At 35.3% G+C, this 72,089-nt stretch overlaps 1 pseudogene; it reads left to right on the plus strand.

Moving 5' to 3' along the window:
• The first annotated feature begins 785 nt into the window (after positions 1-785).
• Positions 786-27,294, plus strand: LOC112919208 (10 kDa heat shock protein, mitochondrial pseudogene; annotated as a pseudogene).
• Positions 27,295-72,089: the final 44,795 nt, after the last annotated feature.

Raw genomic sequence — 72,089 nt, forward strand, 5'->3', positions numbered from 1 at the left:
CTGAAATTTCAGATTTTATTAAATGCTTCTTAGATGACAAGGGGTCAATAAACAGAGTAAACAGTTAATTCCTTTTTTCTATTATTACCTTTTTTTCCTGAGAAGTACAAAATGCCTAAAGGATGGCATTTCTTTCCTTCAACTATACCTTGATAAAAGATAACAAAATCGTCTGCTGTAGGAACACTACTTGGAAACAGAAATTTCCCTGTTATACAAAAAAAACAGCTGTTTGAAAATTTTTAGAATATCAAGTTCATTACAAATAGAAAATGAATAGCATGGAACCCTGTGAACCTGTAGAAAATCAGTTAACAAAAATGAGATTTAAATGCTCAGACATGTAAATCCCATACTAGCTGATCGACTTTATCACCACTTTGTACTCTTATCAACTCTTATCAATATCTGACTATATTCACTTTGATTTACTCTGTGGAGACTTTTCCAGATTTAAACCATTTTACCAAGACAAATGGAGTGACAAATGCAATAAATTACATATGCATTATATGAGCAAAAAGAATTTTAGCACTCTAGTTATTGAAAAATAAAAGGCAAAAGAAAATGAAACCCCAGACCCATTCCTCATCTTTACTAAAAAGGAGATGCCAAAAACCTAGTTGAGTGAAAGTACTTTTGAAGAAGTAGCAGTCTTTACACAGAGGATGTCTCTATGGATGTGGAGGATGCAGGTTCTTTTCTTCCCTCCTTACTCTTTTTTTCTGCCTCTCCTTTACCTACCCCCCCAACCCCCGCCAAAAAAAGAAGGATGGCTGAGAACTATGGCAGATGTTGTGCCTTCCAGGGTTGTGCCAAGCAGCCATGGCTCTTCTGCTGTGGCAGCTTCCATGGGAGGGAGGCTGCTTGTCCCACTCTGTTCAGTATGTTTGTGAATATTTGATTTTCACAGAAGACAAAAAAGGGCAAGAGCTCTGGAATTCAATAGAAGGTCAGAACGGCAATCTTTTTGCCTGGTCCAGCTTCCTTTTATACTCTGACATCTGGTGCCCATTACCAGAACAAATTAGAGCAATTCCAAGCAGCAGAGGAGGACTTCCTGTTCCCAGACAGCACAGTTATCAATGTGAACACAGGAAACTCAGGCTCTAAACAATGCAGCCATAGAAATAGATCTGTGACACTTGCTTTGCAGACTTAAAGTATAGCCTGTGGTAAGTGTAATTAAGGGGAGACATATTCTATCAGAGACTTGTGGTTAGTTATATTGATGACTTTCCACTAAATTTTCACCTTATATGAAACCCAACACACTGAGTGGAACTCCTCTATCAAAATCTAAACATAAATATATAATCAATTTTTGTCTGTTTTGTTTTATCAAGAGAGAAGACAATCAATCTTCAGAAATGTTATAAAACCAACAATTTAACTCATGCTCTTAGAATGCCACAGAGTATTTCTGCAGACCACTCAAAAATCATCATTTCACATGTCTATCTCCTATTTAATTATTCCCATTTTCTTTATATCACATACATATCAGCTGTCTTCTCAAAATCCCTCTTGGCTTTTTCATGCTTAAAAATCTTCCTGGGAGTAGCTATACTCCTTCAATATTTGTTTTGTTTTGTTTTGTTTTGTTTCTCTTCAAAACTAATATTCACCATCATTTAAAATATTCTTATTTATTAAGGGAAAACAAGCAAACAACCAAACTCTCCCAGAGAGTAGCACACAGAAAAGGAGCAAGCAATATTTCTCACATAAAACATAGAAGTTAATTTTTTTAGTAACTCACTCACTGGCCATGCTAGGTTTTCATCTGGTATTTTGTAATATGAGTATTTAAAACACAGGTCTGAGTCACTAAATGGTAGATTTGAATGGGATACTGCTGCATGAAAGGATTTTGTGATTTATTTTAAAAATGTTTGACAAAATATATTTATAGTCATTGGGAGAGTATTTTAATATTTCAAACGAGTAGTTTTTCTCTGATCAGTGGGGGGAAGGAACATATTCTGAGAACTTTAACTTTTCAATATTGATTTTATGCATATAAGTTACATTGATATATGTTAATATACATTTATATACATACATAACCAATATATGTATATTCATCATTTATGACCACAATTTCTCTTCCTTTCCTATATGTTCTACATGCAAGGATGTGAATTAATTTAATATTAGATAACAAATTAGCTGTTTCCTCTACTCAAACCCTATGATCATATATGCTCAATTAGTGCAAATTTCCTGGTCCATCCAGGGCTATTTTTTTTTTAAAGATTTTATTTTTATTTATTCATGAGAGATACACACACACACACACAGAAAGAGAGAGGGAGAGAGAGAGGCAGAGACACAGGCAGAGGGAGAAGCAGGCTCCATTCAGGGAGCCTGACAGGGGACTCGATAAGGGGTCTCCAGGATCACACCCTGGGCTGAAGGCGATGCTAAACTGGTGGGCCACCCGGGCTGCCCCATCCAGGGGCTATTAAGTGCTGTTTTTAGATTTACATGCTGGAATCAAAATATTGATACTATACTTTAAGCAGAAGCCCTCATGATACAAGAGGCAAGCAAAAAAAAAAAATGAGGGTTGAATGCCCTATCAATTATTTTGGTCTTTAATTTTTTATTTATTTACTGATTCATTCATTCATTCATCCATTCATTTAAATGTAGCATGGCCAGTTTGTTGACTTAATGGACAGTGATTTCTGTACTGTAGAAGAATGATAAATAGTCTGGCTAAGACATTTGTTGTAGATCTCATGACTATTGGAGAGCACTGAAATGTGTTCACAGTGATTGAATAGCTGAGGCTCTGACTGTTCTGCATTGTCTTTCCAGAGTCTGTTTGTAGTTTTAAAGGATAATTTTGCCTCCTTCCATTGTTTGTATCTGTTAAATGCTTGGTGAGTTAGGTCTAGGACAGCGAGATGAAAATTTCCTCTTGTAACCTTTTATATGTCCTTTACCTAATCCACAAATAAAATGAAAAAAAAAAATTCTCCCAGAATAAAAATAAACTCGCTCAGAATAATGTCCAGTTATGTAGAAAAAAAATCACATTTTAAGGTAGAAAAAAAATCATTAGGTATTTCCATTAACTTTTTACATATTCCATATAATGTTTTCTTATTTCATGAAGTTTATTTTGTCTAGTTAAAACAATTTAGATTTTCTCTAAATCAATTGCAGAATTTATTGATTTGTAATAAATGTTAAAATGTATATATTAAAATCAATGTCTGACAATGAAATGTAATGTGACTAATTTTTATTTTATTACATAACTATATGTATAACATTAATTGGACATATATCACTGATTCAGACATGCGACAAATGTGTCTATAGATAATAAATTAAATTTCAAAGGCTTTTAAGGAAAGCATGATATAATTTTAATTCTTAACTTGTCAAGAAATTTAAACTTATAACTACTAGGAAGATCTGACTGGTATTTAATTTTATAGGAACAATTTAATAAAAAAAGACATTATTAAATCATGTTATTGAAGTAAGCAATAAGCAATTATTTCACTTTGAGTATATGGGAAATACAATTGAAATACTCATGAGTCAACAGCTAATTTGTGAGAACTCCCCTACGACACTTCTAAGGTTTCACATTGTTCCATGTTAGCAGTGTAATGGTAAAAAGTACAAGCTCGGAGAAGGTGACATTTTTCGCAAGTTAGTAGGTAATTAAATATTTCTTCCTATTTAGCTCAATTTTCCAGATATGGAAAAATACACACGCTTTTAGAACACTGATTCTGAATATATTTATATAAAATTCTATTGAATGCCAAATAATTGTGTTACAGCCATAGTCTTGCTATGCTTTTTGAGGAGTTTAAGGTGAGCACATGTAAGGTGAGCACCGCAGGATCCCTGCTACATATGCAAAGACTTCCCAAGACCCTGATGCCTCCCTATGGATTACCATCAAGCAAAAGAGGAAGAAAGGCTGAGTCTCTGATAGCCATGTTCCACTTCATAAAATCAGTCAAAGTTTTTCATCAAATGCTTGTCCTTCAGGGGGCAGTGATTTTTTTTCAAGTAACATCTAGGGCTATACCACAGTCTAAAGATTTCTACTTGGCAGGGCCATCTATAACTTCTAAAGTCTGATGGATCAGGTCAAGGTCCAGAAAATTAAAGAGAATTTTCAGAAGATTTCAGAATGTGGGATGGTTCAACTTGATCATCTGTCCTTCAGGGGTCTTGGTCAGACCCATCAAAGGAACATTCATTTATCCTCTGGACACAGTATTGATAACTCCAACCTTCCCTTCATTTATTCTTCACCACTTTTTCTCAGGTCACTTTTTGACTTCAAATCCTTTCTATTTCCCAATGTAGCTTAACACCATCAATTCCTTTTCATTGATGGAAACAGAACACAGCTCTTGTTTATAGAAGGGCATGGTGGCTGGCAGTTGACATTGTCAATGATACCACAAAATGAATGGTAGTCATTCTCTCGGTACAGTCACCGGTGTGGACAGGGTCCTGTGTCCCAGGACAGGAAGTGTGCTCTACTAACAAGTCTTTCTAAATACTTCCGTGATACTGATTAAAATAATGAGCTTGTTCAAGTTAGAGCTTCCTCATATACAGGAATAGGGCTGGAAGATTAGCCAAAGGCTCAGTGCCACCTTTTTTATTTCTCAGTTTGCAGGGGTGAGACCTTCCCACATGTTCCTATTATTCCCTAACCTTCATCTGTGTCATCCAGCCTATGCCAAATTAAGAGAACACTAGAGGCCCGCGCTCCTCAGAACATAGCTAACTCTGTTTTGCCCAAGATTGCAAATCCAAGAAACCACCAAGGAGCTGACACCGATGCAAACATACCAGGGTTTATTTACAAGCTCGAGCTTGGGTCCAAGTATACCGGACACAGTGGAGCAGGGACTTGGACCCCGAGGTGGGTTCCAGGTGAGTGTTATGGGCTGGTCTAGGGGACCTGCAGAAGGGGGGTTGGAATTTCTCAAGTTCTGTTTACATTCTGATATGGGGCTTTCAAGGGCATTGAGCTCTGTTCTCATATCTAATATGGGGCTTTCTAGGGCGTTAAGCTGTAAGCTGTTTTTTCCTGTAAATTTCAGCTCTAATTCACAGGGGCCTGGGATGGCTGTACTTGTGCCACAAGTACAGCTGAACTTAAAGTGGAATGGCCTTAATTTTCTAGGCCTCCACAACTTACTTCAAGATCATGAACTACAGTGGAATGAAGATAGTTCCACTTCTGTTTGGGGAGCCAAATAGAGAGGCATTTGTTTAATTCCACAGCCTCAATTTAGGCAAAGAAGAACCTCAGAATCTAAAAGAACATTAATGAAATGTCCATGTCCCTCTGCTTTTTTTGTTGTTGTTCTATTTTCAATCAAAGTAAAACTGACATGCAATAACCTGCATTATTTAAGGCATATATTAAGTCATGTATATGGATATATGCATATTGACACACATACATACAATGAAACCAGTCTATAATCAAGATATTGAGCATATCATCATGCCCAAGCTTCATCATGCCCAAAATGTAATCATTCTCAGACCTCCTCAGCTCCTAGGCTCAGACAATCACTAATATGCTTCCTTTCACTGCAGGTTATTCTAAATTTTTAGAATTTCATATAAATGAAATCATGTTGGATTTATTTTAGGGAGACAAATGGGGGACAATTGGCTTCTTTCTCACTCAGAATACTAATTTGAGATACATACATGTGGTTGCATATGTCAGCAGTTCCTATTGCCCTGTAGTAATCCATTTTATGGATTTTTCTAGCCATTCACCTATGGACAGATATTTGCATTGTTTCTAGTTTTGGTTACTATAAATAAAGTTGCTATGAGTATTTGCCTGTAATTCTTTATACAGACATAGCCTTTTAAAAACATTTTTAGAGCAGTTTGTGGTTCACAGCAAAACTGAAAGGTACATAGATTTCCTATATTATATCCCTTGCTTCTCTACAGGCACAGCCTCACCCAGTGTCAACATCCCCACCAGAAAGGGGCATTTGTTACAAGTGATGAACCAACACTGATGCATTATCACCATAGTTTACATTAGGGTTCACTCCAGTGTTGTACAATCTATGGGTTTGGACACATGTATAACAACTTGTATCCATCATTATTATATCTTAAGAGTAGTTTCACTGAACTAAAAATTCTCTGTGATTTGCCTATACACCTTCTTCTATCCTACCCCCTGGGGACAGCTGACTTTTTACTGTCTCCAAAGTTTTGCCTCTTTTAAAATCTCTTAGAGAGTGCTACTCTCTCTGTGGCTTCTGTGTGGAAATCATCCCAACTGAAATGTGGGTGCGAAATAAGCCCTGACAGTTTTGTCAGTGTATCAGTTTATCTAAATAAACTCCCCTGGAGAAGAGTAGGGGAAACAGTGGTACTCTTGAAATGATGGAGTAAGAAGCCCAGTAGATATTCTCCTTAGGCTAACTTAAAAATCAATCATTTAAAGTCTCTGAAAATTGTCCTAATAGCATACAATAAATAGGGAAATATTCATTGATGAAAATCTCCTGAATCATGAGAACAGTGAGAACTTCTGGCATGTGACTCACAGCATGCTGCTTCACCACCCTCCACGCCAAAATGCTGCTACTAAAGCTATCCAGAGAATACTCCTCTGTGGGCACAAGCGGGCTAGTTGATGGGGCTAAGGGTTGTGTGCTCTTTCTCATACACAGTGTCTTCTTAGGGGCTAAAGTTTTGCTCAAAGAAAAGCAGGCTGCTGGTATTTTTAATTGTCTTCCATCTCCACATCTCATTTTATCCACCCAGCCCTTCACTCATAGGGTGGAATAGGCAGGTCAATCCAAGGTTAGCACAAGATTGGCCTCATCCCACCCCCTGCAGCTGGGGCAAAGGCTGGAAGAGAGAACAAGAGTTTTGCAGCTCTGCCTGAGGGGATTATTTGCAACAGAGAATTAAAAACTCCTAGCCTGACTATTGCTGGCAACAATGGAGATCACTATAGAGCAATTAAGACAAACTGGTAGCCCTGTGATAATGCTAAAGATAGCACCTAGGAGTTTAATACAGAAAATCAGAAAAAGAGCCAGCAGAGACTTGCCTGTCTTTGAACACAGACAACTCTGGAGGTCTGGAGCACTGTATGTAATAGGCTCCAACCACTCGAAAGCAATCAGAGATGAATATGGGGCAGTTGTGAAAGCATTCCTCAACCCTCCCATAGTTCATTGCCATGTATTAACAATAAATATTCTAAAAATGGAATTTTAAAATCCTCATGTAAAATGACATATAAAGGAATACTTAGGGATACATTCAACAAAATAACTGCCTATTGAAAACTATGTCATTGTTGAAAGATATTACAGAACACTTAAATATATGGAAAGCCAACCCAATCAAGATGGAAAGATTTAATATTAAGATGGCAATATTCCCCCACATTGTTCTACAAATTCAATAAAATTCCTATCAAAATTTCAGCTGTTTGTTTGCAGAAATATAAGCTCACCCCAAAATTCATAGGGAAATGCAAAGATCCAGAGGAGCTAAAACATTCCTGAAAAGGACAGAGTTGGAGGACTCAAACCTTTCTATTTCTAAATTTACTACAAAGCTATAGTAATCAAGACTATGTGATACTGATTCAAAGTTAGACATATAAATCAATGAAATAAAATTCTGAGTCCAGAAATAAAAATGCTTACATTTATGGTCAGCCAACTAATTTTTGGTCGGCATGCTGAACGGTTCATTGTACCGTAAAGTAGTCTTGAGAAATGGTTCTGAGACCATTGGATATCCACGTGCAAAAGAAAAAAAGAGAGAATCCTATTTAAAAGAATAAAAATTCATTCAAAATGGATAAAAGAACTAAATGTAAGAGCTAAAAAATGAAACTAATAGAAGGAAATACAGGAATAAATCCTTGTGATTTGAAGTGAAACAATTGTTTCTTAGAACAAAAGAATAAGAATCAAGAGAAGCAGATTCATTGGACTACATCAAATCTCAAAACTTTGTGTTTCAAAAGATACCATCAAGAAAATGAAATGACAAATAACAGAATGATGAAAATATTAGCAAATCATAAGTTTGTGGGGACACCTGGGTGGGTCAGTGGTTGAGCATCTGCCTTCAGCTCAGATGGTGATTCCTGGGTCCTCGGATGAGTCCTGCATCAGGCTTCCTACAGGGAGCCTGCTTCTCCCTCTTCCTATGTCTCTGCCTCTCTATGTCTCTCCTGAATAAATAAAACCTTAAAAAAAATCATACGTTTGAAAAGCAACATGTTTCTGGAAGACAAAAATAAATAACACCTCAATAACAAAGACTACTACCCAATTTAAACAAAGAATGTTTATAGAATTTTAAAAAGAATTTGAATAGACATTTCTCCAAATAGGATATGCAAATGCTATATACTCACCTTAAAGAATACTCAACATTACTAGCTATTAGGACCTGCAAGTAAAAACCATAACCACACACAATGGTGGTAATAGAAAAGACAGGAAATGGCAAGTGTTAGGAAGGACATGGAGAAACAGAACACTTCTACACTGCTGGGGGAATGTAAAATGGTGCAGCTACTTTGGAAAATAGTCTCTCAAAAATGAATACAGTTAAACACAGCGTTACAATATAAGGTACACATCCAAGACAAAGAAGAGGTATGTCCACACACACACACACACACACACACACACACACAAACCTTTAGAGGCATGATGATCATAGTATATTTCATAACTGTCAACTGAAGAATGGATAAATAAAATGTCATATGCCCATACAATGACATATTAATCAGCAATGTAAGTGAAATGCAACACGGAAGAATGTTAAAACATTCATTATGCTTAGTGAGAGAAGAAAGTCACAAAGGCCACTTACTGTGTGGTTCCATTTATAGAGAATGTTCTGAGTAGGCAGATGTACAAAGATTACTAATTGCCTAGGACTGGATCTGGGAATCTAGAGGTTTTGGGGAATTACTGTAATGGGTACAGAGTTTCTTCTCAGGCAGACAAATATTTTGAACTTTGATTTGGGTGATGGTTGCACAACCCTATGAATTACCAGCAAAAGAAAACAAAACAAAACTTTAAATTCCACATTTCAAATGGAATTATGCATCGTTCAGAGTGTGACTCAGTAAAGCTATTATTAAAAGAACATTATTTGCTGCTTTTGATCTTTAACCCCACATCTTTATTTTTTTTTTAATTTTTATTTATTTATGATAGTCACAGAGAGAGGGAGAGAGAGAGAGAGCAGAGACACAGGCAGAGGGAAAAGCAGGCTCCATGCACTGGGAGCCCGACGTGGGACTCGATCCCGGGTCTCCAGGATCGCGCCCTGGGCCAAAGGCAGGCGCTAAACTGCTGCGCCACCCAGGGATCCCAACCCCACACCTTCTTTAAAAAATTAAGAGTAAATAGAAAAAGATATCCCAGAAATATATATATATATATATATATATATATATATATATATATAATTTTATAAATCAACATTTCCAGAGTTTAGATTTCCAATTATTTTTTGAGCAAGAAATCCAGAAAGTAAACTTTAGTTTGAGTCACAAGATACTATAATCCATTTTAATGGGGTTTTATTGCCTTACCACGTATAAGAAAATAAGAGTATAGTTTCACAGATGTCACTAAATTGTTTATGCACTAACTACCAGTTTTACTTGTCTTCTAGAGACTCTGTGCAAACTAAATACAATATTTTGGACGATTCATTAAAATGCTCTTTGCCATTTTACTAATTAAACTTCCCTAAAATGTATTGTACCTATTGCAATAAAAGACCAGTGGACTAATGGACAAATTGGTGCTGCTTTAAAGATGCATAATTGATGCAAAATTTTTTGATCTCATACAAACAGAACCAGACATATAGATCAGCTCCCTGGGTGTGGTGAACAGCATTCACATGAGTGAATCACAAAGAGGATAGCTAATGCTCTGGGATCTAGGTCTTAGAAAAAGATGAATTCCAAATTACGCTACATTTGGAGATTTGTATCATGACAAAAAAACACGTATTTCTTTAAATTGGAAAATAGATATTTTGATTTGTCCTATAACATTTTTTTGAGTTTGCTCTTTGCCCAACTAAAACAGTTTGGCTAATACTTGGAGAATCTCTTTCTCTCCCAAATATATATCTCTTTTCCATGTAATAGTATATGTTGGCCAGCATATAAAACTTTTTAACATTCTTATAATTCTGGTAGGGTCACTCTTGCTTTGCCCAAGAATATCAAAGCAGTTAGAGTTGTAATTACATTGATTATAAGAAACGTTCTATTGGCTTTGTCTTATCCCTTCAAAGTAAAAAAAAAAAAATTAACTTCTTGGTCAAGCTCTATTATTTCCTTCGGCATTTTTTGTGCAAAGAAACTTGAAAAAATAAAAGAATAATGGCAAATGTTCTTTGTCAGTATGCACGTGGCAGCCTGAGAAAAATAAATGGCTCATTTATTAGCATTTGCATGTCACAGAATGCTAGATTAGTCTAGCAGATGAAACTAATCATAATGTCCAAAATTCATAGTATGTTGATAGCAGTTAGGTTGCTAATATTTTTGGTCAACATGTGCTTTCTTTCTTTACCTCTCAGTATTTCCAACATCTGAAAGGAAATGTCTAATGAATAATTAAATTAATAGCTAGTTTTGTCTCTTATTTATCTTCAATCCTTAAATTTCATATTGAACAATTTCTAGATGGGGTCCTTTGGAGGGTGGAGACTAGTAACTGGTGGAACAGGATATGAATACAATGAGTGCATGAGTGAACTAGAGATGGAACACAGTACTTTTTAAGTAGTATTATAAGCTCCATTGGGATATATTAAACTTCTTTTTCCCCCCGGTATCTTATTATTGTTAATAAGCTAAAAAGAAATGTAATAGTAAGGCATAGTAAAGTACCAAGTTGAGGGTTAACATGCAAATGATAAAAGATGATAAGGAGAAGACGTCTTTAGAAAAAGGATATTCCCAAAGTTCAATAAAGAGCAATATATTATCGAGTCTCTGGGGTTTAAATATATATTTATATTATATGTATTATACATATTTATATTATACATATTTAAATACATATTTATGTTATATGTATTTTCTTTAATTCTACCTTAAAAACGCTTTCATTTCTGTTAAATAAATTCCTGAAAAAATCTCTCAGACTGAACAACTGAAAGCTAAAATCCACTGTGGCAATAGGATCAAACAGCTCCTCTGGTGGTTCCATAGTCAATAGCTTGCTCATATATATAATGAGCACCTCACTGCCTTCGTCCTGGAGCACATTCCTATATAAAGCAATTCCGTTTCATTATGGAGCTCTTTGGGGCCACCACTTTTTTTTATTAGAGTGTTTCTCTAGCATCACTCAAGACTATGCATTCTTCAGGTTTCAAGATTATATTATACCTTTCAGTCATGAGAAGTTTCAATTAATAATCAATAGAAATAACTGTCTCTCAAATGGCTTGGGCCACACCACTGTACCTGGACATATTCTGTTAAAAAATTAAAATAAAATAACAAAACAAATTAGATGCTAAATACCTTGCCGAATGGTGACACTCATAGACTTTTGTTGTAAGTTCCAATCTACATGAGTACAAGTTGCGGATACTTCTAAATCATATTTGAGTGTGGATCAAAAGGGCCCAAAGGCATTGATTGAGTTACTGCTGTTTGCAATTCAGATACAACCTATCTGCAACCTATTCAAGCTGCAAAGCTTATGGGCAAAATGGAATGGAGTGGAAAATCTGAAATTCTCAAACGTATGAAAAATTCCAACCAAAACACTACCAACACCAACAACTGGCATATGGAGAAGTCACTTGAACTTCTTCAAGACATTGGAGAATGCTAATGCAGATATTCAAACTAAGCTAAGCAAAAAGGTGGAAATCTTGGCAATGTGTTTCTTAGAGCCCTGAAACAAGGCAAATGAAACAAAGCTCCAAGTTGGGGTCTGAAATTAAAGGAAGTATATACCAGACCAACAAAGTTCAGGTGCCAGATTTGGGGGAGAGATTCCATTTGCAGGTACTTAGCATTTCTTATCGTAAAACAGTGCTGAGTGTTTTAGCTGTCTGTGTGATTTCTGTCCTAATGAAAATCATAATTCGGCACAATGCTGGCGAACCCTGCCTGGTGAAAATCAACATGTTTCATTACTCTTCTGATATATTTCCCATATTTAATGATCACATATAAACTAACAGATTTCACACCAATCTGACACAGTAAGCTAATAAATGCAAATGAGTGCATTGAAGAAATTATTTTTTATTCATTCTAATTGGCTCCACATTTTAGGTATAATTCTTCTTAATGTTTAGTGCCCTCTGACTGCTTATAAATACCACTACAAAAGTCCATTCCCCTCCTCAATCCACCTATTCAACTCCTGCTTTTCTAATTTAAACATATTACCTCAGTTTCTCCTTCTCAGACACATGAATGTTCCCTAATTTTAACTGAATAAATACACAAATGATCAGATGCAAGTAGCTCAGTATTTTGGATTCTGTGAATAGAGCATAAGGCCATAAAACTGATGGACACAAATCATGAAGTTTCAAATTCATGCTAAATTTAGCAAGTTAACACAAAGGGACTAACATTCAGTAAGCATCTATCCCAAGTCAGACAAGCTAGGTAGTTTGCATAAATTTTCAACCAGGGAAACATAGCATCATTTCTAAGCTATTTGAGGAGTATTATTTATCTTCCACATACCACATTCAATTTCAGATATTAATTGGAAACAATGCTGTTGTATATCCAACAATCTTAAATAATTTCTGTGAAATATTCAGTATATATATAACAATGATTGTGATTTAGGATTACTTGTTGACACTGGATTTTTTCCTGAAGTGGAGAGATCTTTGACACAGAGATCACCCTAGATAAATGCTTTAATTTCTTTCTAAACTGAGGAAGTATAACCTTCCATCAATATACTGGTTTCACTACTATGATTTATTTTTCTCTTTATTGGAGATCTGTCTTCTGTTTCATGTTCACAAACAGTACTATTATGCAAAGAATTAAATAGATCTGTGGACCGGTAACATATATTAAGGTCTACTGATGCCTCTCGCAGTTCTTCTCTAGAACCATTTACATGTTCATACAGTTCCATCACAGAAGTGTTCATATGTATGACATACCTCAAAAACTATAAATGATGCCTTAGCCACTTATTCATATGAAAACAATGATTAAGCCACATTTGTAACTTATCCTTCCCTTTACATAAAATATTGCCTTTGGATCTAGTGGCAATTCATGAACTTCCTAAAGGAATGCTAGATTTCTGTCAGTCACATGAAAAATAAATGGTTTTTGTTTTCATTATTTTGCTTGCTTTTTGTTTCATTGGGATTTTCATTTCAGAGGCAAAAATCTGTAACGGGATTAGAAATGAAGATGGTCAGCCGGTATGTTCAGCTGTCTCAAGTCTTTTATCTTCCTATTTGCAGTCCTTTATTTTTCCTTCTCTTCCATTCTTAAACTCAATTTTAAATTGCTACAGGATCACTCTGTTCTATCATTGCTCCACTTATGGGATGAAGTTGAAGTTTTTGAGCAAAATGTCAAATCAATGTTATTGTCCTAGTCCTCAAAATAAAAGCAACACTGAAATATAAATTTAAATCTAGTAAAAGCAAGGTTGATTTCTGAAAACAAAAAGCACAGATGCTTATCTCTTTCCATGATTTCCTAAAATACTGATATCTATTTAATGGTACACTTTTTCTTTCTTTTTTAAGCCAGATACGCTTTATAAGTAACTTATTTTTTTAAAAAAATATTTAACATATAGATTTTCAACTAACATTTCTGTTTATATTTACTGTTCTCAAATACATAAAAAATAAAAATGCAGCAAAATAAATAGTACTGCTAACATACTGCACATTAACAATCTGTGCAGATCTTTATTTCTGCCAACTCCGGTTTATCCTGCATCTCTCCTTTTGATGGATGTTATTCATGCCTGTTGATTTCTGGTAACAAATGGCTTTTTAACTTTTGTACACTCCGCCTCTCCACTGCCAGGATAGATGATATGGGTGAATGTTATTCTAAAGAATTGTGCACCCTCTTTTGAATCCTGAATAGTAAACACAGTAAGAACATAGATTCCATTTTCATCTTCAATGATATTATGGTTACTAATATTTTTTGGTTTTTCATATGGTTGACTTCTCTGATTTACACAATAGTGTCAGCACATCTTAAAGATTAAGACTCCAATGCTCTACAGACTGAGCTATCCAGGCTTTATGTCCCAAGTTAATCACAAGCAATTAAAGGACAAACTTCTCCACTTATTTTTTTAAACATTTATTTATTCATTTGAGAGACAGGGGGTTGGGGAGGAGTAGAGGGAGAAGGAGATAATCTCAAGCAGACTCCACATGGACTATGAAGTTGGACACAGGGCTCAGTGTTACAAAGCTGAGGTCATTACCTAAGCTGAAATCAAGAGTCGGATACCTAACGGACTAAGCCATCCAGATGCCCCTCTGTACTTACTTTATAGGATGGCAATGGTGTTGCTTAAATGTCACCATGTTTTCAGAAATAAATTTGGGGACCAATCTGAAGTAATGGCTGCTTAAAATTAATTCTAAATTTACAATTTCCTTAATACTTAAAGTAATATTTTATATAACCAATAAAAATGAGTTTTATGTGTATTTTCCAAGCTTACTGTAATTGTTTTCCATAATATTTCAAGTAATAATAAGGTTTGTAGATTTAATTAAAATCATTTTGACTAAATTCATTAGATATTCGTTGAATATAAAACATGTTCAGTACTAAACAAGTATGATATAGGATTTAAAACAGATGAGATGTAAAGGTCAAAAAAGCTCCTATGGCTTGGAAGCAGGCAGAGCAGTAGGACATAAATATAATGTATAATAAAGACTAAATAAGTGAAAGGCAAAAGTCGACACAACTACTTAAAAGAGCAGGGTTATACCATCTTTGCACAATTTGAAAAAAATGACAAATGTGTATATGAATTATTCACTTATTCTTTGACCTTTTGTAATATTTTTAGAAATTCTCTTTAGTAATTCACCTTGGCAACACATAACTTCATAATAAAGAAAAAATTCTGTGAAAAGGAAAATTATTAAACATAATAGAACTAACTTCCATGTTTCTGTGGTCTTTCAGACTGACAATCACCATTACTAAAATCGTATTTCTATTTTACATCCACCTCTATGTGTTTTCATATTTCCATGTCGATCTTCAAACGTATTTTCATAAATGATACTCTTTATTTATATCTATGTCTATGTCTCTGAAGATTTACCTATTGTTTGTTTTTCTTAATTAAGATGTAATTTACTGTGGTTGAATTTTTATACTTAGTGCCCAAAAAACTGTCCGTAGTGTCTGGTAAATATATAATAAAGGAATGAAATAGTAACTGTAAAGTGATTTTTAATCTTTCTTCACTCATATCATTAATGCACCTTCTTCAGCCAAAAGTAGTATGACCCACTCGGGACTGAAACTAGAATATCTAAGTGTATTCATCTCAGAAAGAGATACTTGTGGATCCCGGGGGGGCTCAATGGTTTAGCGCCTGCCTTCAGCCCAGGACATGATCCTGGGGTCCTGGGATCAAGTCCCTCATTGGGCTCCCTGCAGGAAGCCTGCTTCTCCCTCTGCCTGTGTCTCTGCCTCTCTCTCTCTCTCTCTCTCTCTCTCAAATAAATAAATAAATAAATAAATAAATAAATAAATAAATAAAACAGATACTTAGTAAAGATTTATTTGGATGCTTTACACTTATGCTTTATGTAGTCCCAAAATAAAAACTGTTATCACAAGACAACCACAATGTCAAATAGCAAAGAGACGTCTATCCTTTTACAAATGCCAATCATTTTGCATACTTTCACAAATCCTCTCACAATTGATATCCCACATAACACGAAAATGAAGGGTTGATAAAACTTTAATAAATTTAAATAATTTTAAGAGCAAAAATAGGTACCTGCCATTTATATTTCTAAGGAAAGTTTTTGTCTGTGTTTTTGCTTTTAAAGATTTCCAACTGCAGCTCAGTTCAAAAGTGTGTTTGGAAAGATACCACCAGGTATTAAAACACATGTCAGGATTTCTGGGATGAAAAAGCATTGGTCATATATGAAAAGAAAAAAGATATGATGTATTTATCTAGTATCTGACTCACATGAAATACAAGCCACATATAACTATGTATGATCCACTTCTGTTCTCATTGTGCCTTGTTTAGTATGATTACTTAAAGAAAATTTCGTTGAAGGAAGCTAATTTTAAGGTTGAGAACACATTATTAGAATTTTATCTGAAGAAAACAGCATCTCACTGGGGGATTCAGGACTGTGAAAAATGATCTCTTAAAGCATAATATTTTTCTACACAGGCTTGAAAGAACTTCTGATTTTTCTAGGAATTTCAAAGATTCCTGGCATTTAGCAGATATAATGCAGTTTTATTTAAAGTTAAAGCTAAGAAATACTTTGTTACTTCCACCAATTTTGAAACTTAAAGGTCTGTGTCTATTTGTATGCTATTGAGTTTGATAGATTCTGAATCTATGCCTCAGCTGCAAGCAGAGGATATGATGGAGTGCTATTTCAGCATTTTAAATGCATGAGTGTACATAAATTTCTCTAGCTTCGTACAAGATTAATACAATTCTTTATTTTCAACATGGAGCATAGACTTGCTCCAATCATTTACCCCTGGTTGAAAAGAGGGAGGTTAAGTTAGTTCAGTGCCTACTGAAGAAGGTACTCAAAAGTATTAATAGTTATCATCAGAAAGTCCACCTAAATAAGCATTTCCATCATCTTGGCTAACCCATGATTACACAGTTAGGTTGCCTTGAAACTCATTGCTGGTAAGTGCTTTTGGAACGGTCATTGTTATTTTTGTAGAATCCGTATACTTTTGATAGCAATGACTTTCACACCCCAAAATATGCCCTGTTTTGAGTGACACATCAAATATTTATCTTATTAGCCTACTTTAAGTTCATCTAGCAATAACTAGATGTGAATTTGGCAATAGTGAGTCTACAGAGGGAACAGAGTGGCAGTACAAGTCATAGTAGGCAGTTAGAGGTAGAGCTTATCAAGGACTAAATATTACATTTGTATCTAAGTAGTTATTAGAGTTAACCCACAGAGAACAGAACCTGCATGCCCAACTCAAATGTTCAAGCACTTGTTCCTGTTTTATGCATTTTCTGTTCTAGTTTGGTTTTGCTTTCCTTTACTGGCAAGAAGTTGTTCATATCCTTTTGTATTTTTGTAAGTTCCATAGTGATGTCACCTCTCTTATTCCTGATTTTAGCAATTTGAGTCTCTTCTGTGTTCTTGCACAATCTACCTCAGGACTGTCAATTTTGTTGATTTTTATAGATTCAGCTTTTGATTTATTTCAATCACTTTTCTTGTTTTATTTCATTCATTTCTCCTCTATTTACTTTCTTCCTTATGTTTCCTTTGAGTTTAGTTTGCTCTTCTTTTTCGATTTTCTTAATTTAGAAGGTTAGTTACTGATTTGAGACCTTTAACCTTTTTAATATAATGTTTAGAGCTATAAATTCCTTGCAAGGCAAATTCTCCTTATATCATGTTTTAGTATGTTGTGTTTTCCTCTTGGTTTCCTTCAAAATATTTTCTTATTTTCCTTATGATTTCTTCTATGGTCCATTAGTTACTTAGATGTGTATTTATTTTCCACATATATGTGCATTTCCCAAATATCTCTCTGTTACTAGTTTCTAATTTATTTGCATTTTGGTCAGAGGATATATTTTGCAAAATATAATTCGTTTAGGTTTATTTATACTTCTTTTAAGTTCTAGTATATGGTCTATATTGGAGAATGTTCAATTGGCACTTGTGAGGAATGGGGGTTTTGCTGCTTTGAGTGGTGAATTCTACAAATGTCTTTTATGTCTTAATGGTTTATAGGGTTAAGGCAATTTCTTCTTTGTTAATCTTCAGCCACATTGTCCTTTCCATTATTGGAAGTGGTGTATTGATGTCTCCAATGATAATTATTGATTTCTGTGTTTCTTTTTTTCAGTTCTGTCAGTTTTTGCTTTCTGCATTTGAGACTCTGTTTTTAGATGCATATTTGTTTATAATTGTAACTTCTTGATGATTGGCATACATATAATTATGAAATACACTTTTTATCTCTAGCAAAACTTTTTTTTTTTAAATCTATCTTGTGGGGTTGATAGAGAGATAGAAACACAATCTTTTCAATCATGATCGACTGACATAAAGTCTGCTTCATGGGGCTGAGTGGATGAGGAAAGCAGACAGCCTGTCCTGACAGACTAAAATGTAGTCTCATACTGAAAGCTGAAAAGGGAATATGAGTCCCATCTTCCGGGCCATTTCTGCCCCAAATAAAGCCCTGAGGTACAGCTGGAGAAGGCCAATTAAACTCCTTACTCTCCCATTCTGGAAATTCCTCCCCCACCCCTTTTAGATAAGTTTTATGTTTATAGCAAAATTGAATGGAAAGTATAGAGCTTCCATCTACTGCTAGACCCATACACTCACAGTATTTTCAACATCAACATCCCCCACAAGAGTGGTACACATATTTATTATAAATGATGAACCTACATTGACACGATTATCACATGAAGTCCACAGCTTACATTAGGGTTCATTCGGTGTTGTATAGTCTCTCGTTTGGACAAAGGTATAATGATATGTAACCACTATTATAATACCATACAGAGTAGTCTTATTGCCCTAACTATCCTCTACAGTCCATTTTTTCATCGTCTCTATCCTTAACACTTGGCAACAACTGATCTTTTTACTATCTCCATCATTTTGACTTTCCAGAATGTAAATGTAGTTGGAATCACACAATACATTGCCTTTCAGACTGGCTTCTTTCACTACTACTTTGCATTTAAGGTCCCTCCATGTCTTCTCATGGCTTGATAGCTTAATTCTTATTTTCTGCCATTTATTATTTATTTATTTTTTGTTTAATAAGAAAGTGAAAAATTTTTTAAATGTACATTTAAATATTATCAGCAAAAATATATTTTTGTAGGGCATGGTTTTGCTGTTTTGAAAAAATATTCTATGTTGCACTAATTTAGCAAGATTTTCTAACAGCTATGCTTATACTTCCAACTATAAGAAAAGCCTTAGACTTTTAATGCATCATCTATGGATCCACTGGCTTCATGTCATTCAGTCAGGTTCTTGCAGAAAATTTCAGTAAATTGCTCTCTTATCAATGCTAAAGTTGTTTCCTGGTTAAGTACTTAGAGAATCAATAACATTTTTTAAACATTGAAGTACTATAACAAATACAAGTAAAGTAAATAACATTTTTTAAACATCCAGTACTATAGAGAGACTATAAATTGTAACTTGTAAATTTTTAAAGTAATAATTATACATATGTACACATATACAAATATATAAAATCTGACATATATATATTCTGACAAATATATAGAATAGTGACATATTATATACTAATTCAGTTCACTACATACTATTATTGTGATTTTAATAATGACCTTATTGCTAAAACTATGAATTTTATTATCGGGTAGAAGAAATAGCATTACATCAACTGCTTAAAACAAAGCAAATATATACTAGTTACTTTTTATCTGCATATCTTTCATGATGCTAAATACTATTGCCTCTGTATTAAAAATAAGTTTTCTTCTTTTGCATCTACTATTTTTCTGATAATGCACTTTTTAGTGGTAAGTAGTAAATGTGCATAACTATCTTGATAGACCATTAATAACCCTCAAACATGGTAAAATCATAATTTAAAATTATCACTTCTCTACATTCCTCTTTTTTACCCAGAACACTTAGAAAATACCTGATTGCTATAAAAAGTTTTCAGGGAATTAAATATATTTTCTATGATAAAGTTTAAAAGCACTACAAATTAAATATGACCCATAAAATTAATATATACTAAATTAATAGTAATTGGCACATTTTAATCTATTTTTTATTCCTTAAACTTGAATTTGGAGTAATTAACTTTAAGTTCCCTCTGAGCAAATAAAAACAATCTTGGGAATCAAATAATAAATGATCTTAAGTAGGGGATCCCTGGGTGGCTCCGCAGTTTCGTGCCTGCCTTTGGCCCGGGGTGTAGTCCTGGAGTCCCGGAATCGGGTACTGAGTTGGTCTCCTGGCATGTAGCCTGCTTCTCACTCTGCCTGTGTCTCTGTCTCTCTCTCTCTCTCTATGTCTATCATAAATAAATAAAAATAAATCTTAAAAGAATTAAAAAAAATAAATGATCTTAACATGTCATAAGATTATTTTTCACAGCCTTATTTTTTTTTGTTATTATAATAAAGTCTAGCCTGTTATGTGCTAGTAAAACTACACTGACAACCAGAAGAGCAATTATTCTACATTTTTGTGTTTCTTTACTAAGTGTTTTGTCTAATTTTAGCAATGTTGTATAGCTTTTCCAATGTTGTAAAACTTACTCTGAACACTCAAGATATCTTTGTAAATTTTCATACCAACGAAAAAAAGAGATAGTCATGAAATTCCAGTAATATACATTGGGATGATGTGGTATTTGAGTTTCCATTTATTGCTAAGAACATCTCCATGAATATAAAATAACACTCTTCCCACCCCCCACACCCAGAATGCACTTTCAAGTGAGTCTTATGAAGAGGAATAATAGCCTTGATTTTCCAACTTCATACAGTAGTAAGGATATGCAAGGATAAATAGGCAATATAATCTTCCATCTAGGGTAGCACAGAAGAGTGGAAGAGATAGACATGAACAATTATGACAATGAAATAACTGAAGTAGGACATTATTAGCTACAGAGCACCACGCAAACACAAAGTAAGAATCACCTCAATATCACTAAGTGACAGTATTAGATGGAAGGTTATATTTGAGTAGTTTTCATAAATGAGTAGAACTTTTCCAGGAAGGTAGTTACTTCAAAAGGAGACTGCAAAATACATGTTCTCAATCAAAGCCCAAATCATCAGTTTTATAAGAAGACAAACACTAAAGAATGTCAGAAAGTGTTTGTAAATACTTCATTTAACTGCAGAAAGTAGTTGGTTGTGTGACTCATGTAAGAATGGGAAAATATTCAGGTCCTACAAAGAACTCCCAAAATAAAAGGCAAACTTACGACTGAATCCAATACAAAAAAAAAAAGCAATAAAAAAAAAAAAAACAACCTCACTATGAACTCTGCATTTTCATAGATTTGTACTTCAGGATATAAAATAAGACAAGAGATTCTAATCACAAATTGAGCTGCAGCATAAAGACAGATAGAGCAAAGACAGCATAAAGACAGCTCAAATGCTTGAGCTGCAGCATAAAGACAGAAATGGTAACATAATATATGAAAAAAGAACTGGAGCAGATGAACAAGGTGGTAGTGTCTAGAATCAGAGAGCAAGTACAACCCACATGATATCCTATAAGAAGATCCAGTTTGGGACTTGCAGTCAAGGTGAACAGTTAAGAGCAATTAAACAAATGTCAGAAATCACGATTATGTGCCAATATAAAGTCTCAGAACTGAAGAAAGATAATTTGGTGATGTCTCAGGTGATAGTCTTGGTAATCTCAGCAATTAATGACAAGGTACTGTCTTTAAATAAATTTTGGTAAGAACTGAGTATAACATCCTTATTTATTTATTTATTTATGATAGTCACACACACACACACAGAGAGAGAGAGAGAGAGAGAGAGAGAGAGGCAGAGACACAAGCAGGCTCCATGCACCGGGAGCCCGACGTGGGATTCGATCCCGGGTCTCCAGGATCGCGCCCTGGGCCAAAGGCAGGCGCTAAACCGCTGCGCCACCCAGGGATCCCCTGAGTATAACATCCTATAAATACATCATATCTGGGATCTTTCCTGACCACTTGGCTTCATTTAGCCATCAAACTCCTTGCTACCACATCATCCCATCATAATCCCCTATATAACATTTAGTGTTATCTCATGTGTTTTAACTGCTTTATGTACACATGAGTAACTATATCTAGTGCACTAGGCTAATATTCAATAAATAAATAATAACAGAGGTGTTCCAGTCACTTGCAGCCAGCCCTTGTTCTCTTTGGGCCAGTATCTCTTCAGATCATATGCTTATATAAACATAATTTGGAGAATTAATATAAATTATATATATGGATATTCATCTGTGTATATATTTGCATATTTAAAATAAATTGACCTGACAATCAGAGATGCCAATAAACAAAACCTTAAACTTTCAATATAGAGTATTACTTTCCTATTAAATATTTCCTTCTATCTTTCTATGCTTAAAAAAAAATGGACTATTTCTTGGGTATGCTCCCTGGTCTTTTCACGCTTTTGTAAGGAGAATCTATAACTTAAGTACTTTTGTAATGAAATTACAGCTGAAAAAACAGGATATTCTGGCCACCTCTTGCCAGCCAGCATCTTCTCTAATCAGTTCATGTGTCCATAATGATTGGATGGTGAACTAAGTCTGATCTGATCGGTGCCATTGCCAGGGCAGTTGTCAAGTTTTTTCAATGTCTTTCCTGGCTCTAATGGGCATTAAAATATGTGATACTACTGTTCATTTTGTTTCATTTCAAATATTAACAAACGAGTTTACTTATGTTAACATTTACATTCCCCAATCATTTTAACAAAGTGACTTAGAGTACATTCTTTATATAAGACCTAAAGTCTTGTAGTGTTTATTTTATTTCTTTGTTATAGTTTAATTCACAGGGAGAGTATTGAGAAATATAGGGGCAACATTTTTAAGAAATGGAAAAATACATTATTGGGTTATAATTAAAGCCTTCGTGTTTACCCATAAAAATGCACATATTCACAATATTATATTATATTCAGATATTCATATTTCTAATCATGTATATATTTCTAATCATATATATACATACTTCTAATAATATATATATAACACATTGGTAAAAATTAAAATCATTTTAGTGTTTTTTAAAAATATTTTTTTTCCTTTCATTAATTAAGCAAAGACAACTTAAAATTTCATTCACATTTTCTATTCTCTAATGTAAGAGCTTGTCTTTTACATACATCGATTGGCAAGAAATATTCTTTGTTGTTATTATTTTTTTCTTTACATATTATATCAACCAATATATTCCCTGTTAAAAGTTGACAACTATAAACATATTTGGATAGTATGTGAAGTCTGATGTATATTCATCAAATTTTGTAATTCTATAAACTCAAGCATAAATTCTGCCTCTTAATATTAACTTCTATATTATAAAATTATGACTGCATGTGTTTTTCAATACATTTAGTATCTGAATTATAATAAAATGCTCTTTATGAAGAGAAATCAAATGTGCACTCCATATATGTATGAATTTGTTTATTTTTTATAACAGTTTGAAAGAAAAAAATGAATCTCTTTTCCCTCTTGATTTTAAAGACAACATTTCTAAGTTCCCAAGGAAAATTATATCAGCCAAATTAGGTGAACTAATGACTTGAAATTTATCTATTTAAAACATCAAAAAATGTCATTTAATGTTTCTCAACAAAACATGTTCTGAACTCTACTTTCGAAGCCATTAATTTATACATGTCAGTAAATGACTTTCTCATTGGTTTTATTTGAAAACAATGCTTGTCCTACAAAGTACTCCATTCTTTCCTACTAAGGGCAATTACATCAATGTAAGTAAGGTCTTTGTTGCTTAAGAACTCAAATACTTTTGCTATTTAGTCAGCCAATGTGATCATAATTTCCATGTCATGAAGTCACTGGGAATTATAACAGTAAGTTTTCTAAATTACAAATATTGGAAAAGAACATGGTCAAGAAAAGGAAACTATAATAGTCCTGATTATTTCTCCCCATGCCATCAGAACCAATCCCTTCCCTTACAAATCTTTAAGAATCCTATTCTTTGTTGATCCAAAACCTTCAACTTATCAACTCTTGATAAGTTGTGTAAAATAGCATCCTTAATAGCAAATGTCCTCGGACACTGCTTTCCAGAAGGACTTTTGGAATAGTAGTTGTATATTTCTAGCATTTCTCACATGCTACAAATTCTGGAAGTGAGACAGATGATTTTCAATGGAAGCCAACCCAGGATGATTTAGATATTGGAATTAGCAGACAAAATCTTAGAAGTAATTTATTTTTTTGTCTAAACCGTTAAAAAGAAAATATGGCTGTGGAACTGATGGGGAATCTTAGAGTGATAAGGAAAAAATGAACAAATGAACATTCTAGGGCAGTCCGGGTGGCTCAGCAGTTTAGCTCCGCCTTCAGCCCCAGGCCTGGTCCTGGAGACGTGGGATCGAGTCCCACGTCAGGCTCCTTGCATGGAGCCTGCTTTTTCCTCTGCCTGTGTCTCTGCCTCTCTCTGTGTGTGTCTCTCATGAATAAATAAATAAAATATTTTAAAAAATAAAACTGATATTTACAATATCTGAGCTGTAAAAATCACTGAAAGGGCTTAAGATCAGACAAATAATGGCAAAAGATAGGCTCAGTGAACATGAAGGTTGGCCAATGGATGTTATTTGACTTTCGGGAAAAAAGAGAAAAAATAGAAGATTGAAAAGAAAAATGAGGAAAGCCTCCATGAACAATAGAAGTCGAGAAAAGAGATAAGAGGTAAAAATTTTTTGAAGAATCAATGATTAAAAACTTCCCAAATTTGGTGAAAACCATAAACTACCTAACAAAAGTTCAAGAACATATCTCAAAAGAAAGCTACTCTTAGACATAAAATAATGAAAGAAAATATTATAACTATATCACAATAGTTAGAGTAGACATTTTATATATACATATATATGCATATTATATGTATGTAGGGTGGAAAAGCAGAAACTATTGTTTTGAGTTTTTTCTACTTTATATAAAATATTATAATAAACACTGTAATTGGACTAAGAATTGGTACTAAGAATGCATAATACACCCCTAGAACAATCACTAAAAATTAAAATTAATTAAAAAGTTAATGCCAACAGTCATACCTAAAAAAGTCAACAGAAAATTAAGATGCAGTGCTAAAATTAATTCAAATAGCAAAGTTCTCAACATTCTTTGTCCCTGTGAGGACCTCTAGTCCATCGGGCCTACCCATTACTCACTGCTCATCTCCTTCCTACTACATCCATAGTCCTCCTTTCTATCTGGGATTCCAGGGCTTCTGAAATTAAATCATTCCTTTTCATACATCTTCAACTCCCTTGCCCCTCCCCCTTACATTTACCTTGAAAGTTACCTCCATTTACTCAATGTCTGTATTTGAGGAGTTCAAAGTGGAATGTTAACCATTCTACCTTATCTCACTATAAATTTATCACCAGAATTTCTCAGTGTGGGTGAACGGGCCTACTAATTTTCTCTAGTCAAAACACTCTCTATCACAGCCTCTTTTTTTTTCATATTCACAGATGATGTCCTTGATATATTTCACTAGGGAAAGAGAAGCAACCAAAGGGAATGGTTCATCTTGCCAATGGTTCATCTTAATGGTTCATTAAATCTCCCACTCTGCCTGAGACTCACATACTTTGTCTTTCCTCTTGTTAAAATGGAATAACTGTCCTGCATATATAAGGCTAAGTACTGCACTTTTGCGATGGATTTCAATTATCATCTATAAGAAAAAATTACTCCAGAAATGAGCCACAATTTTTCCTTTATCATTTGTTAGAACATTCAAATCAGCATATAAAGATGCTATATCTCAATAGTATATTAAAACACTCCCTTGACCTGACATCTCCCTCCATATACTGCCCCAGTGCCCTGCTCTCCCTGTGTAAGTATGTCTTGATGGAGTTGCCTTTACCTTTGGTGCACATTTCATCCCATTTTCTCCTAAACTGGACCCAGTCAAGTTTACCTTCTCCCACCTTTACCCTCCCCTGCAACTCTACCAGTTGCCACATCTAATGGGAAATTTGCTGTCTTCATCTCAATTAAATCCATTAGCAGAATTTGAAGGAGGTAGAGTCTCTTCATTTTTTAAATGAACACATTTGTTTTTTCACGTGACTTCTCCCTCTCTCCTCTCCTTGACCACTCCTCATATTCCTTCTATAGTAAATTTATTTCTAAATGAAAATATCAGCACCTAAGGAGTGCTTAGATCACATAGTATGGTACAGTACATTAATACTATAAACCAATTAAATAAACAAGTAATGAATACTATGGATTTAAATCAAGCAGAGACTGAAATTATACAATTTTATTTGAGGTCTCAGAATTCTCATTTAAATAAATAGGATTGTCCTTCTTTTACCAGGACAGAGAAAGAATGAGCAAAGTCTCTAAACCTGAGGGACCTTTCAAAATTCTTATAGAATATAAGAAAAAAAGTAATGATCTTATCATTGGTAAGAATTTTGGGGAAAAAAAAACAAATGCAGAATGAGATGTTTTCAATAAACTATACAAGGGATGTCTGTGTGTGTGTGTGTGTGTCTGTGTGTGTGTGTGTGTCAACTTTTCTGGGTACAATAAATGGCTATGTGGATTTATATGTGTTTTATAGTCAAGAAAAATAAGATAGGAGGAGCTTATTTAATTATAGGAGCAGATTCATAATTACTTCTCATAATTCATGAATCTATTTTCTGTGTCTTTGAAGTAACAGTAAAATAGAAAAGAAATTGGATTTTATAATTTGCATATTTTACAATCAGCATCAGGGAATTGCATTTACCTTTTATAAATTACTTCATGTCATAATACCTTTTAAAATTTTCACTAGACAAGTTGAACCTTGTGGGGGGGCACAGCTCCAGTGCAAAGTTCAAACTGTGGCTTCCGGAGTCATAGCAGGACAGATGTTTAGAAAGTTTCTTCCCATCTTTCATGGAGTTTTAGTTTAAAGGAATGCAGCCAAACTGTAACCAAAGGAGGCATTATGCTTCCAGAAAAATCTCAAGCAAAGGTACTGTGGGCAACAGGAGTAGCTGTTGGATGGGGCTCTACAGGAAAGTGGGGGAGAGATCAACAGTTAGTGTGAGAGTTGGAGATAAAGTTCCCCCAGAATATGGAAGCACCATATGAGTTTTAGATGGCAAAGACTACTTCTTATTTAGAGATGGTGACATTCTTGGAAAGTATGTAAATGGAAATAAATCATTATTGAAATGGCATCACAGGAAGCTGCCCATTTCAGTGAATATGTAAAATATTTCATCATGTAAATAGTATCCATGTATTTCTTTTATAATAAACTAATGGTATCCAAAAAATAAAAATAATGAAATAAAATAAAATTTTCACTAGACATCAAACAACATTTTTAATAAAGGTCTCTGTTTCTTGTCAGTACTTTTTTTTAAGGCTGCAAAGTCTTTTTTTTTTTAATAGAACTTTAACATCATTACTAAGAGTAAATTTTTAGGGCAGCCCTGGTGGGTCAGCGGTTTAGTGCTGCATTCAGCACAGGGGTAATCCTGGAGACCCAGGATCGAGTCCCACATTGGGCGGGCTCCCTGCATGGAGCCTGCTTCTCTCTCTCTCTCTCTCTCTCTGTCTCTCATGAATAAATAATTTTTTTTAAAAAAAGTAAATTTTTATAAACATTTAAGGAATAAGGGTTCAACAATGAGTTTTATTTAAAACCTAAGAAGATTAAACTTTTTCCTGCATTAGAATGTAGAATGGCTCCTTATTGCCTGTCTGTTAAATATAATCTATTTTCATTTTTCTTAGACACACCCCAATTTAGTTCCATTCTACCACGGATCATCCTATCTTATCTAGTGCTTCTGAGAAGCAATCTCTCAGCCTACTCTTGGGCCATATGCCAGTAAGTTTTACACATGGGTAAAGAGCCTAAGAGAAAAAGAGTGATTTTCTAATTAAGGGAAAAAAGGCCACAGCCATAAAAACAACTGAGGTCTGAAACAAAATTAAGTAAGGAGAATGGACACAGAAACACTGGTTGAGTGGGGGGACAGTAAAATAAGGGAAGAATTTGCTAAATGTAAAAGGAAAGATACAGTGTTTACTTTTTCTTCTTTGAAATGTTTGGCACAATCTTTGAAATAATCTATTTTTTAATCAGTGAATATTAGACACATAGAAATGCAAGCATTACAAATTAATAATTTAAAATTTAAATTATCTTTTTTTTTTTAGAGCCAACAGTCAGTAGGCATAAAAGAGAACACTTGGACATTCACCATGCTTCTCCCTGCCTTTACCCCAGTATGGCCTGAAACAGCCATTTGCAAGAAGGGGAAAAAGTGAAAAAGAGCTGAATCTCATCATACCTTCTTCACTTCCCAAAACTGGAGGTGCAACAGGGAGAAACAGCTCATCCTGTTTATCTCAGACTGAGCTGTAAATTCACAGGGCTTGCTGAGATTTCATTTGAGAGAGGATTAAGTGTTTCCTTCACTAAATAAGGTTTAAAGGAAAATGGAAAACAAATGAATTTATAATATTTTATGCTCCACAAGCCATATTATTCAATATTAATAGTCATATTCATTTGTCTTGATGAGTACTATTCCCTCAATCTGCCCAATATATGAAATATGAGCATTTAGGAAGAGCTTTTTCTAACTTTAAGCATGCGAGGCATCATTGCCTTTTAAAACTATTTTAAGCATATTAATGGTAAGTAAAGTTGACACTGTAGATGGAATGGAGGTGGAATTTACCCAAGTCCGTTAGGATAGTAGGAACTCTAGTCTGAAAGGTGAGCATACACTGAGGAAAACTGAAAATAATGAGTCTTATAAAATGTGACCATGTACAAATCAGGAAGGATGAAATTCTGACAGGGATTGGGAAGTAGGGGAGAGGTGGGAAACCTCTCCTAGGAGGGGAGCCTACGAGGGGTCCAGGAGGCTTCCCTGGATCCTTTGAGAAACTTTTACAATATCTCTATCTCTAAATTGCAAAATGAAATGGAATTGTGTATGCATTATTTGATACATAAAGCAGTACAACTATAGAAAAAGTCAATATTTGCTACATTAAAGGATAACTGTTCCCTTTATCCCATTAATATTGTTTTATTGTCTTCTCAGCCTCAGGTTATACTGTCAATAGATGGTCAGAATCTTTGTGAAGGGAGCACATCCTTTCCCATGTCATTTTATCCAAAGATTCTAAATGAAGATATGACAATAATTTAACTGAAAATGGCTTCTCCTATGAAGTAAGCAATGTTTTATCAAAACAATAAATTCACTATAGTTGCTCACGTTTTTTGTTTTTTTGTTTTTTTTCCGGAATGAATGAGATTCACAATGACACTAAAAACCAGGTGAGTCAGAAACACAGTTTCAGAGGGTAGTACATTTGTTCCTATTTCTTGTGAGTGAAGCTATCACTGACATATCACTGACAGTCAATTTCAGCATGTACCGTCCTGAAGTTTACAAGCTGGACAGAAGACTGGAAAAAAAAAAAATCAAGCCATGTGGCATAATTGTTAACTGCTGGGAATCAATAAGAGGAGATAGTTCATGCTGGCACATCTCAATCAGAAGTGGAGTGGAAATACAAGGAGTGTGCCAAAGGTAGGCAGCTTCGTAAGCAGAGCTCAAGGAGCAGCTCATTCACAAGGCTGTTTGAACAGCTGTTTATTGTAGAAGATGGGGGATTTACAGAAGTGTTTTTTTTTTTTTTTAACTGAAGAACAGAGTTGTCACAGATTTTTGAAATGTAGTTTAAAAATCACGGCAAACGTTAAAAACTGAGAGGAATCTCTGAAATACCATGAAGATACAGTGATTCCTTCTAAATTCAAGTATAGTTCATTCAAGCGTTTTAGAGTACCCAACAAGTGACAGGCACTGGTCTTGGTGTTAAAAATGCAAAAATGAATGAATGTCGTCCTTGCTCCCACAAAGCCTTTTTACAAAGGAAGATATTCAGGCCAGATAAGATCTCACTATGTTTTGATAAATGACACAACTGGCATACAGACGGAGAGAGACAGGTCCTATGGGAGGAACACAAAAGAGAGAATCTACTAGATCTAACCAAAAAGAGAGCTTTGAGGGTGATCCCAACATAATATTTTGCTACACAAATAGTCTTAATAAAGGTGTGTGTCTTAAGCGTAATGATAATTAAGTATTGCTATGGCAAAAAAGATTCCTGAAGATAATTGGGGGAAGTTGATGCCCTTGTTAGAGAGGGATCATGTAAACTGGTGCATTTGAAGGCCCCTGGTGATCTTTCACCCATCTGATTCCTAGACTTCCTATGCCAGAACCTGAGCCACTCTACCAGGGTGGGTAGATCGGGGTTGGGTAGACACTCCAAGACAGTTTGCCAACCCAAAGCTGGGCCTGACAAAGACTATGTTAGTTTAATTTATTTTAGCCTAGCATTTTATTGATGTATTTATTTTAGGATGTTTGTTCACAGGTGGAATGAAATGACATAAGATGCTCGTGTGATTGAGATGATAGTTCAAAGTGGGTGGTTGGAAATATAGCTTCTGCTATAGTTTCTACACTCAGGAACAGGATATGGCAGGGGACGAATGTAGGAATTAGAGCAGCAGTGTCAAACACTACAGAATTGAGATATCCAGGGCAAGGGCCTGAGGGATGAGGGATAAGGGTGTGGCCTTGGGGACCTGCTTTTCCACCAAGGCATTTACTGTACTTATGTATTGTGGATTTTGTGGCTGTTGTTTTGTTTTGTTTTGTTTTGTTTTGTTTTTAATTCCTTCATCTATCTACAGCCTCATCTTTTCTTTCCTAACAGATTTGAGTCACTGGGAGTCAAGGTCCTCTTCTGATCTGTCTTTTCTCGCACAAGTGGGCAATGGAGGAATCTGATAAGGCAAATAAAGGGCTTCTGTGTGACTGGAGCAAAATCTTGGTCACAGTTTGACTAATGCTTAGACATCGTAGGCAAACAAAGCATTCATATATGCAGTGCATTGGTGATAACCATTCACATTGCTAGTATGTTAGGTTGCACACTTTTGATCAAATTCATATACACAACACCTAGAACAAACCATAAATCGTGAAGTACACATTCACAATGACTGAGAAAAAGCAAGACAAAACTTAACCAAGTTAAGTGTGGTCTTTGTATTTCTGATCCTTTCACTTGACACATAAATATACAGAATGGTATAAAGCGATAGATTTATATTTGCACATCAGTGAAATGTCCTGGCCTGAAGTCTAACAGATGGCGTTCAGATCTTTGCTTCCTCTTTACTAGCCACCTGCCCTTAAGCCACATTAGCAAAGCTTTACTCGACCTGACAACTGGCAATAGTATCACTTAGTACACATCTCACATGGGGTAAGATTCAATAAATCTCGACTATTCTTTTTTCAGTGAGTTGTACAGGGGTGTTTCACTATATACTTGTGAAGATGAACACAAGTTCAGCTTCAGGGTTTGAAAGCAGATTTTGAAAATTAATATATACATGATAAATTTAATAAATTATATATGTATATGTGCTTGTGTATATGAATATATTAGATATAAAGAGAATATGTGATATATGTGACCATAAGAATAAAAAAAGAAAATGATGAAATGCAAGGGAAACAAAGGCAATGGAGAAAATAAAAACTAAATCTAACACTGAAAAATGGGTAGCAAATTTCACAGATTTCTCAGATATTGTATCGTGTCTAAGAGATCATGAGTCATCTGATTTTTTAGCCCAGATCAAGGTGACCCAAAACTAATACCAAAGCATATTCAGACCTAAAGAATCTTAGTAGCAAAAGGGTCCATGCAGTCCCTAGGGAAAGATCAAGATACTCTTGAAGGACAGACAGTCTCATGGAAGTAGCTGAGAGTCTACATATATGAAGGCACCTTGAGGACAATGATGATTTTCTGGTCCCCACTTCAGAGCAGGAATTGGATATAGAAAGGAACAAGCAGTTTGGCAATATGGGGGCTGGGCAAAGGGGACAGTATGTGACAATGGTTCTTGCCTTGAAAAATGTAAAATACACCACTGACTGAGCATATGATGAAACACCTTCTATATTTTTATTACATTCAAGTTTATTTTCCTGTATCAAGTGTTTTTCACACCTATTTTCTTGAAGGATTTGAATAGTATTTCATGGGGAACAACTAATGAACATGTAGTTGGTGTTGACATCTTTATAAATGCACCAGTATTTCAAAACAGAACATTTCTATAATAGACATTATGTTCAAAATACATCCAGACTGGATGTACCACAAGTATTTGTCACAGTCAAGAAACCAAAGTATAGCTAATACATGCAAAAAATAAAACTCTGTCTCCACTTTCAGAAAATGTTTTGTCATTAGTACTTGTTGTTATATGTCTAGCCCTATGATACAAGTATTTCCGAGATTATTATCCTAACCCATCCACCAATCTGTGTAATTTTTTAGCAAAATATTTTATTAGGGAAATGTATATTATAAAGATCACTTTTGCTATGATCATACTTTATCTTTTGTTTATTCCTGGTCCATCTCTCTGGCTACTCTAAGGTCTCAAATAATTTCTGATTATAATGTACTTGGGGGGCACCTGGGTGGAGCAGTTGGTTAAAGCATCCAACTCCTGGTTTCAGCTCAGCTCATGATCTCAGGGTCATAATCTCGGGGTTTGATATCAAGCCCTACCTTGAGCTCATGTCCTGCTCCCCACTCAGGGTGGAGTCTTCTTAAGATTTTCTCTCCCTCTCCCCTGTGCTCACATGCTCTCGTTTTCACCCTTCTCTAAAAATGAATAAAATCTTAAAAAAAATAAAAATAAAATATACTCTCTTGAGGATATAATTTAATTTTACCTTTATTTTCCTCAGAGCAACATTTAAATAAAGGAAACAAGAGAGATATTTATTATTTTATTTTATTTTATTTTTTTATTTGACAGAGAGCACAAGCAGGGGAAGTGGCACAGGGGGAGGGGGAAACAGACTTCTCACTGAGCAGGGAGCTCAATCCCAGGCTCCTGGGATCATGACCTGAGCTGAAGGCAGATGCTTAACCCACTGAGCCACACAGTACTCTGAGATATTTCTATTTATTTCAGTTTATCATTTGAGACACTCCTTACTATTTTTAGTGGAATTTGTAATTTTCCATAATATAGGTCACACTTCAAATTAATGTCAGTTCATAGTGTTTTTTGCCATCTTAATAAAATATTTCCCTGGATGGAATCTCAAGGACCATAACTTTAACTCTTTACTCACAGATGAAAAAAAAAATTGACGTTGATGAGGTTCATGGAGTTTTCCCAGTGTTAGTTGGCAAAATAATTAGAAATAAGACCCATATATTCTAAATTAATCTGTTAGCTAGTCAATAGGTAAATCTGGATAACTTAGCAAACATTTTTCTAGTTTCTCATTTTACTCTCCATGTGATTTCCATTATTCCACACTACTGCATTGTCATACAGCCTCATTTTCCTTCTCTTTAATATCAAAGGTTTGGCCCTAAATTAAAGAACAGTCAAGACAACTAATAGGAAAGGACAGGCTGTAAGGGAAAGGTGGGAAAAGTGCAGCTCAGGAAATTCATGAGGAAACTCTCCCACCCACACACTCTTCTACTTGTGGGTTTTAATATTTTTGCTTTTGCTACATTATTGCTCAATCATCAGTTTTGTTACATCATTCTCTTTTAGGTAGCATAGAGTTAATTAGTATTTGGGGGCATATTTTTTCCAGTCTATATGTTTATGTTTTACATGGACAGAAAAGAGGAACCATATAACAGGCTGTGAGCCACAAAATGATGTTTTCAACACATCTTCCTATCATTCCACTCATTTTATATTCTGTTTTCCCATCTTGTGGTGAACACTTCCCTTATTTTGGAATGTTGCTTGGAAAATGATTCATATCCCAAGGCTATGACCAGAGAGTATAAAGGCAAATTTGTTTCAAAATGCCATTTTTGTGATCTAAACCCCTTATACTTCCAAATCAGCAAGTTAGGAACATAGAGCCATTCAGGTTCAGTTCACAACAGTCTCCTCAAAGGCTGCATTGTGCTCTTCTTTTATGAAACACTTGCCTGGTAATTTTACCTTCTCCAAACTCATAAGCTACATTCATGTTATTAAAAACTTCAGTATCATCCCACTGAATTCTCCTAACAAAAAAGAAAATGCAATTTTTCTTGCCTGTTCATATAGTAATTTAAGTTATATAAGAATAAAAATTTCTTAGAGAATGACATAACACAAAAGCCAGTTGTTTGAGCATATTTCTTAAACCCATACGTACGACATCTGGAACGCTTGTTAAATAGGATCCTGATTTTTCAGGAAGGTTATTTATCATTCAACAGTGGCAGGAATCAACTTCATCTTATTGTGAAATGTAAGATATAACAGGATCATCAGGTATCATTTTTCTAAAACAGATAGTTTTCTAATTACCACATATGAAGACTAGTAATTCAATGACTATGTACATAATAATCTCTAGCCAGTAAAAAAGAATAATATCCTTGATTTAAAGGCTCAAATTTAAATCTTTAGGAAGATCGTGTTTTCTGAACTTGAAAGAAGAAACCAAGACAGTTAATATTTTAAGTAACTATTAATACTGGTAAATAATTTTTTAACTACAAAGGAGTGCTAGAGCAAGGAAGAGACACATGCGTTTAAGAAGATAAAAACATAGGAATGGAAGTTGTATTCACTGTAAACTCCTTAATTATTCTTAACAGATGCTAAACTGAGAGAAGAATTTCACTTTGACTAAACTGTTTAGTTAAGGAAAGGCAATAGATACATACAATTGTTTATTTGCTATTTTATTGTGTCTTGCACACTGTTTTCTTTCTCCTGAGGACTGTGATTTCTACTAAAACTGGGGACAGGCATTGGGCTGCTGGTTAGGAATATGATGCTTTCCAGAGAGTCAGTCTAATTCTCTGAAATAGATATTATTACGATATCCAATGGTATGTCATGTGCCAAGCCATATTGCTATCGAATCTGCCCAGCATAAATCATAAAAATATTAAAGTTAATATAAAATGCACTGCCTTTTCAGTTTGATATGTTTGACTCTCAATTCACCTTTCCATAAGCTATGCAGTTGATATTTAAGAATCACATTTACCATGATGTCTTATCGTTCAAATTAAGGATATTACATTTTACATTAAAAGATTGTTGCAGATAGAAAATGTAATAATGTATATAATACTGATTAGGACAGTATCAAAAACATCTACTTTCCTTTCATTTTGTGGAAATGATTCTAGAGTATGCCTATTAATTGCTGCATTAAGATTTTCTTGTAGATTTATTTTTAATCTATTTATTATAGATTTAAGATTGGGTTGATTTCATACATCTACACAAGAGTGAATTATTTCTAAAGTGATCTAGTTTACTTCTAGAGAACTACATAGCTGCTTAGAAAATTCTCTCTTACAAATTAGCTCACTCATGCACACTTTTATTTAGTTTTCAAAAAATCCTCTGAAAATCCCTAAGAAGGGATTAAGAAACCTAATGTAAAATTTGACAAACCAATGACTAGATATAGCTGTGTTTGAATGACACCTAAAAAAGACACTGCAACTGAACATATGTTAAAAATTATCACAAATTAAAGTTTTTATGGATCTTCCATTTGTACATTTGTTGCTTGTATTTTTTTTTAAAGCCACAATTTCTTGTTTGAACACAATCTGGGATGCAATACATGTTTTGGTAGTTTAAGCATACTAAATCCATTTAGCTTTTTCAATATCTAAATGTCCGTGTTTCCCAGTTTTATATTGATTTAGAAGTCTCTAATAATGTTTCTGAAATCAGAGAAAACAAAACAATAAGCTATTTCATTTTTTTATTCTCTGTAAATGTCATTACTCATAAATGTCAAGATAAACTTGCTTTGAGTGTTATGCAATTTAACATGTCACATATCATTGATATCACAAAATAATAGCATGAGTCACATTTGAAGATACCTAAGCAGACCTTTTTTTATATGTAGAACTCAGGACAAAAATAAAGCTTTTTTTTTTTTTTTTTTTGGCAAGAGGGTATGTTATGAAAAGTAATATAAAGCATCTTTAACAAAGGGATACATTGGATTTAAAATGTCACATCCTTTCGTTTCTATCCCCTCTACCAAATATAGACATTGTGAAATTTTATTCAGTGTTGGACATCACATATTCCTATGATTTAAATGTGTTTGTTTAACCATATTTATTATAAAATGATAAAAGAACTGTAGCAAATACAGTGTCTTCAGATGGAAAGTTTTTGAAGCATATTTTTTTCTACCTCTACACAGAGAGGCAGAAAATATTTCACTTGTGCATGATGTAAACATGAATAAAATAATAAAAAATAAGTCTGAAGCAAACTAAGAGCAATATATTATCCTGTTTATTATGGACAGAATTGTGTTCTCCCCAAATCCATGAGCTGAAACTGTAACCCTTAAACCCACTGTGTTTGGAGATAGGGTCTCTAAAAGGGAATAAAGTTACTTGAGTTTAATTAATGAAGAGCCTGAATTTATAGGACTGGTGTTGTTATAAGAAGATACCAGGGAGATGTGCGACAGAGGAAAGCCCATGTGAAGACACAGCAAGGTGGCTGTCAATAAGCCAAAGATAGTGGTCCTGGGGCAACCAAACCCGCCAGCACCTTACTATGGATTTTCAGCTTCCAGAACTGTGAGAAAATAAATTTGTTAAGTCAACCAGTCTGTGATATTTTGTTTTGACGTTCCTAGCAAACTAATACACTACTTAATTTTCCTCAATATTTAAATACTTCAGCTGAGAATAACCCCTTTATTTTTAAAATAATTGCATTATTTTTAAAATAATTGCACTGATTTATAACTCAAAAAAGTCAAAACTTTTGCTTGAGAATAAGTTCCTAACAGCTGAATTAATGTCCTTGGATAGCAATATTTGTTGAATGCCAAATGTGTTTCAGACATTGTAATGGATTCTAGAAACACCAAGATTAATTAAGCACAGTCTCCATCATCAAGGCACATATGGTCCAACGGAGGATACTGACAAACATTCCATTAATTTTGTCAAATGCTGCAGCCAGGAATCAGGGTTGGGGACCACAGCTTGAATCTAAACTTTATTCATAGGTGATATTGAGAAACATCTGATGAACTGATGGGCAAGCGGTATTAGCCACTTCCTCCTAGACCACCAAATCCTCACAGAAACTGGTCCTAACCAAATAAGGAAACATGTGTGTTCCCACAGCAAAGTATTTTTTTTTTTTTTATTGTCAGCAGCATCAGGATACCTCCCAAGGCCTATTTCACGTTCGTACTACATATTTGTTGCAGAAGTAAGACATCTGCTAGAATGGCATGCTGCCTTCTGCTCTGTCTTGTGGAGTGAGCTTTTATGACTAGGGAACAGATCTGACTCTTAGACTACTGAAATATTTTGGAGCAAGTCATAAAAATAATCTGCATTTCCATCCCACCACCAATTTATTCCTTGCTAATATGATTTCCAGATATTTCCCATGCCTACTGGATACACCAGCCAATATTGAAAACACAGCTTGCAACCCTAGATAATTTCAACTACCTGAAGTCAAGTCTATTGTTGATTATATTATTCACTCTTTGTTTCCTAGCAATTGTGTGTGTAGGGCTCAGGGGGTGGAAGATGAAGGATGAGTGTGTGTGTTTGTGTGTATGAGTTATGCTTTCTCTAGATTTTCAGAATCAATGCCATAGGGATATTTTGAAAAGCAGTTTTCAGGCTCTATAAAGCCTACAACTGCCCTTAAAAAAGAAATTAATTAGAGTTAAGAAAGTCAAAGACACTAGTTCTATATATCACCCCACTACTGGAATGCTAGCACCACATTTCCCTTTCTTGGTTGCATGCTGGGTGTTAGACAGGAGACTCACATTGAGAGCACAGTCAGAAACAAAGATGTGCATGTATCCAAGCAACAAATGGCAGCCTGAGGAAACCAGAGGTGAAACTGCTGTTCTCTTGAGTTACTGAGTTTTCCAGCTGTTACAAAGATCCTTCATTTAAGTCATAGTCTGCACTTCAATTTTGTTTGCAAAAAAACCCATAAAGAAAAAGAAAAGTAGTTTTCCTTTGGCTTTGATGATATAGGTCACATACTACATTTGAGAAATATTCCCTTTGGTCCTTATAGGAATTAGGAGAGGTTACTATGCCTTTCAAAAGAGCACTTATTTTAAGGCTACAAAGGAATAAAATCACCAAAGATTGCTAGGATGAAAGATTCAGAAGTTATAATGGCCAACTTCCCACATTTGGTTGTGAGCTAATAGCCATCATTGATACAGGGAATGTAACTGCAACAAAAGGTTTAGAGTGAAAAATAACTCCACTGATGTTTGGATTTTAGATGCCTAAGAAAGCAAATTCAAGAACTTTAGTATATTGGACAGGTAAATGGACTATAGTTAGAGAGTCAGGAATCTCTGCATGGGAGTTATAATTGCACTTCTATGTGCACTGTAGAATGGGATATATCTCCAACCAAGTAATAGTGTGTGTAGAAAAAGAAAAAAAAATAGCTTGCAAGAGAATCCTGGGTTATAGTAAAAATAAACATAACAAAGGCCATGGGGTTGAGGGTGGAAAGCCTAGAGGTAGAAAGAAAGAGAAAAAAAAAAAAAAAAAAGAAACTCACATGAGAGAAAAATGTTAAGCCAATCATGGGAAATGAGGGCTTCAAGAAGGAGGACATGATCCACCAATGCACCTGTTGCAGATATAATGCCAGGTAATAAATGAAAAAGGTGTGTTGGATATAGGAATGAAAATGTAACTGTGCAGCAGTGCTAAATAAAGGCAGTGTCAGAAAACTTTAGATTTAAAGCCTAGTTTGATAGTTTATAGCTCTGTGACCATGAACAAGTTATTTCTTTTAAACTTGAATTTCTCTGACTATAAAATGGGGATAATACTCTTACCTTCTTCTTAAAGTTAAAGAATTAATGCAAAGAACTTGAAAATTATCAGCTTTTGCGTGCCTGGATGACTAAGCAGCGAGGTTAAGCATCTGCCTTTGGCACAGATCATGATCCCGGGGTTCTGGGATTGAATCCTGCATTCAGCTCCTGCTCCACAGGGAGGCTGCTTCTCCCTTTGCCCCCTCCATGAATAAACAAATAAATAAAATCTTTAAAAAAAAAAGTATCAGTTTTTATCTATTCCTTAGACTGTATCAAACCTCTCTCTCTCTCTCTCTCTCTCTCTCTCTCTCTCTCTCACACACACACACACACACACACACACACACACACACACCCCATACAGAATATGTGATAAAGTGGGGTGGATCTATAAGCTGTTTCCATTTCAACCTTGAACTTCCATTGTCAATAATGAGGTGGAGCTTTGATCCAGAATTGCTTGAATCCTACTACCTGCTTTCGTTTTCCTTTCTTCTAAAATGAAGCTTTCAGTTGAGGACAAAATGAGCCAACTACTTTTGAATTTTTAAATCTAATCTTGGTGAACATCTAGAGAAGAATTTCCTCCCTCCCTTTCTCCTTCCTTTATTTTTTTTTTGTTCTACCTCCCTCTCTCTTTCCATCCTCTCTCTTTCTTTCTGACAATTAGTGACTTTTCCTTTTTGCTAAGTCAAAAATGATTCTAGAGTGACATATGAAACATCCAAGATGGCTAAAGACACAAATTTTACTTTTCAGTTGTCTCCTTCTTCATCTCTTGCTCTTTTTCTGCCTTTTCCCCCTCAATCTTTCTCCAATAGTTTCTTCTCTTTCCCATCTTCTTTCCTACTGTATTCTTCTTTCTCTCTCCATCTTTCCTTTAAAAGGCCAAGAAATATAGTGAAGTGCCCCTTTAGAAACTTAGTAAATCTATCAAAGACTGTTTTTCAAACCTCATCTTTTAATCGAGGCATAACTATTAGTGTGTTAATTTTGTTGGTGATGCCAGGATAGGAGCAGGGCTGCTTAGAGTCATGGGATGCTCTGCATGAAATTATAGGAGTCTTGCAATGAGTCAGAAGCATATAGAATCTCTCTTGTCCATATGAAAAAAAAATGAATCATGAGATATCAGCAAAGGAATGTCTAAAACTTACACCTCCATCCTTTGTTCTTCAAACCCACTGGAAATAAAATCCCTTGTTAAATTATTTCCATTTAGTCTGTTGCTGTATTCCTTAGTAATTCTTTTAGTCTTTCAAATGAGAATAAAACTACGTTTGATCAAAGATAGCTTCTTTTGGCAATTTCTTTTTTGTTTAAACTTTAACATATATCTCTGAGATTTTAGATTCTTACGAGTCTAAATTTTTTTTTTTAATGATAGTCATACAGAGAGAGAGAGAGGCAGAGACACAGGCAGAGGGAGAAGCAGGCTCCATGCACCGGGAGCCCGACGTAGGATTCGATTCCGGGTCTCCAGGATCGCGCCCCGGGCCAAAGGCAGGCGCCAAACCGCTGCGCCACCCAGGGATCCCCGATTCTTACGAGTCTAGATTAAGTACTTTAGAAAAAGTAGTGCTATCAATACATTTAACCAAATATAAATTCAATGTCTCAACATTTTGTGAAACTCATAGAATGAGAGTGATAGAATATGTCCTTTGTGCAATTGCATAATTTCTCAACTGATGCTATTTTTGGACACACATGTTAATTAAACAAAATAAATGTGTGTACAATCTATTTCAAGTTTCTGATACTTCAAAAGAAATTGAAAAATGGCATGATTCAAATTTTAAAATGAAATTTCGTGGGACTATCCTGAACTTTTTCAAAGATACAGCTTTTACGAAGAGATTCAGGGAGATTTTTTTAAAAATGAAATCTTGCATGGGTGGCCAACTACAAGTTGAGAAATTAAATCATTAATGTGTAGCTCTAAGAGGGGAGAAGATGCATGGTGATCTCTGTGCTATCACCCCTTTATCATGAACTTCATTATGGATAGAGATCTCTATCTTCTCTCTGAGACTTTGGCCAGTTGTGAATATGTGGTAGAAAAATCAAGATAATTGGAGATATTCCTGAATATATTTTGAATTATTTTTCAACCTTCAACATTTTAATTGCAGATTACCATTTAGGGTTTTGAGTTGTTCATAAAAATATGAAATATCCTAATTGTTTCTCTTTCATATATATGTTATCATAGACCCCTTTTATGTGTACCTCCTCCTCCATCTGAGCTGCTCATTAATGCAACTGCCTGAATACTGAAGATGATTTTCTAACTTTAATTTCTGAATTTTTATGTTATATTTTTGTATCACATAAAGTTCTTTGTCTACAGAAATTCATTTCTTCTTTCTTTCCTTCCTTCTCTTTATTCTTTTCTTTTTCTCAGAAGGCACAATTAGCTTTTAATAACCAAAAGATATTATGTAACTTGAAAGTACAGCATTTGATTTTCTTCTGATTTCTGAATTAGAGTTTTTACTATAGCCTATGCAACTTCTTACAAAAAAATAAACACAAAACAACAACAACAACAACAACAAAAAGCTGGTTTATGACTTCCCTTTAAAAGGAGGCACATTCAAAGAAATGGTAGCCTGACTCCCCAAAATTATTTGGAACAAAATTTTATCTAAGTCCATGAGAAAACGGTAAGCAGAGTTTTCAATTACTTGTGTGCATTAAAAAAGAAAACCAAACTTCCAAAGCCCTACCGCATCTCTGTGCCAAGTTGAGGCAGAGACGAGGGTGAGGCAAGAGGCAAGACTTCAGATACAAAATTTAAATAGGCATTAAAAATCTAAATAATAAGCACAAATCCTATTTATTTCAATGCAGTCTTGAAAAATCAAAGTTAATGCAAAAAAATCCATGATGAACAAAATATTGAAATGTTATTTAAGGACAGGATCCGACCTTATGCTTGCACAACTCTCTTCCCTTATAAGACCCTCAACTTGGCCCTGTTTATTGCTCCCAGTTCGTTCCTCACACACACTAGTGACAGTTGCTCTTAATGTTTGCTCTTGAGGTACACAAAGCCACAAATCAATCTCTCTCTCTCTCTTTCACACACACACACACACACACACGACCCACTTCTCCCTCCATTCCTCTTAAGTTGTTCTCTCACTGACCCTCTTTTCTTTAAGTGATATTAGCTGTAGGATAATATCATGTTGTCTTGGGTTTCTCTATTTTTCAGTGTCCCCTTATTAACTACATTATGCACAAAAGGTGGGCCCAAAGATTGACCCAACGAGAAAGGCTCTTTTGTCCTTAGAATTATGTCTAGACTTAATGAAAAGAGAAATATCATATAGAGTAATATATTGATAATGGCTAATAAACTTATATTCATAAAGACACATCTGGTTTGTCAGCACCTTCACATATGGTTACTTGTGTGCTCCTTCCCTGTGACTAACAGAAGGAGTATGACTATCCCTTTTTGCAGATGAGAAAATAGGCACAGAGGTGAATTACCTATGCAAGTCCACAAAAAGTTTCTGTGCTTAGTGGGTAAGTTATGTAGCCCAATTCTTTACTCACTGTTTTTTGTTTAAAATTCCATATTTGAAGAAAAAGTTAGAATTTGAACTCCCGGTTGTAGAGTTATTATTCATGTGAATGCTTACTGTCTGTTGTGAGAAATTTCTACTGGAATAAGCTAGGGATATATGCTACTGTAAAATATCAACTATTCTGACGCTGCCAAATAAAACAAAAGTATACAATAGGCTTGTGTCTATGTTTCCAAGCAGTTTTGACAACAGTGATGGTATGTGCTGTCAAAGAAAAAAAAAAGTTAGCACCATCCAAAAATAGTTTTCTTGCCTTTTGGGTTGATTTCTCTGTCATAATGATGAACCAATTGTGCAAGGAGAATCAGCATTTTGGGGGGGGGGGGGAGTATCTTTACCTGTCACCTGTCACAGCAGCCTGTCCTGCCAAAGTGTAAGCTGATAAAAATGCCTGAAGTTTTCTATTATCACCAACTATAGTCCTGATTTTAAAGAAGAAAAACTAAGTGCAGATCAAGATGCTCAGGAAATAATATAATGAGAAACATCCTCAAAATAATAGAAGCAATAGCTTCTTAATCTAGATCCGCTTTACCACAAACTCTCAAGTGTTTAAAAAAATCATAATGCTGATGGTTATTAATTATTAATTTCTTCACATATTCTTCATATTTCATACCAAACTCCATACCAAAGTACTCAGGTAAGAATTCAAGTTGCAGCCATTAAAGAAAAGGGTCATACCCCTCTGGAATGCTCAAAAAAATGTATCAAATTATTTTCTAAAATAGCCCAAAGCAGCTAAAGTAGTTTCAGATTGCTTCAGGCATTCCTAAATTCCTAACTGACAAGTGTTAGGAAATTTAGCTGTAATCATATCTTTCTCATTCAAGAAAAAGTTAATAATTGCAAAAAATAGACACTAGCTTCTCATATTTGCACATTTTAAAATCGAGAACAAAGTGTACAATGCCCTCCAGATAATATTTATCTTTGACCAAAAATGTTAAATACTGCTGACTAGAGACAACTAACAAAATGGATTTCTTCAGACAGTTCTGAGTCTAGAAGGTATAACTTTCTCTAACAATAGCACCTGGGAAAAGAACTGCACTAGTAATTATATCGGGGTGAAAATTATCATTGCTTTGTGCATATTTATGGATAAAAGGATTTGTGTTAATTCACTAAGAGTCAAGAAAAGATAGTTTAATGCTGTTTATTGAACTTGAGTCATTTGCTAAAACTGGAACTCATACTAACATGTAGTAAATCTCAGTGTAGATAAATACTGTTGAATACAATTTGGCATATTTTCCACATTCACTGACAGCCAAGGACCCGAGTGTGGTGCATTAGTAGATTGTATTAATAGTAAGGCTTGGAAACACAATAGTGAATGGCAGTAAAAGGTATTTTCTATTTCATACTTTGAGTGAATAGGATGTTAAAGATCTATCTCTTCCAATCCAAGAATATTTGTGAGAGACAATCATTCACATTTACCATGAACTACTAATAGCAAAACAAAGACCTCACTAACTGGTTGTCCCATTATTTTTAAGCACCTCTCTCCCTCTCCCCGCTTTCCCTTCGCCTCCCCCTCCCCTCCTTCTCCTCCTCCTCTTTTTTTTTTTTACTTTTTTTGAGTCAAAATCTGCCATCTTATAAGTTCCTCCCATTGTTCTAAAGTCTGTCTTGTGGGACACTCCTGAATAATTTTTGTCCTTTTTCCAAATAGCAGGTTATCAAAGTCAAGAGGCATCTATCTGTTCTCTTCTATGGGTTCTAATTTCACTATTTAAATATCTCCAGTTTCTGCAACTGTTGTATTTATAACAAATAATTTAGACACCCACACTCCAACTCAACTCCCAAATTTCTTTCTAAATTTTTTTTTTAATTTTTATTTATTTATGATAGTCACAGAGAGAGAGAGAGAGAGGCAGAGACACAGGCAGAGGGAGAAGCAGGCTCCATGCACCGGTAGCCTGATGTGGGATTCGATCCCGGGTCTCCAGGATCGCGCCCTGGGCCAAAGACAAGCGCCAAACCGCTGCGCCACCCAGGGATCCCGTGCCACCCAGGGATCCCCCAAATTTCTTTCTTAGATGTTTTCAAACTTGTGAAACAGGCACAATCATAGGAACTCAAATATATTGATGTAAAGATAGATTTGATTTCAAAACTAATACAGAGAACTGAGTTTCTGACAGTCAGTACCTCCAGCAGAGGCTTTCCTATCTCAGGCGACAGCAAATTTGCTTTTGCTGTTGCTGTTCTTTCTTTCCTTATCTCAATTTCTTTCTCTCTTTTTCTCTCCCCATATTTAATATGGTAAGGAATCTTTTCCATCTTCAAAATGTATTCAAATTTTGGCCACGTCTAATCTCCCCCTTGCTATAGCATGGCCCATGACTGCTTGCCTGGGTTACTGTAGATGGCCTCTTACATAGGCTGCCCACATTTCCCCTTGCCACCTAGCACAGCCGACTTTCTCCTCCAGCACATGGATCCTGTGTCGGCTGATGTGTAGGCTGATGGCACTACTTTGCTGCAAACCCTGTAGTCCTTGCCCCTCTCTCAAGAGGGTGTGCTTCCTTTTCCTTCAATGTTCTCTCTCGTGTGCTAGAGCTCTCACTCTTCCTCTCACTCTGATCCAGCCCCACCAGTCTCCTTGCTATTTTGAGAAGGACAGACACATTATCATCTGAAGGCAGGAATTCTCGACATCAGCATTACTGACTAGATATTTGGGCTGGCTAATTCTTTGTCATAGGGGACTGTTCTGTATACCACTGGTCTTACTCACTAGGTGCTAGAAGAAAGCCCTACCCTACGTTCTGTGACAAACTACATCCAAACACTGCCAAATGTCCTAGAGTTTCAACAAGAGTAGTTTCTTGTTGAAAGCCACTATCTTAGAGCTTTGGTGTATTGTGTTTCTTCTTCTTAGAAGAGTATTTTTACCATTATAAGTATTCTCATTTTTTTCTGAACTTTACCCAAATATCCAGGTGTTTTTTTTTCTTTCTTTTTAATTTTCCTGAACACAATAACTAAAATCTAACACAAATTCTTATTTTACATTTTTCTAGTTTTTTTTCTTCAAATTTACCCATAGCTAATATACTTTTAAAGACTTTTTAAAGCAATTTTAGCTTCACAGCAAAATTGAAGGGAAGGTGCAGAGATTTCTCATCTACCCCTTTCCCCCACACATGCATAGCCTCCTTTACCATCAACATCCCATGGCAGAGTGGTACTTTTATTATAATTTGTGAACCTGCCTTGACACATCACTAATACCCAAAGTCTAAAATTTACATTCAGGGTCGCTATTGGTGTAAAAGCTACAGGTTTGGACAAAGATATATATATATATATATATATATATATATATATATATATATATCCACCATTACAGTATCATACAGAGTAGTTTCTCTGCCCCAGAAATCATCTGTGTTCCACCTATTCATCCTTTTCTCCCTCTTAACCCCTGACAATCATTGATCTTATTAGTGTCTCCATGTTTCCATTTTTTAAAAATTTTTGAATGTCATGTAATTAGAATTATATTAGTACATTGCTTTTTCAGATTGGCTTCTTTCATTTAGTAGTGTGCCTTTTAAGGTTCTTCCATGTTTTTTTCCAAGGCTTGGTAGCTCATTTCCTTTTAACATTAAACACCATCCTACAGTCTGGATGTACCACAGTTTATTCATTCACCTTTTGAAGGACATCCTGATTGCTCCCAAGTTTTGACATTTGAATAATGCTGCTATAAACTATCCGTGTGCAGGTTTTGTGTAAACATAAGTTTTCAATTCCTTGGATAAATATTAAGGAGCACAACTACAGGATCATAAGGTTTAGACTTGTAAGAAAATACCAAACTCTTCCTAAAATGGCTGTGATATTTTGCTTTCCCACCAGAAATGTATGAAAGTTGCCAATGCTCCACATCTTTGCCAGCATTTGGTGTTGTCAGCGTTCTGGAGTTGGACCACCCTAAAAGGTGTGCAGTAGTATTTCACTGCTGTTTTAATTTGCTTTACCCTGATGACATATGATATGGAGCATCTTCTCATGTTTAATTGCCATCTGTGTGTCATCTCTGGTGAGGTGTCTCTTAAGGTGTTTGGCCAATCTTTAACTTGCTATTTGTTGAGTTTTAAGTGTTCCTTTTATTTTGGATACCAGTCCTTTATCATATGTCTCTTTTTCAAATAAGGTCCCCACTCCTAGTCTGTGATTTGTCTTCCGATTCTCTTAACATGCTTCTTGGAGAGCAAAAAATTTTCAATTTTAATGAAGTCTATCTCATCTATTTTTATCATGGACTGTGTCTTTGGTGTGGACCTAGAGTCATCACCATACTCAAGATCAGCTAGGTTTCTCCCAGGCTGTCTTCTTTCAGAATGTCACATTTTGGTCTGTGATCTATATTTATTTTATTTTGGTAACACACACAAGATCTGTGACTAGATTCATTTCTTAAATGTGTATGTCCAGTTGTTCCAGCACCATTTGTTGAAGAGACCATTTTGCCCCATTCTGTTGTCTTTGCTCCTTTGACTGTATTTGTATGGGTCTAGTCCTGGGCTCTCTGTTCGGTTCCATTGAACTATATGTCTATCCTTTTACCAATGCTACACTGTCTTGATTACTGTAGCTGCTTAGTCTTTTTTTTTTTTAAGATTTTATTTATTTATTCATGAGAGAGAGAGAGAGAGAGAGAGGCAGAGACACAGGCAGAGGGAGAAGCAGGCTCCATGCAGGGAGCCTGATGTGGGACTCGATCCCGGGTCTCCAGGATCAGGCCCTGGGCTGAAGGTGGTGCTAAACCGCTGAGCCACCCAGGCTGCCCAGCTTCTTAGTCTTGAAGTTAACTTCAAGTTAACTTGGAGTCTTGAAGTTAACTGATAATATCAGCCCTCCAACTCTGTTCTCCCTCAATATCGTGTTGACTACTCTGAGCCTTTTGTCTCTCCAGATAAATTTAGAATATGTTTGTCAATAGTCACAAAATAGTTTGCTCAGAAGGTGAATAAAGAAAAATAAGAAAATAATGAAAATTAATAGACCACACATTTGAGGAAATGATAGAAGACTAATGCTGAAAATTAATGCATATTCTGAATGACAGCTGATATTGGGAAAGCAGCCCCTGAGTGGGATGCCTGAGTCTTCAGATCTCTGGTTAAGTGAAAAAAAAAAAAAAAATACTGAGTGCACTCAAGTGGGCAGCTCATTCTGCGGAGCAAAACCAATGATTCTTATTGGAACATGATTCCCAAAGTTTATTCTATCCTTCATAGCAGCAGAGGAAGAGGAACCAAAAGATGTTTGAGGTGCAAATACATAACCCCCACCAAAGATAAAGGAATAATAGACTCAAAAATATTTCCCTGAAGCAAAAGAAAACTTTAGCCAAATGCATCACTTGGTATTTGAACAAAATAATAAAAATATAGGCTTGCTGAAGGCCATTGGCCAGATTTCTATGACTAATGATACAGGAATAAGGTAAAGCACAGTACACAGAACTATTTTATTACTCCAAAAGGATATGGATTTATCAGCAGAGAGATACTTAAATGCTTAAGTTTATTCCACTACCAGCCCAAACTTGTGAAACTATAAACATGTGGTTTCTTTCCTCTTCTCTTTCCAAAGACATTGCTCACCAAAATTGAAGCCCACCATATTGAAGAATTTGAAAAGAATTGGGAAATCGCACTAGTTCATTATAACATAATTTTATGTGTATCCTTTGCATGTTCTACTGTTTACTAGATCTCTACCAACCCAACTGAACAACCTAAGTCTGGTATATATATTATATTACTCTCAATCTGTCTATCTGTATATGACTATATACTATGTCACCAGTTGTTTTTCATGTCAATACATTTAGTTCTAATTTTTATACAGTCTGCATACAATATCATTATAAAAAGATATTGCAAATTATTTAATAAATCAATAAAACCTCTATTCAATGTTTAGTATAAACACTCTGCAATGTATTATTTTCATGTATATTGGTACATCATTTCATATTATTATTTCATATTTCATATTATTTAGGATATATTTCAAGATAAGGTATTTGTGAGTTGAATGGCATATATTGTTTGTTTTTATTGTCAGATAAATCTTCAATATAGGTTGTATAAATTATCTATTGAATTCATTAATAGCATGTATCCCCCACCTTTTGAGCTCTTTCAATATTTGATAACTTTCCCCATACTGTAATGAAACCAAAGTCTTTTTTTTTAAATTTATGTTACTATTTTTTTATTTTTTAAATTTTATTAATTTTATAATTTTATTTTTAATTTTTTGAATTTATGTTACTATTAAAAAGATTGAGCATATTTTAGCTTTTAAAATTATTTCTCTTTGCTTCTGACTTTTCTTTTCTTTTGCCTTTTTCATAGTATTATTAGTTTATTAAAAACAAAACAAAACAAAACCCGTATCTGTCAACATTCCGGGAAGATGGCAGTGTAGGAGGACCCTAAGCTCACCTTGTCTCACTGATACAACTAGATAACACCCATGTCAGAGTAAATGACCCAGAAAACAACCCAAAGACTGGCAGAACAGACACTCGATAGCTAAATGTAGAGAAGAGGCCATATCCAAGAGGATAGGAAGGGCAGAGATGTAGTTCAGGAGACATATGGACTTGTGGGACTATCTACAGAAGGGAGAGATACCCTGAACATGGAAAAACAAATGACCAGACCCTCACACAAAGCACCTCAGCACTAGGAACCCACAAGAAAATCACAGTGGCATAATTTCACTACTTCTTATAATCTGCAAGGCTTAACTCAACCTGGAATTTTAAAAATTAGTCGGCTTGGCTCTGGGAGAGCTGGGAGGATAATAGGAAATTGAGTCTCCTCCCTTAAACAGACAATGCAACAAACAGGACTTTAGAGATATAGCATAAAAGCAGAGTTTGAAAAACACCAGTGGGGATATGGGAGAGTGAGTTGCCTAGTAATTTCAGGGCTTATGCTGGAGGGGCCAGGACTGATGGCAGATTTCTTCAGGAATGAAGGAACTGCCTGGTGCCATTTCCCTTCCCTGGCCCCCAGCCTAGACAGTGAGACACCAGTGCAGTACTAACATTCCCTGAAATGACTTGCTAACACTAAACCCTATCCCTGTGTTCTGCTAGCAGGCTCTTCCAGCCAGGCCTTGGTTCCAGGTATCCCCCCACAACAGACCTGCACAAATCTAGCTAACACTGGATTTCCCCCGCTTTCATTCTCCTGTACACCTGCGTCCTCCAATATGGCCTTGGCTAGAACCCATCCAAAGTTGTGCCAAAAGCCTGTCAGGGTGCAAGCAGCTCCAACAGGGACCAGTATGATTAAACTTCCTCTTGTCTCAGGGAGATGGTAAAATAACCACATAAACTAGTCCAACTGTGGCCCCAATAGTGGGCTGGAAGCAGACATCTGGTCTGACTACAGGTCCCACACAGTGACAAAAACTTCTCAGGGGACAACAGAGGGAAAGCACCCACCAGTTTGTTGCAACTACATCTATGGCAAACGTCTGGTCTGACTCAACTCAACAGACTGCCCCACTAACAATACAGGGACCAATGCTTGCCCACAACAGGCAAAACAAGCCCATCATAGACAACTAGATTGAAGACAAAAGCAGTTCACCCATAAGGCAAAGTGACACACATAAGAGACACCCTTGCAACACCAGGTTCTTGTAAATAGGGGACACTGCACTGCATGGCACTACAGGACTTCTTCAAAAGGCCTTGTTTACTTTCAAGAACAAAAGACATAACTGACTTTCCTAACACATAGAAACAGACTCAGAGAGTTGGACAAAAAGAGGAGACAGAGGAATAGGTCTCAAATGAAAGAACAAGACAAAATCATACCAAGAGAGCTAAACATGATGGAGATAAATAATATACCTAACAGAGAATTTAAAGTCATTGTAATAAAGATATTCACTAAACTTGAGAAAAGAGTATAGGACCTCAAATACACCCTTAACAAAGAGAAAGAAAACATAAAATAGAACCAATCATAGGGCAGCCCGGGTGGCTCAGCTGTTTGGCACCGCCTTCAGCCCAGGGCCCGATCCTGGAGACCCGGGATCGAGTCCCATGTCAGGCTCCCTGCATGGAGCCTGCTTCTCCCACTGCCTGTGTCTCTTCCTCTCTCTTTCTCTGTGTCTCTCATGAATAAATAAATAAAATCTTAAAAAAAAAGAACCAATCATAGATGAAGAACTTAATAACTGAAATTAAAAATAAATAATGGAATAAATAGTGGATTATAGGAAACAGAACAGGTCAGTGGCCTGGAGAATGGAGCAACAGAAAGCAGTCAAGCTGAATAGGAGAGAGAAAAGTTATAATAAAAATGAAAGTACACTTACAGAATTCAGTGACACCATCAAGCACAGTAATATTCACTTTCTAGGGATCTCAGAGGGAGAAGAGAGAGAAAAGGGGGTGAAAAATGTATTTGAAGAAATAATAGCTAAAAACTTCCCAAATCTAGGGACAGAAAGAGAAATTAAGATCCAAGAAGCCCAGAGAACCCCAACCAAATCAACCCATACAGATCCACACCAAGACACAAAGCAATTAAAATAGCAAAAAGCAGTGATAGAGAATTTTAAAAGCATCAAGAGAAAAGAATATAGTGAAAAAATCTTGAAAAAGAAATACAAACCTGGAGGTATCACAATCCCAGATTTTTTTTTTTTAATTTTAATTTATTTATGATAGTCACAGAGAGAGAGAGAGAGAGAGGCAGAGATACAGGCAGAGGGAGAAGCAGGCTCCATGCCCCGGGAGCCTGACGTGGGATTCGATCCCGGGTCTCCAGGATCGTGCCCTGGGCCAAAGGCAGGCGCCAAACCGCTGCGCCACCCAGGGATCCCACAATCCCAGATTTCAAGAGGCACTACAAAGCTGCAGTAATCAAAAGAGTATGATACTAGCACAAAAATGGGCACAGATCAATGGAACAGAAAAAAACAGCCAAGAAATAAACCCACAATTATATGATCAATTAATCTTCAGTAAAGGAGGGCAGCCTGGGTGGCTCAGTGGTTTAGCGCAACCTTCAGCCCAGGGCGTATTCCTGGAGACCTGGGATTGAGTCCCACGTCGGGCTCTCTGCATGGAGCCTGCTTCTCCTTCTGCCTGTGCCTCTGCCTCTCTCTCTCTCTCTCTCTCTCTCTCTCTCTCTGTGTGTGTGTGTGTGTGTGTTTCTCATGGATAAATAAAATCTTTAAAAAAAAATCTTCAGCAAAGGAAACAATAAAGTGCAATGGGAAAAAGTAGTCTCTGCAACAAATGGCTTTGGCAAAAATAGACAGACAGCTACATGCAAAAGGATGAAACTGGACTGCTTCTTTACACTATTCACAAAAAAGCTCAAATTGGATTAGGTACCTAAATGTGAGACCTGAAACCAGAAAAATTCTAAATGAGAGCACAGGCAGTAATTTCTTTTACATTGGCCACAGCTATATTTTTATAGATACGTTTCCTGAGGCAAGGAAACAAAAGCAAAATAAACTACTCGGACTATATAAAAATAAAGAAACAATCAATAAAACTAGAAGACAACTGAGTGAATAGGAGAAGATATTTACAAATAACATATCTGATAAACGGTTAGCATTGAAAATATATAGAAAACTGATACAACTCAACACCAAAAAATTAAAATCCAATTAAAAAAGCACAGAAGACATAAATACACATTTCTTCAAAGAAGAAATACAGATGGCAAACAACCACATGAAAAGATGCTCAATGTCACTGAACATCAAGAAAATGCAAATCAAAACCACAATGAGAGCACCTCACTCCTGTCAGAATGGTTAAGATAAAAAAAATGCAAAAAACAAGTGCTAGCAAGGATGTAAAGAAAAAGGAACATTTTCAAAATTCAATTCATATTTGTCTACATTTATTCTTTTACTTATTTTATTTTTTTGTCTACATTTATTCTTAAGATAAATTTGAAAATAGATTTATATAATTGTTTTAGATCAGATCATATTACTACATTCTTATTTCTAATCATTTCTCAGCTATTTGTCTTAGAAAATGTAATTTCTCTAATAATATGAAAAGCAAGTTTAAAATGTATATAAAGAGAGAAATTTGGGAATACAAGGTATCATTTTAGAAAAAATGTCAATCATTTCGTAAGTTTGTTGACTGTTCATCTGCCTAGTTCTGCTTTGTGTTATATCTTCATCATTTTCAAATGCTTAACTGCAAATAAAGGTTGGTAGGTGCATGATTAAATTACACTCCAAGTAGAGTTGTCAGATTTAATAAAAAATAGAGGAGGATGACCAGATAATATTTTTTTGCATAAATATGTTCCAAATGTTGAACATAAATCCAAATTTAACTAGAGTTCCATAGTTTATCTGGCAATTGTAACCCAGCACGAGGTCAAGTGCCATTCAATTTAAAGAGCCATCCTTAATTTCAAGTTTGTAAGTTTATCTTTCCTAAATTTTAATGTGTATTCAAAAATGAATTAACTATAAAAATCGTTTCCATTTTATTCCTTTCATTTATTATTTTGAATTTTCAAAAATACATTCCCTTTAAAAAGTGAAGTTGGTAAATGTTTGCTATCTTTGATTATCATAATAAAAAACTGAAAACCTTATGTGTAACAGAGTTCCTATATTAAATTAATGAAGTCCCAAACCAGAGAACCTACAGGCATGCCTCTTAACTCCTCTATCTTGGAAAGAAAAGTACAATGCTCCTACTCTGTTATAAACTTGTCCTGTAAAGCCCAGAGAGTAGATACCAAAGATGAATTCTGAAAGGGCCCAGAGCAAAATTTTCCTACATTCACTTTGGGCTAGTATGCCAAATATTTTATTGGGAATCAGAAAAAGAGTTGATCTACTCCAATAACACCACCTTCAGTCAGAACACTCTTACGAATTCACAAAATCTTAAAGTACATTATATTTTCTAAAAATGTCTCTTTAAAAATGAAAAGAAGGAATGGAGGAAAAAGGATTGTACAAAAAATAAGATCTCAGATTTCAGATTTTGACCATTTGAAGCAGCAAGTTTAATCCAGAAAATGTAAATTGTATTTCCTTATATTATATTACAGATAAAGAGTGTAAAAGAATACTGTGCATTCTTCTTGTTTAATCTTACTTCGCATGGCAATCTTTTATATACTGCCTTTTGAAGATTTTTTTCTTTATATCCTGTTCCATTCCCCCCTAATATTCAACACATCATTGTTCCTTTCCATTTCTATGCTTTTCTGTGCTCCTTGTTAAACTAAATCCTAAAAGTGTCTAAAATGGTACCCATTCTTCTTCAGCATTAACAATGTTTCAAAATTATTGACAGCAAAAGGCGAATGTAGTTGTTCCACGAAATCACGGAGGGAACTGGAAATTAACGTGAATATCCCTTATTTGAGCAAGGGGAAGTTTAGCAGCTGCCAAGGGTAACAGACTAATTTAAGTCATTTCTATAAACTCTTCACTCAAAAAGAATAGGAATGAATTGGATGGAGTCTATTTGACTCAACATTATCTTTGGCTTTCTGTTCTCTTGTAAATTCACCTCCTCAACTACCTGCTTACTAGTGCTCAGTTCCATCTGATCTTTGGGAAGTCATAAACCTAGGGATAATTGTTAGATTTAACCCCTTTTTATTCTAATCCAATCCAGTCTGTAGTAGACATGGAGGGGCCATATAGCAGATAGATATGAGACATGCTTGCGTTAATTTAAGTGTTTTTTGTTCAACAGATATATCTATATTTTATTTCTATACTAATAGTAGATGCACTTATTCTCAATTATTACCTTAACTAACCCCATGCTTTGAAAGCATATTAACACTTTGTCTGTACAACTTAATAAGGGAATCATTTTTTTTCTTAACCAGGAGAGTTGAGTTGTCCTCAGCTTCTTAATATATCCGTTTGGGAATAGGATTATAGTCTCATAAAATAATTCAGTACCATACTTGCGGTTTACTTAAAATTAAATGTAATATACTGCTGTTATTAGAAATAATTGTTTCATTTAATTGTTTGAAATAAAATATAAACATCATTGTCATTTCAGTGTTTTTAAACATTTCAGAGATGTGTTCACATTATGATTTAGCCATACGCTCTTTCTTATTTTAAAAGGTTTACTAAAAAACTATGATTTTTCATTCTGTGAGCAAAATAAAATTGTGTGATATTTTGATTTATAATTAGAATTAAACTATAAATATATTTGGTCTTTGTCCACCATGCCTTGCAGAGTACTTAAAAGCCTTTGTTATCTTCTGAGGGAGAACCATAAAGGTGTCTCTTGCTATGTTAATGAGATGACTTGTGGACTCCAACTAAGGAAGGGGTTGGCTGCCAGGTGACCCAACTATGTGAGAGAAGGTTGAAACTTTGAGTTCCATCCTCCAGACCTTCAGGTAAGAGAGTGGGACTGGAGTTTGAATCAGTTGCCCATGGATAGTGATTTAGTTGATCCTGCCTTTATAATGAAACCTCAATAAAAACCCCAAAAGAGCTGGCTTCTGAATTGGGGGAAGGGATCAGTCTTGAGAGTTTGGCCTTTTAAACTATGGAATCTGATGCTCTGGTAGATAGTGGCAGAATTGGGCTAAATTGTAGGACATCCAGGTGGTATCTAGAGCCCTGCTTTTGGGGGGAAATGGGGAAATCATCACACTCAAAGCACTTTGGATTTGGTTCCAGAACAGTAAATATATACGAAGAGTCTCATGAAGCCAATTGACTTTTAAGAATGCTTTATAGAATCTCTGTACATTTCATTGTTTTGATCATATTTATATTACAAAAGCATAAATGCTGAGTGAGTGGGGATCCCTGGGTGGCTCAGCGATTTATTGCCTGCCTTCGTCCCAGGGCATGATGATGGAGACCGGGGATCGAGTCCCACATCAGGTTCCATGCATAAAGCCTGCTTCTCCCTCTGCCTGTGTCTCTGCCTCTCTCTCTCTCTCTCTCTCTCTCTCTCTCTCTCTGTGTCTCTCATGAATAAATAAATAAAATCTTTAAAGAAACAAAAAGCTAGTGGGCTAGAGATACCAATATTGGGGAAATATGCCCACACTGATGGATAGATATATAATAGATAATCTATAACTTAAATGCTTCTGAAATCACTTTATATCTTTACTATTATCTAAATAATTTTAATCCAAAGCCTTCATAGCAATCTCTCCACTCTTTCTTAGAAACACAAACATAAAAGAAGGAAATATTCTGAATTTGTTTTCTGAAATGTTAATTTAGGTATACGCATGTTTTTGTGAACTGTCAGAGCTCACAGGTTTCAATTTGTAGTATTCACTTTTTCACTATTTGAATTAGTATTAACTTCCTGTTAATCAAAGAGGTATTATTTATGGGGGCTCTTTATATTAAAATATTCACCAGGAGAGTGATTTGCCTGTTTTAGTTTTCAGTGTTTTGTAAATCGATGTTTATATTTGTATTTAACTTTGCATTGTATTCTGATAATGTGCTTAGAATTTTTTTAAATGAACTAGATTTTATTATTTATTTATTTATTTATTTATTTATTTATTTATTTATTTATTCATGATAGACACAGAGAGAAAGAGAGAGAGACAGAAGAGGCAAGAGGCAGGAGACACAGGCAGAGGGAGAAGCAGGCTCCATGCAGGGACCCCGATTCCGGACTTGATCCCAGGACTCCAGGATCATGCCCTGGGCCAAAGGCAGGCGCTAAGCCGCTGAGCCACCCAGGGATCCCCATGTGCTTAGAACTTTTTAAAAAACAATTATATGTATTTTCCTGCTGAACTAAATTAAGAATATTTTTTTAGTTTTCAATGAATGTTTCAATAGACTATATAATCTCGGTTGGAAAAAATTAGTAATACAAAAAATTTAATAATATCTAATAGCTTCTTTGTAGTGAGCAATGAAATCAGAACTCCTTTCTTACACAAATTGGTACCAGCCATACTTTTATGTCCTTAAGTTCAATTGTATGAAGGTCTAGGCATAAAAATACGACCTTCTTGCTTCAAGAAATACTTTGCTTAGAAGATTGATTCAAATAAAACATCTTGCTCTTTAAGACTTAAAGACTTGTCTTAATCCAAAGATGTTGTGTTATAAACACTGTCCAATCCCAATGAATTTCCTGGCTTGCAAGACCTTAAAATAACCCAACATAAGTCCTAAAATCCTGTAATAACCTTCCCATAATTTTCCTATTTGGCGATACTACTGAGACCACGTCAGCTGGTTTTCTTCCATATTTTAGTAAGTCTAACAGGCTTAACTACATCAATGTGTTTCTATTGGTAATCATTTGGGAGTCAACAGTAGAAGTATGACTTTTTTAATCTCATCTATTTCTCTATTTTATTTAATGCTCTTAATCATACATTCTAATCATGCTAACTATGCTAATCAATATTAAGCATGTTATTTAGCCCTCATCTGGTGTGTATATATGTATGTATGTAGATATATATGATGGCTTGTATGTAGAAAGATATGATACCCCATCCTTGTATATATAACTTATATCTACAAAAACCGTACATATTTTTTGCTTTTTAAACTATCTGAAAAATTTTGTATTTGAATATTGGAAATTAATCAATTCTTGTTTTAATGACTGATTTATATTAGCCTATTCTTTATGTTATTTTACCATTTTTTTAATCTTTCTTTTGGTGGTCTGAGTGCCCTGTGTTTTATAACTCTTACTTTATATGTTTCTTAATAGAAAAATCCCTGGTAAAGGAGCTCAATTATTCTCTCCTTACTCCATAGCATTTTTGATAGCTTTAATTTTTTTTTTCAAAAGTTAATTTTGTGGGACACCCAGGTGGCTCAGTGTTTGAGCGTCTGCCTTCAGCTCAGGGCATGATCCTGGGGTTCCGGGATTGAGCTCCACATTGGGTTCCCTGCATGGAGCCTGCTTCTCCCTCTGCCTCTGTCTCTGCCACTCTGTGTCTCTCAATGAATAGATAAATAAAATCTTTTTTAAAAACAGTTCACTTTGTAATTTTGGTAGAAAATTGGACACTTTAAACACTATGTGAGCACAATTTTGCATTCCTTTTTCCTTCTTAAGTGTTGTCATTGCTGTTTATTTGATAGCCTGGGTGCCTGTTTATTTAGTAACTTGCCTGGAGTAAACCAGTGAAATGTGTCCTCTCTTCAGTGTATATCCACTTATGCCATACATCAGTTTTGGAAATTTCTTGCTACTTTTTTAAGCCTGTCTTCCTGGGGTCTCACCTGTGTCTGCTTAGCTTTGTCATTTGTCTACTCAAACATCTGAGCCAGTAACTCTTGTATCCCTCCTCTTCTCCCACTGATGCAAGTGTGGTGTGGGGAGCCTATTCAAAGACCAGGTGGCTTTCAGTACTGACCAGTTTTACTTTCTGCTGGTTCCTCTCATTTTCCTCTGCACGTGTTCACATTCTCACAATCAGTCTGGAATGTATACAGTGGGCCAATCTGTTCTCCGAATGAGCATGCATCTTTCAAAAGACAAGTCTATGCAGTGAGTTTACTCCAGCTTCTTAGAGCAGACTCATCTCCTGGCTCTTCCTGTTAAATTTCTATCCAGTTCCTGGATTGTTGCTTGTCCAACCAAAGCTACCACCTCAGGTTCACTGAGATACTGGCTTTCCCTCTCCCACCCTTCCACACTGAGATTGATTCTCCTATTGCCAATGCCTACAGACAAGGGGTTTTCCATGCTCTATCTCAAATCAAGTAACTGCCATCTGATGGCAAAGTTACTCATTTTGGGGAGCATGCCCTGACCTGGGAAAACCACTGTGCTGACCAAGTTTGGGGCAAAGTGGGGAATAACTGACCCAGACAGAAACTCCACCAATTACCCTGTGTTATCATCCATTGTGAGGGTCAGGATTCAAAGATGGCCTCTGGTCCCTGACTCCTGGTGTTCACACCTCCTATCATCCCTCATTTAAATGTGGGCAGACCTGTAACTTGCTTCTAGCCCTTAGAATATGACAGTGGAAGAGATTATACCGATGTAATTAAGGTCCCAAATCAACTGTATTTGCATTAATCAAATATACAACTACACATTTTGTTAGAGATCGGTAGTATTTACGTGGTTAATCTTCAAACTAGTCTGATTAATTTGGAATAAGAGTATATGATCAAATAGTTTAATCTGTGCCTTACTCTCACCTCACATTTCAAAGTAATCCATAATAGTTATTCTGCACAAACTTTAGAAAAGGGGAACAGGGACTTTTAAAAGAAATAAGCAGGAGCCAGGACACAGCACGGTGGAATGTGCACTTATGTACACGCACACACATACACACACAATGGTCTGGAGTAAATATATAATAACTATAGCTAAAACAAAATTTGAGAGAAACAAAATTTTGAGAGAAATTAGGAAATAAAATCCTGGTTTTTAAATTTTTTTTATTTATTTATGATAGTCACACAGAGAGAGAGAGAGAGAGAGAGAGAGAGAGGCAGAGACACAGGCAGAGGGAGAAGCAGGCTCCATGCACCGGGAGCCCAATGTGGGATTCGATCCCGGGTCTCCAGGATCGCGCCCTGGGCCAAAGGCAGGCGCCAAACCGCTGCGCCACCCAGGGTTCCCAAAATCCTGGTTTTTAGAGAGACTAGAACTGAGATGTAGATGAAGGTTCCAGAATGGCTAGGTCATTGTGTATGACTTGGCTATACACTGATCTAATATTTGTGTTTTGCTTTGTTAGTTTTTTGTTGTTGTTGTTTGTTTGTTTGCTTGTTTTTTATTTAATTTTCGGTTTTCATTTGGTTTATTTCTTCTTCTTCTTTTCTTTAATAGAGACAAAGACTTTGTTGTTTTACCTTTTCAGGGTTGAAGGTAGGACATAAGCTCACAACCTCTGAGCAAAGAGAAAAACTGTACGATTATTTCAAATAATATAAGGAAGTTATCTCAATAAAACTCAATACTTGTAAACTAACTAGGTATATAAAAAAACTCCATTATCATGGCAAATGTAACTAAATAAAGATCATCTAAGAGTATTCCTTTCTAAAGCATTCAAATGAGCTATTGTAAAAAATATGGTTAAAACAGTTGTGAGGAGATATGGCATCTAAACAAATCTATGAATTATTGGTTAATGTAGGTACATATGAATAATTAAAAATTAAACTAAAAATAATTTTCTTTTTGCATCGGCATAAGTATGCTATTTCCTAAGGATAATGGTGAATGATGTAGACATTCTTCCAGCCTTGTGTTTCTATTATTCTAGATAATAATCTCTTTTCATTAAGCATCACTCTTTTCTTTATATCTTAAAAAAGATATATATCCTACACGTAAAGTTTTAAATTCCAGATAAGACATATGAATGCTACACATTTCTACTTAATTAGATACAAGTATTTTCTTTTATTACTCACTTTTTTCTACTTTATCTTCCTTTATTTGAATGCCTTTTTCTCTGTATTGCTGCTCCATAAGTCTTAACCAAAAATTACTTAAGTGCCCTCATGTGGATTGTTACTAAAAAGATGTACCGATAGGCATATTCTAAAAATTTTAAAGAATGATAAACTTACCTTCTGAGAACTTAGATTTCAAATGAAGCGGGTTCTTTTTTTTAAATTTTTTTTTATTTATTATAGTCACACGGAGAGAGAGAGAGAGAGAGAGAGAGAGAGAGGCAGAGACACAGGCAGAGGGAGAAGCATGCTCCATGCACCGGGAGCCCGATGTGGGATTTGATCCCTGGTCTCCAGGATCGCGCCCTGGGCCAAAGGCAAGCGCTAAACCACTGTGCCACCCAGGGATCCCTAATTTTTTTAAATGTTCTTTTTTTTAATTTTTTTATTTATTATAGTCACAGAGAGAGAGAGAGAGAGAGAGAGAGAGAAGCGGGGAGAATACAAATGGAGGAGGAGGAAAAAATGAAATACAATAGAGAAAAAAATGACTAAAAAAAAGTACATCAGCACAAAATGTTTGCTGAAAAGAGCAAGTTAGGGAGATGGCTGAAATGGTGTCACACATATCTACTCAAAGCTTCATTATGAAAAAATAATCATCAGAATGACGAGAACCATAGAATTTTGATATTTTGGGAAGGGAATAAACTATAATGTACTAAAGAGTAATGTGATAATTGAAGTGAAAGTCAAATTTAACAGGATCATCTAATAATAAAAGGTAGGTGCATATTATAAAAGCTACGGAAAATAGGTTTTACACTGGTTTAAGAAGTATTCTATGAATAGAAAAATGTCACTGTGAGCTGGAGTTCCCAAGAATCAGTACTGGGCCCATGTATTAGTCAGTGGAGGTGGCTATAACAAAACAGGATAGACTGGGTGGCTTAAACAACAGATACTTATTTCTCATAGTTCTGGAGGCTGGAATCAAGATGCTTGGCCTACTGGGTTCCCAGTGAGGGCTTTCTTCCTGGCTTACAGATAGCTGCCTCTAGCTGTGTCTCCACCTGGAGGAGAAAGAGAAAGCTAGCTCTCCTGTCTCTTAAAAGGGTACTAATTCCATCATGAGGATCACTTTCATGACTTCATTTAAATCTAATTACCTCCCAAAGCCCCATCTCAAAATACCATACCATAGGGGATTTAAGCTTCAACATATAAATTTGAAGGAGAAACAAATATTCAATCCCAAACAGCCCATTACTCTTCTCCCTCCAGGTGATTTTCAATCACTATGTGCCAATGATATTAAATCTCAAATCTCCAACTAGATAGTCTTTCTATGCTTCAAATGTGCATTTTAAGCCTTTTTTTTTTTTTTTAGTATTTTGCTTCAATATGTCATTACAGACTGAAACCATGCTTAAGTTTGAACTCTTTACCCGTTTGACTCTTTTCACTAATGAGGCCTCTATTTATCTTCCAAGTTGCTTAATGCAGTATATTGTCTAATTATGTGAACTCTTCTGAATTTTTTATCTTATCTGTTACATCACTATGCTCTGCTCACGTTCACTTCAGTATTTTTCTGAATTCAATGTGCTGCATTTCATGGCTATTTCTACCATACTGGCCTAAGTTATCATTAGGATAGCAATATCTACCAAACTGGTTTTCCTACTTTTAATCCTATAAAACACAGATCGGTTATCAACACATCAGCCACATATATTTTTTTTTGAAAATGACAATCCAATTGTGCCAGATTTCTATTTAACAGCTTTGTTAGTGGGCTTCCATTGCCTTCAGGTAAAATTCAGATGCTGGAACAGGATCACGAGGACATGTATTAAGGCTCCTGTCTATCAATCTATTATTAACTATTCTGGCCATTCTAGTGAACTTAGAATTCACATTTGCTTCCTTAGTTCCTCGATTCCCCAAGAATTTTCTCACCTCACAACTTTTACATATGTTGTTCTATCTGCATAGAAGATTGGACCTATTTTCCATATGTCTATATCTAAATTTATCCTTCAGGTGTCAGCCTAAAGTTCACTAAATCAAGAAGATTACATTGATGCCCTAATTCAAACTAAGTTTTCCCAGTGATTCTTTTCAAGTTCATCTGTACTCTTCTTTCATAAAATTTATCATCATAACTCCTTAAATTAATTTGTCTCATGTCTTTGTACCCTTATTCAAAATATCATAGGCTTCATTAAGGCAGACTTTTTTTTTTTCTCTATTTCATTCACCAATGCATTCCTGAAACCCTGGGGATAAAAGTGTCTAGCACATAGAAGGTACTATTTTTTATTGAATAAATGAATTTAGCAATTTAAAAAATCTGCAATACTAAAAATTATCACCAAAGAGTACAGATTATCCAGACTTTAAAAAAGTGAATGTGAAGAGATAAAATGTTTTAACCTATCAGAGTAAGCGTCTTGAAATCCAAGGAAAATTTTGCCAAAATGTGATCTGTTTTGTTGTCAATGCTCTGTATAAAATATAAAGAAGAGAATCATCTATAAGTATTTTTGACATCCTCTAAATCAGTGTGTTTTTTCTACTAGTCATTAATAGAGACATATAGGATGTACGTGTGTGGGTGAGAGTAGGGAAAGGACACCAAGAAAGAAATTTAGCATAAGAACTAGATTTAGAGGGACGCCTGGGTGGCTTAGTGGTTGAGCATCTGCCTTCAGCCCAGGGTGTGATCCTGGGGTCCTGGGGTCAAGTCCCACATCGGCCTCCATGCATGGAGCCTGCTTCTCCCTCTGCTTGTGTCTCTGCCTCTCTCTCTGTGTCTCTCATGAATAAATAAATAAAATCTTAAAAAAAAAAAAGAAATAGATTTAGAAAAAAAATGAGTATGGCATTAATTACCTGAAACAACTCAAGTGTATATGATTTAATAATTAAATTTTTGAGTAACTCAGAGCAGTTTCAATAAATCTCCTTTCCAGACCTATGAAGTTCCTGTCATTCTTTGGCTACAACCACTACTATGTAACAGAACTCGTGGAGGTAATAGGCACATTTGCTCCACTGATTGCAGTACCCTCTCCATAGGCCAGATATTGCCACAACTGACATGTGCATAATTCCACCAGAAGCCAGTGGCAGTTTTACATGATTAAAGATGGCAGAATCAGGGCCACACATACATTTCCATGCAAATGTGCTTGAGAAAATAGCTTACAATACATTATGTAAACATATTTAGAATGAATAAACACACTCAGCTAAATTTTCAAACATCTGTTCAAGCTTGTGGCAGCACCCCAAATTTGCATACCTAACTCCTTTTTAAATAGGGCTTAATTTTGCCCTCCATATTATTAGATCATAGTAGCCTTTTAACTCCAAAATACGTAACTGTCATTGTGGCACGGATACTGATTATCATTTTTTTTCAATCCAACTGCTCTCCCTTTTAGCTTTAGACTTCCTTCTGCGCTTCTTGTGAGAGAGAAAGGTCTACAACTGAGGGAAAACTTTTATGCATATTACGATTCAATCCATGTGTTATCAAGAAAAGAATTGAGACTTGAATTATTTGCATAACTTTGCTGCTAGCCATATACAAATACAGAAATTCTAACCACAAGATGCATATTATGCCCATTTAGTGGCATAAACCTGCCACTGTTGTAGTTTATGTACCCTAGAGTTCAAACAGTGGTGTAGTACCAATGTTTTGTTTTCTATTTTTATTTGGCATGCTCTTCCATAGTCTCTATTGGTTTCTGCTGAAACTCATGCAAATATATAACATATGATCTAAGTACAAGCACCAGAGCTTAGTTAGAAAGCAAAATTTCAGAGCAAGAACTCTAGCTTTCTGTCATACAGAGTAATGAAGCTGAGCTCCTCCTTACAAAGAAATTCTGGAACAGACAAGCAAAACTCATTTGTTTCTTTGAATAAGACCTGTTTTAAAAACATACTGCTTTCATAGGTTATTAAGTTAAAAGAAAAAAAACATGAATAATTGGAAAGTACACCACTCCCAAACTCCATTACTTTGGCATTGAAATTATTTTCAGCTAAAGGCAATTAAAAAGCAACAAGTGCAGGAAACCTCTCTCAACCTTCTCTTTCTGCCTAAAGATAGAAATGAGTTCTCCTTTTACTAGACACAGACTCTTATCAGCTCATTTGCAACAAACGAACAAAAACCAAAAGTTACTCCACTAGTTCCATCCTATATCTTTATCTTCCCACCATTTTCTACTCATGGAAGCCTATGATTGCTACCCTTTGTCCAGTCATTCTTCTACAAATGTATTTTTCTTTGTTGAAGATGCTATATAAACCAGAGTTCTAGACCAACACTTTGAGTTACTCTTATTTTTAGGTTTCTCTCATATGATGTGCACTGCAAGCATTAATAAACCACTTATTTTTCTATTATTAATTTGTATTTTTGTTAAAGAGCTCCAGCTGAAAACATAAGGTGGATAAGAAGTGAAGCTTTGCTTCCTCTCTACAAACAGTGCTTCTTAGAAACTTGCTTTTCTTGTACTGACTCTTAGAGAAAATATTGCATTTCTCATTTTTGAATCTTTAAAATATGGGGTGCCTGGGTTTCTCAGCTGGTTAAGCCTCTGTCTCAGTTCATGTCATGATTCCAAGGCCCTGAAATCAAGCCCTGCTTCCTTTTTTTTGTTTTTGTTTTTAATTTTTATTTATTTATGATAGTCACACACAGAGAGAGAGACAGGCAGAGACATAGGCAGAGGGAGAAGCAGGCTCCATGCACCGAGAACCCGACGTGGGATTTGATCCCGGGTCTCCAGGATCGCGCCTGGGCCAAAGGCAGGCGCTAAACCACTGAGCCACCCAGAGATCCCTCAAGCCCTGCTTCCTGCTCCCTGCTCAGTGGGAGGATGCTTCTCCTTTTTCCTGTCCCCCCGCCCCCGCCTTTAAGGTCTCTCTCACTGCTCTCTCTCTCTCTCAAATAAATAATATCTTTAAAAAAATGATATTCTCTCCAAAATCTAGTTATGACTTTAAAAAATAGAAACAAACAATGTATATATTATAACTAGGTATGGGAAAAATTATTAGAATTCATTTCAAGTCAAGTCAAAGTCCTTTATTCACATAATCACTCACTCACCACATTATTACTTGGACCTAACACTCCCAACAGTCTTTGAGGACATGTGATTTAACTAAATAAAGTTAGTTTCACAAACTAACTTTCAATTTCACTAATACATTCTAAGAGGGATGTAAAGAAGAGACAATTAAAATATATCTTGGCAATCCTATGATAGCATACTAATCCAAAATTCAAATATGTTACCAAAAGGTTTCATTGATTAAAGATACTGGAGTCTTCAACAACCTCTGTAAATGTGCAAGATGTGTTAGGAAAGCCCTTTAGGGGCCTCTAAACCACCCATCAGCTGGATTAATACCACAAAGTGGCTTTGGTTAATTCCCCTAGAGTCAACAACTTGCTCAATTTGAAATTTTAACCAACAGCTATTTCAGAAAAAATGAAAGTACTATTTTTTAAGTCTCTAAGTTTTGGAATAATTAGTGACTCATCAATAGATAATTAATACAACATATTTTACCTGGAAGTGTGGTGCTGTTTTAACTAAAACAAATGTGCAAGGCATTGGCTTTGGGAGTGCAGGTCAAGCAGTGCACAGGAATGCTGAATGGCCTCAGGAAATTCCTTTTTTTTTTTTTTTTAATTTGCCATGGTGAAGAGGCCATGTATAGTCACTCCAACCAATGGTCCAAGTGAGTTCCACCCTTTTTTTATTTGAGAGAGAGAGTGTGCATGCACGCACATGTGCACATAAGTGGGGGGAGGGGCAGAGGGAAAAGGGAAAGCAGATTTCTCACTGAGCAAGGAGCTGAATGTGGGCCTCCATCCCAGGACACTGAGATCATGACCTGAGCCAAAGGCAGACACTTAACTGGCTGAGCCACCCAGGTGCCCAGGCCTCAGTAAATTCTTAATGAGAATTGAGAAGACAGTAAGGAAGTTGTTACTGGAGGCTACATAAATGGGCAGGAAGCTCAGTAACATGGTCATCTGTAGCATACGCTAAGTAAAAAATATATCTTTTTTTTTTAAAGATTTTATTTATTTATTCATGAGAGCGGGGAGAGAGAGAGAGAGGAGAGAGAGACTGAGAGGCAGAGACACAGGCAGAGGGAGAAGCAGGCTCTATGCAAGGAGCTCCATCCTAGGTCTCCAGGATCACGCCCTGGGCTGTAGGGGGCGCTAAACCACTGAGCCACCCGGGCAGAGGGAGAAGCAGGCTCCATGCACCGGGAGCCCGATGTGGGATTCGATCCCGAGTCTTCAGGATCGCGCCCTGGGCCAAAGGCAGGTGCCAAACCGCTGCGCCACCCAGGGATCCCGAAAATATATCTGATGATCTGCTGTATCTAATGATCTGTTGGATTTGGCTAAGGAAATGTTCATGTTGAAAACACTAGTTAATTTAGGCATATATGAGAGGTTTAGTCAGAAAATGTGCCAAATAAAGTAAATGATTAGTTTTAAGCAGAATTTAGAAGACACTTAAGGGATTAATGGGATCAAATTAAAGCAATTTTTCATGTCTACTCTCTCCCTTAAAAAAGCTCCTCAAGTGAAAAAGGGCTTCAAGACAAAGGTCAAATCCATAGCACTTCTAATAAAACCTAGACTGAAATTTAAAATCTCAAAACTGAGGCATGAAGATCCTTTATTGAAATTTTGAAAAGACTGAAGTGCAGGCATGGTTGGGCTTCTAAGAATCTCAAGAGTATGCTTATTAAACCAATTTTAAACAGACAAAAATGGCTTCTAAGTAACTAAATGTGTTGTTTTCATATTAAACTATCAGCACAAAGTATAAAAGAGTCTGGAGTGAAATAAAATATGTGGGAGTTGTCTAATGAATTAAATGATATTTCAGTTCACAGAAATCCCACAAACTTTTTAGGTCAACTAAACCACCTCACATGGGGGGGGGGGGTATCTGTAATCTGTAGGTAAGATATATGTAATCTGCAGGTCTCAGTTAGATATCTGTAATCTGCAGGTCTCAGTTCAAGAGAAATTGTATTCAAGGAACTGAATCTCAGAAAACACAGATGTGATTTAGTACAAACTCAGAAATGTTATAGATAACCACATTCAAGAATCTCTGCTGAGCTGTATTAAATGTGTGACTTAGGAAAAAGTAGACATGGTATATAATCCTAGTATAATAACTTTAAAATTTATTTGATTTATTATAATTGATTAAGTTCACGAATATTTAACTGATAGGGTGCTTGGGTGGTGCAGTCTGACTGCAGTTAAATGTCTGACTCTTGGTTTCAGCTTTGGTCATGATCTCAGCAGTTTTAAGATCAAGCCCCACAGGGGGCTCTGTGCTCAGTGTTAAGTCTGCTTGAGAGTCTCTTCCCCTCTACCCCTCCCCATTGCTCTTTCTCACTTTTCTTGAATAAACAATAAATCTTTAAAAGAATTTATTTAGCAGAACCTGAAGAGACTCATCTGCATCTAGAACTGATTTGGATGCTGAGATCCTAATCTTTGAACCAATAATGAAATGTAATGAAGCTTTTGGGGGGCTTGGAGGCCACCAAGTCTATTTTGCATGTGAGGGTGGTATAAGTAATTTATAACGAGTGGGCAGATACTATTATGTTAAAATAGTCACAGTATTTTTGCTACTTATTTTTTTTAAGATTTTATTTATTTATTCATGAGAGACATAGAGAAAGGCAGAGACATAGGCAGAGGGAGAAGCAGGCTCCATGCAGGGAGCCTGATGTGGGACTCGATCCTGGGACTCCGGGATTGTGCCCTGAGCCAAAGGCAGACGCTCAACTGCTGAGGCACCCAGGCATCCCATTTTTGCTACTTCTCTCACTAAGAGAGAGAGTTTTATTTTTCTCTCTGTGATGGCTGGTTCTGTCACTGATTTACAAATAAAACACTATAGGAGTGACAATGTCAATATCCTGTACTAGATCTTAAGTATCTGGCAGCTTTTGTCTCTTGGAACAGTAGCTCAAAGACCAAAGGCTGCCAAGGAGTCCAACTATCCTGAGAGCGCCATGATGAAGAGGTCACGTGAGTCACTCCAATCAATAGTCCAAGTGAGTTCAGCCTTCCTGCTAGCCCTGCCAAGGCATCCAAGATGTGAACAGAGCCAATTTGGACCCTCTATACCAGTCCATCAGCCAAATGAATTCCAGAAAGTGTCCCCAGTCAATGCCATGTGGAACAAAAGAATGACTATGTGAGAAATGCCCAGATTTCTGATGAAACAAAATAAAAATGGGAACAAAAATTATGAAAAATAATTTTTTTTTCTGTTTTAAGACACTCAATATTGAAGTAATGTGTTAGGAAAAAAATAGATAATCAGAACATGGGATTATAAAGGTCTTACTTTGGAGTTATGTAAAAATAGACACTTAAAAAAATATAAGATAGTGTTTGAAAGTTGTTTCTCAGTCCAGATCATCTTGGTACTACTTTCTTTGATTTTATTTTATTTTTTTTTATTTTTTTATTTTTATTTTTTTTATTTATTTATGATAGGAACACAGTGAGAGAGAGAGGCAGAGACACAGGCAGAAGGAGAAGCAGGCTCCATGCACCGGGAGCCCGACTTGGGATTCGATCCCGGATCTCCAGGATCGCGCCCTGGGCCAAAGGCAGGCGCCAAACCGCTGCGCCACCCAGGGATCCCTCTTTGATTTTAAATAGGCTTGAAATTCTAAGTCATTTAAAGATACTGATTATAGTATGCAGAGTATTCATATTACAGGCTACTTTTAAAGAATGGGGACAAATGTAAGAACAATATTATCAGTTAATGTCTAGGGATACTGACAATAAAAAATCTGCAAAATACTGCAGTGGCTTACCTTTTAGAACAGACATTAATAACCATTTACAGAGTTCTTTTGAGATAAATAATGATGGGTATCTTAAATGGTACTTTTATATTTATTATTAGGTAAATCATAAATCTAATTTTGAACTGCAATTTTCTTTTCCTTTTCAATGGTTACTTAATTTGTAATATTTATTTAATACTAGATCAAGGATTCTCCCAATTTGAACTTACAAAAAAGTAGATAAAACATACTCTATCCTTTCATAAGCTTATTTTTATAACTTCAGTAATGCATAGTAACTAATAATCAAAGACTACATTAACATTATAAATTACATTTTGAATATATATTAATTGTAATGAATAAATCATACTAATTATAAGAAATGCATCTCATTATAAGAATGTTATTATAAAGTCATTTTTAAAAGAATAATGCACATTTAATAGATTTTGCAAAAAAGATGAAAACAGTTGGAAAATCTGAAAGAAGGTAGCAAGGTTATATTTGAAGGACAAATTTAGGAAGTATAATTTTCCCAAGTTTGTAAATGCCTATTCTATTATTGTGCCATGTAAAGATGTCACTGAATCCAACTGTATATTTTCAATATACAGCTTATATGATTCATACATGGTCTTAGTGAAATATTGATACAGTTTTTGATCAGTAACTACAGGATTTTTTACCCTGTAAAAAATTGGTAAAGAAAATACTTCCATGCAGATTCTATGTCATCAAATTCACTTGTATTTTATTTGTCCACAAAATATTCATAACCTTATATATATACATTTATCATTTAAGTGTGCATGTGATAATTATAATCATTAATATGATGACATTTAATATGAATTCTATATACTAAACTTACTTTATTGATATTATTGTTTATGTTTACTGAAAATAATTTTCAATTCTTATTTTATGAATGTGTTAATAACTATACATAGAAGAATTTTGACATCAGAAGTTAAAATCTATTAGTTATATTGGAATATTTCAAGAATAAATAGAATTCCCTAAGTCAGTAGGTTTTGATAGGAGCAATATATTTAATTAGCAAGAAAAATATGCAATTCCTTTTAAATACAATATTTAACCATATTGATTATTCATGCTCTTTGAATTATGGTAGATAGAGCATATAGTTTTACTTCAATCTTAATAGTTTCTTGCTAAATGACTAATAATCTCCTTACACATTTTAAGCCATGGTAGAGAAAGGTAACTAAGTTGGTAAGGTAACTAAGCAATGAAAGGCAGAAATATAAGAATGAGATTCATGACTTTCTTCTCCTAAACTGTGCTTTCCATTATACTCCTGATTGTCTCTAAAGGAAATCACCACTAGGGACCACAGAAAACATTTCATCTATGGGATCAAGAAAATTAATACATTTTTTAAATATTAATATGTAATTTATATATATTTAAACATACAATATATATTTAATATATATTAGCTTTCTATATATATATAAATTGAAACCAAATCCATTAATGTTTAGTCCATTTATTTTTCTGGATCCAATACTAGGATTCCCATCCCTCATTCCCAATTACATATCCTATATTTCCAATATTGTATTGGTTGGAAGCAAAGTCCCTTTCTACAGAAAAGGACTCACAGATCTCCATGCCATTAGCATGGTTTTAATGATAATATGCTATGTTCTTAGTGTAGGCAAGATGTTCTAGGGTGTGTTGAAGATGAAACTCTTTAGAATTTGGATTCCTTTACCTTTTATTTTTTTAAATATTTATTTATTTATTCATAAGAAAAACAGAGAGAGGCAGAGATATAGGCAGAGGAGAAGCAGGCTCCTCACAGGGAGCCTGATGTGGTACTCGACCCCCAAATTGGGATCACACCCTGAGCCAAGGGCAGATGCTCAACCACTGAGCCACCAGGCATCCCTCCTTCATCTCGTAAAAGTATATATTATATAATCATGAATATTATTAACAAATTAGTACAATCCCTTTTGTTATATCAATATTTATGTTGATTTCACATTTCAATAGGTATAACTGATTGAGAAGGAATGGAAAGTAAACATAGCTGAGTATTACCAAAAAAAGAACTGGCTGTATTTTTGCTTCATATAATAGAGTCCATAGTCTTCAGTGAAGCTTGTAGCTACTGCTTTGGGACAAGCTGTCTGATATTTCCCTTCTACCCTGATTGGAGAAAAACTATAACCCTACATCTCAGGTGGAGCTGCACACTTTTGAGACCAGTTCCTATTCCTCTTCCATTTTACCATCGTAAAATGCTAGTGATGAGAAATCTCATTTCCATTCCTTTTATATTGAGGGACCATAAGCATTGGCAATAAAATAAATAACATGAAAGACATCTGCTTTTCTTATTTTTTAGGTAAAACAGAAACTGGGAGTACAGTAACCAGATCATAGTCAAGTGATAGTCCTCAGCATCATCAATACACTCAGTCTGACAAAACTTTTCCCCATACCCTAACGTTATAGATATGTACAGGTAAATAAAAGTTGCCTTTATTTGTAGAACTTTGAGATAACTTGATAAAGATATTTGGAAGATTATGTCATTAATATTTTTTCCCATATTTTTTACTAAGAGATGATGCCAATACAGACAAAGTTCATGAATATGCTGATTTTAGGATCAAGATTTGGGTGAGAAATTTGTATCTTTTAGTTGGATGCAAATTTGAGTAGTTTACTTGAGTAGAATAAATATGTACCAGAATAGTTTATGAGCATTAGTTTGAAAGAGATGTCCTACTTGGTTTAAAAGAAAGAAATGCTTAGGCTGTGTTATTAAAGATTTAATTGTCAAGAGGAAGATAAATGTGTAGATTTTGATATTTAAATGCACTAACTGGAAATAAACCTAGACAGATTTATCTCTTTTTTCTCTATTTTTTTCCCAGAATTTTTTGGTACAGTTTTTATGTGTCCCTCTTTTTTTTTTTCTTGTAAGTAAAAATGGCTCTCTAGGCTGTTACCAAAGCTACTAGTGGTAAAATAAGGTGGGGTAAAGACTTACAGAAGGTTTGAGTAGTAAGGGACGTAACATAAAATCTACTTCTGTTCTCTCATTCAACTGGTGATTAAACTGAGGTCCAAAGGAACTAAATTCCATTTTGAATTCAAACAGCTGGAT

Source organism: Vulpes vulpes, chromosome 5, assembly GCF_048418805.1.
Source record: "Vulpes vulpes isolate BD-2025 chromosome 5, VulVul3, whole genome shotgun sequence".
Classification (NCBI taxonomy): domain Eukaryota; kingdom Metazoa; phylum Chordata; class Mammalia; order Carnivora; family Canidae; genus Vulpes; species Vulpes vulpes.